Raw genomic sequence first — 72,089 nt, forward strand, 5'->3', positions numbered from 1 at the left:
AACAACAGGTTGATGTATGGCTTCCTTCAGAGTGTCAAGTCATTTAACTAGAGCGCGTCCAGGCACAGTGCTTCTATGTTTGTCTGCGTGTGCTTGGAATCCTGCCCTGTCCTCGTGTGCGTCATCAGACTAAATGAGACAAAATAGGTACAACGGAGGGATGTGATGCTTGAAAAAAATGTGTGTTTTGATTGTTAATGTCAGGAATAGTTTGTCGTTTAGGCGTCAGTGACAAGTGTGGAATAAGGTCGAGTCAGGAAACATCATCGTCAGGATTTAGGATGTGATGGAAAGGGAGTTATTTTACTTTCCAGTGTGCAGATCTGTGGGGATGATACAGATATTAAAAGAACATTGAGATGATGTATAAATTTCACATATTGGGGTTTTTGAATTGTAACAAACATTACATGTTACAACAATGGTCAGTTTCCCTTTGTAATGTATGTAAGGTTTCCTCAAAGCAACAAAAAATCATGGTGGTTTTTCCATCCGACAGCAATTGACGTCTTAGCTTGTAGAAGACACAAGTCTATTAGTGTACGCTCACTCTTCCCAAGGGCAAACTCTTTTGGACAAATACGCAAAATGCACAACTTTGGCAAACAAGGGTTTTGTTGTAGACACAGATGTAGCCCTAATCCTACCAACTGGGGTCCCTGAATAACACCAAGGCACTCTCTTTTTTTTTATGTCTCAAACGTGTTTTATTTTGGTATTCCAATTCTTCTTGACCTTTTTTCTAAAGACTTTTCAATTTTGTCTCTATGCATTTTTTCATATATGGTACTATTTATTGAGTTCATGTTTGCCATGGCTCCTATTATTAGGTATCACACACTTTAAAATGGGTTGGTGCACTCTGTCAGTCAAACTGAAGTAACCAGATTTCCACAATTTGTTCACAGCGTTTGTTTCATAAAATATGCAGATTAACTATAACTTTCTTAAAGGGAGTGTTTTTGATTCCTCCAGATGACATTCATTACATCAGGGGTTCATTTTCCAACATTTTCCAAGGACCCCCTCATAATCGGAACACCGATTAAGCATATGCTCTTAGATCCCATGGGAACTATTTGTATTGTAAAACTCATCAACCTCCACACTTCAGACCTGTTTTATAGTTATAAACAGAAAAACATTTCACTTTGAATCATCTTAATACCACTGATATACTTTAAAACAGAGGCTAATTTTACTCAAATTGCTTGTGGACTCAACTTTTACACAGCATTTATAATGTGGTTCTCATCTGCAGACATGTAGTTTTTAATGATACAGCACAATTTATATATTATACAGTTATTACTATTGTTTTTATCTGAGGACCCCACTTTGAGAGCCACTGTATTACATAACTCATAATGTTTTGAGAAGAAATACACTGACATATCTACATGATGGTTGTTTATTGCAGTATGACCCCCAGATGTATAGTTTATGTCTAATCTCATCGGTGCTTTATTGTATCATTACATTTTTTCTACACTTTGTTCATTTATCTGTTCCTAATGACATCATGTCACTGATTGCTGTTTCTGACATTTGTGCTTAAAAAAAAAAAAAAGTCCTATGTTTTGGGATCCATCTAAAGCATCCAGTTATTCCTTTATACTTATTTTAATAGGTGGATCATTTACTGATTTTATGTTTGCCAGGGTCCTAAAATATAGTACCACCCAGTATAGGGGGGGTAGGGGCAATCACGGGTCAGACACTACACAGATCCCCTCCCTACTTAAAATTTGCTGCGATGTATGTGTAAATTCTTATGATGCTGGGATGTATGATGTGGAACCATTGTCAGATTGTAGACATGTTTGAGGCCTATTTAACCCAAATCCTCCTCGTTAAACTCAGAGGTACACCTTCTTTTCATATCTCGCAGGTGCTTTATTCTACCATTTCGATTATAAATGACTTTGTCATGACTTCATATAACTGTTTTCTGTTTCTGTTTTATTTCTACTTTTTAATAATCCACTTGATCCGGATCCAGGGTGACCCCATGTTAAAGCACCCATTTTTGCCTATCGTCACTTTTTGTCTAGTTGGAACTACAAACATTTTACAAAGATGTTTTTTTCTTGTAGTACTTTATTCTTGGAGTCCCGAGGGAACTTAGTCTGTGATATGTTCAATATGTTGTTTGAACGAGGTTTAAAGGACCATTGTCAAAATCTAATAAAGATTTCCTAAATGTAGGGGGGCCTTCTAGAGAAAGATTTCAACATGATATTTTAAAACTGTGGCATAAATATCTAACATTTTTGCCACTTTTTTAGTCGCTACTTATGATCAGACTCGAAAAAGACTGGATCCTACACTTCCCATAATGCATTGTATGCATGTCTTTTAATCCTCCTTAGGCCCACAATTTTTAAACGGAAGTTTTCCTCATATTTGTAGTCAAGTCCAAATAAATTGATGCTAAAGCGAAAAATTAACAGATATAAGTGTAGTTGTGTCTACTTAAAAAAATCAAATGAGGTAAACTAACAGTTATTTCTGGTACTATCCTGTAATTTGTGCTCTGTATAAGATGTATAATTACTTGTTTACCACCAGCTCTTTGAATGACCCCTCAGCAGCATTTTAAAGCACTGTGTGGCATATTGTGTCACCTTCAGGTTTCTCTTCAAAAAGAATATGCATTTACCATGTCTGAGTTTGCTTTGCAATTAGACGCTCTATTGTTATTGGCAAAATTAGTCTCTCTGGAGGTGTGTGTGTGTGTGTCTCTAAGACTGATTGTTTGAAAGAAGCAGATAAGGCGTGCACGTGGGTGGCTTCTGCACGTCTTTGTGGGTCTTCCTCTGCAGAGCACCGATACAAACGTGCATACACTTTAACAAGGTTCCTGATTTACTGTAAAATTCCACTCGTTAGCTCTTTCTTTCTTTCTTCTTCTCTCTCTCCCTCCCCTGTTCCCTTCCTCTCCTGTCCCCATTTTGTTTCCATCTCCGTGGTTTTTCAAAGTGCGCCGAGGAGTCTGCAGAAACCGGGGGCCTCGCTAAAGGAATTAGACTGCGCGCTGGGAGATCGCTCAGATAATGAAATGGTGGGAGGTAGAAAAACTCATTTTCTCACTTGTGAGAGAGGGAGACATACTAATGTGGCGATTGAAAAATGCACTGAATAGTACTGACAAGAAAAAAAAAAGGCAATTCCAAAATCCAGCAGAGTGATTTGATTCCAGCTCGCGAGATATGGACTCGCTAAAAGGATAAAGTTCGACGCTTGGTTTAACCAACGAAAATGGACTTGTCATGATGGGAAAACTATTGTTTTCCAGCTGTCCTCCTCCCAGAATGCACTGAGTGACGGTTCGCTCGTGTTTGGACAATAGCAAGGCTGAAGTTGGCAGAGTGTGGGCGTGCTTGTTAAAAAATGGCTCCTGTGGAGGGGCTCTCAGAGCTCTTACAGCGGTATTGACGTCAGCTACTTGTGATGTTCTCTGTGTGTGTGTGTGTGTGTGTGTGTGTGTGTGTGTGTGTGTGTGTGTGTGTGTGTGTATGTGTGTAGGCTAAATGTACGCAGAAAAGAGAGTTAGACTTGTGTAACGAAATTCATAAGAGTTGAATGGTGGGATTGAAAAAAAACAAAATGAGGCGTGATGCAATGAGCAGCCATCGTTAATTTACAAGTTTGCACATTTCTGCCGTAAGTTATGAAGCGTGATTTGAACTGTGAAGGAAATTTTGCACCTTTTAGACACAGAATATTTGAATCTGCACAGTGTTGCTTGTGCATGGAGGAAATTTCTCCTTTAAACATTAAAATAACTGCAGAAAGGTTTTGCAAGGAAAATGTGGATGCAATTTATTTTTTAAATGTTATGTGATGTTGGGATCTTAATTTCATGAAGCTTACTTCTGTTTTGCAGCGTTACATGCAGTTATAGGATTTTACACTGCAAAAAAGTATTCGTTAAAAATACGTTTTTTGAAGAGGTGATGGCGTATTGCTTTAACCTTTTTCAAAGTGTGACGGACAATAAACTTAAGAGTCCTGACAAGTTTAGGAGAGAAAAGGTTGCTTCCAAACTTACAGCTCTATTTAACCTAAATAACCATATTTAGACCAGCTACACACTTTTTAACACTTCCTGCTTCCTTTTGAAAAATTGATACCATGCATTTTTGGCTTAACTTGCAGTTATCTGATTTATATGTTTTTTTCTCCTTTTGAAAAAGGAGTTGTATGTAAATGTGATGGCATATAGTTTTGACCTCCCAACGTCCAGTGGGCAACGTCCAGTCCTGCCAAGTTCAGGACAGAATTGTTTATTTCCAAAACCTTGTTTTATTAATTCTCCTGCTTCTTTTTCATACTTTTATGCCATAAATCACAGCATTGCATGCTGTTATATGATTTTATACAACAAGAAAAGAGTTACGTATTGGTCAAAAGTGATTGGTTTGACCTCCCAGTGGGCAATGGTCAACATCCAGTCCTGGCCAGTTCAGGACTAAATTAGTTGTTTCCAAAACCTTACAGCTTAATCGAGTCTTATCTTTTTATTATCATAAGTTAGACACGTCTTTTCAGCACTTCCCTTCTTCCAGTGGTGTAAGCAGAAATGTATTATTGGATAGGCCTCAGAAAAAAATAGGTAGGCACAATTTTTATAGGCACGCTCACAGGCAGCCCAACAGCAGTCCAGACCATCACAGTTAAATAAACACACAACTAACTGTTAGGGCCAGTGTAAGGAAAAAAGGGAGCTGAAGGCGCTGAGTAAAATTCCGTGATAATATTCTGAGTTGAATAAAGCAGACAGTGTCTATATTCAGCTGTTTATTTACATGGCGTGTATGACGCTGTCACAATTAAACAGGTTTACACCAGCCTCATGATGGCCAGCATGCCGTGTGTTATTACAATTATTATTGTATAACAACCGTATCCTTCTCTGCTGACGCGTCAGTGTCTAGCAGTCCCCCCGTTGAAATCCATTCCACAACAATGACCCGCTCTCTGTTATCCCTTACTTAAGGTGCTTTTCAACAGCAGGAACTTTCCCCAGGAACTAGGAACCTGCGTTTTGTTAGCAGGAACCAGGGTTTAAATTTAGTTCCGGGGTAATTGACTTACCCCCTGAAAAGTCCCTGCTCATGGGGGTAGTACTTTCCAAAGGTCCAGGAACTTTCAGGGCGGGGCCTGCAGTGCTGATCGTTTTTGATTGGTCGAGTACTGTTTAAAAGACTGCAGCTGCAAGCTCCCTGTTATCATCGGTTGCAGTTACTTTTATTGCTTCTCCATACGTCATTGGCCTGATTTGCATAATCTCGGGACTTAAGGCCGCAGTGGAAACGCAGATTACAATAGGCCACAAGAACAATTGAGTCCCTTGAAGATAAGTTCCTGGAACTTAAAGATCCTGGTACTTTTGGTTGAAAACCACCTTTAAGGACCTTTTTTTGTTTTACCCAAGCATTCTTCCCTGTTTAGTAGAAACATATCACAATTAGCATCCGGACTTTGAAGACACATTGTCGTGAATTTGGCCTATTCTGACTTAAACAACATACTTAATTTATGACTTTATAATCTCAGAGAATATTCAAGTTTTCCTCCTACAAAGTTCTGAGTTTCTCAAGTCAGACAATCTCAATGGGTAGGCCTGGGTCATTTGTTGGTGGGCCAAGGCATAGCCAGGCCCGCCCATGCCTCCCTGCATCTTTACATGCAGTAACTTGATTTTACGCTGCAAGAAAGGAGTTGAGTATTGCCTAAAACACATTTTTTGTGGAAGTGATGGCATATTGGTTGGACCTTTCCCAATGTGCAATGGTCAACATCCAGTCCTCACCTACTCAGCTCTGCGGAAGTATTTGTCATCTTCATTGGGGACTAAATCCATCCCCCTCTCACATTAATTAATGCTACGTCACCAATATACCATGTAAAATATCTGAAATAAAAATAGGCATCCTATGTTAGTGCTAGGTTTTGTATTATGTTGGTACAAAACACCTTCATAACACCATTTGTCTTGTTGAAAAAATAAGGCATGGCAGTGCAAATGCAGTGGTTTCAAAATTCCAAAATTGTTTCATTCATGTTAATAATTTCCAAGAAACTTTAACAGCAGCAAGAAATAGCACACCAGGTTTCATTTATATAGATCAAGACATTTGAAAAGCATCACACCCTGCTAACAATATTTATAACAGGCTTTTAGCACCAGGTTCACCCTTTTTAACACTCCCCTGCTTCCTTTCTCACTTACCTTGAACGCTAACTGTTGTAATCCATTTTCTACCCCATGTGTCACAAATCAGAGCAGTTTATCTCGAGTATTCCCAAAAATCCAGAGATTTAATCCAGCAATTTTACATAAAAAAGACCCCGCAATCCCAAGGTGGGGCCCCCCCATATTTACACACCTGGTCCTGGCAAGTCACGGTGCAAATAAAAGGAACAAGTCTGCGCCGTGTATCTCATTTGCTGAGTTAAAGTGTGTTAACAGGAGGAATTAGCACCAAATTAAACCACCAGAGATCCCCGACTCATCTAACTGCCAAGACGTTATTATAGACTCCATATAAATGTGTAAGGTGTCTTGGGAGAATGTGGTTATTGAATTATGCCAAAATTAACCCATTAGCAAGGAGGAATCAATCTAACCAACTGGAAATAGCTGTGCGGCGCCGCTCAGCGAGGAAAGTACGGTTTCATTTTGTCACAGACATTCTGAAGGGCACCATAAAGGCTCTATCATTTCCTTGAGCATGGCATTTTGCAACAGTATCTTATGAAAAATGACTGGAAAAGCAATATGAATGGGTTTACACAGTGACCTGTGGTAAAAAATGCATTGCATGGTGCAAACAATTTCCTCAACTGTGGATATAACCTTAGCAGGGACTTTTTCCACATAAAAATTCCTCTGTAGGAAATAAAGAGGGATTTAATTGGCCAGCAGTAAAAGGTCTGCCCATCCTTGCACTGGAGGGTGACATTCTCGTTTTTATACTGCCTTTGCTGCAAGAAAATGTAAAAGGGGAGGAATTTGACTCTGTCAGCATGAATAGCATGGATGTAAGTCCAAAAGAGATAAGCCTAGAGACCAAAAGATAAGGTACGCAATTTGGATCCCATGATTTTACAATATCTACAGGTTTCCTGCTGCTTAAAGCTGCATACATTTGCAAAACCTAACGCTGCAGAGATCGTTAAATCTGAGAAAAGGATGCTTGACAAAATGAAGAGCATAACTAACGTAAACCCAAATTACTCTCCACCTTTCTGCTGACGGAATGTTAACCGCTAATGGCTACACAATTGGGCAGTTTACAGATGGCCGCTTTCTAATGTGATGATTAGAGTGTACGACCTTTGTTCCCTGCAAAGGCTCCAATTTAAAATGGAGCAGGAGCCATATATCAGTCAAAGTATACTGAGGTGAAACAATACAAATAAAACACTGGAGTGCATGTGCAAAAAAAACATTGCAACTGTCTACAACAAATGCAATTTATCACCCACGATTGCAATTATGCCACGTTTCCACTGCAGGAACTTTCCCCATGGATAAGGACTTTGGGAGGGACCTTTTCTCAGGGAAAGGTACTCTTTGAGGGTATCCAGAGTGTTTCAACTGCACAGATCAGGGTCTAATTAAAGTTCTGGAAACTTTATCTTAACCCCCAAATGGTCCTTGGTCCAAGTGTAGTAGTGTCCAAAGTACAGGGACTTTGGGGGTGGGCCTTGTAGTGCAATAACTGAATTTGTTGAGTACTCGCAGCGTTGAGGAAGTAGTGGCTTTTAATTTCAACATTATACGCCAGTATTATTGAATGCCAGTATTAAAGAATTCAAAACAGGGAAGAGTGCATGTAGAACTCAGTGGAAATATAAAAGACAGTGGGCTGTAGGACCCTTTTGCTCCAGGAACTTAAAGTCACGGGGACTTTTGGTAAAAACGTGGCTATAGGTCATTACAAAATATAGATGACAGTGGGCTGTAGGAACATTTTGGTCCTTTGAAAAGAAGCTCCAGGAACTTAAAGTCATGGGTACTTTGGTGGAAACATGGCTTTAGGTCAGAACAGAATTTACTGTTGGATATCGACACAGCTTTTGATATTTATTTTACAGTCATGAATTTATGTATATTTAAAACAATACAAATGTCAAACATCAGTATCATCTTTTCCTCTTTCTGCCAAGTGTAATATTTTTGCTCTTACTATCAAAGTCCTTAACTAAAGCGATTACATTTATTCAGTCACAGTGTGATGAAATTAATAATTCATATCAAGATAATTACATACGACTGTGCCTTAAACATCCATTTGTGTGTTTCCAAACCTGTTAATAGCTTTTAAATGGAAACTTGATTTCAGAAGAGGATAATATTCAAATGCAGGGGAAATTGGGGTCCCTGTAGGTTCCAACTTAATGTGAAAATTCAAATAATCAATTTGTGCCTCTGAGATTACTTATGTGGTAATAATTAAAGCCAGGAAGGCTATTACAAACACAGGACCCACGATAACTGGTGTGTTATCTCCCAGACCTAGTTTTTGATTCGAGCTCTGAATACGTACCTCACTTTTTTTCCCTTTTTTCTTCTTTTTATGAGATTTTCTTTCAAGTTGTTTTGAAGCCACAGCTCATCAATAAAACTCATCACTCTGTATCTGCAGGAGAGAATGTTGATGATGAAAAGGGCTTTTCATTTGAAGCAACAAAAGGGTTGTTCAGTGTCTGGACAGGTCAGTGAAATAGACCAGGAATAATGAAGAAGGGCCAGGGTATTTGTGGTATCCATGTGTTGCTGTCATGCACAGAGATCTTCTTGGTTGGGAAAGAAAAGATTAACCTTGATTTCCGAGTTTTCCCCACTGGAAATGCATTTTATTTCCTTTGCAAACACGTGTTTTGTATTCCTTTGACTTCCCCGCTGCAACAACACTCTCAGTACTGGGAACTCTTTGCTCAAGGGCATCACAACAGCAGTTGTTGTTCACATCCTCTGCCAAGAATTGTCATAACAGAGCCGAGCGATCTATAACTGGCTCCTGATCTCCGGCCTGCTCGCTGCACCTCTGCCCTCGTTGCAAACATGCCCTGAATGCTTTGTTTTCTGTCTCCAGTTACATTATCGAAGATGGACAGCACAATAAAACATATATGCAGTATTCGGGTTATTAAACACGCGGTCAAAAGCTATATATTTGTATTACTGGCGCTATTAGGCTATATTTAACGTTGAATCAATGCCTATAGCAGTTTGACCTTTGACCATTTCCATGCTAAAAATTACTGACATTTACATTTTTCCCATGTTGGTATGGATTTTCTTGCAGCTGTAATGAAATAAGAAATTGCATTAATACTCCTATAGCTCCTATCATACTACAGCTAATAAACCCTTAAATGCTTTGGAAGACCATAAAGATATCTACATTACAATTGTGTTTGTATATATTTATTATACTGTATGTGGTAATTATTTTAGAAGAATGTATTATTAGAATTTTACTCTAATTACTTATTATTGTCACTTTTACAACATTTAATTGCAGTATGCTATTATCACTTCCAAAATTTGTTAATTAAAGATGTAATATCTATTTGTAATCTAAAGACTATAACCGTATTATAATAGTATTATCTCTATAATATGCTACTTATCTAAAAAGCTGAGGAGCTAAGCTACAAAGCTACTTGCTTGCTAATACACGTCACTTAGCTTTAGTTGGGCTAATATGATTGTAACATTTATCTATAATGTTGCTTTTTGACACAATTTTAAACATAGTAGCACATTATATATTATGTAAATGTATAAAATGTAATTATCTTTGAAATATATTTAATTAATTGATGTGTGGTTCATAGTAAATACTGTATTTACCTGACAGAAATAACTGATACAAATTAATTATAGAATAGAATATAACAATATAACTGTTTACAAATAATTAATAATTATAGAAATTCCAGGTAATCATACAAAAACGTGTATTTTTGTGTAGGTTAAAGCAACCAATCAAATTGATTTAATTAAAATACTCCCTCTACAATTCAATTAACTACCTTTTTTTCAACAGAAATAAACGTGCAACATAAATGCAACTATTGCAGGGCTAATCAAGTTCCAAGAATGTAACTGTAGCTGGGATTACCCCATCAGAGGATACATGGAGTGCGAATAGAATTCACTACTACTGCACGCATGTCATAGGATACCCATGTTCTTCAAAATAAAAATGCAGCATAGACTTTGGGCCACAACTTTTTTTTTTTTTTGTCAAGACCCACTGAAAACAGCTCCGCGACCCACTTTTGGGTCCCGATCCACCAGTTGAGAACCATTGGGTTAAAGGAACATGCAACACATTTTCAATTGTAATAATAGTGATGAGCAGGATAAGTAGGCAGATTAAAAAAATGTATTTATAAATGTAAATAATTACAAGGTCAAATGTTTTTAAGAAAACACACCTGAATGATGTATTAGAGAACATATTCACATAGCTGTGGACAAAAGTGGCCCTGGTCAGAAATATTACGACTGCTAATGAGTTAATTTAACATGAACAATCATTTTTTTACCCAAGTGCCCCTGTGTGTACCCTTTATCCCAGACAGCACAGATGGAAACACGCTTGTATAAAGGCACTGCCTTGTGGATTGACCTGCTTCTTAGCCAAGGACAATGTGTTTACATAATTGGTTTCTTTTACATCCACATACTTGACATCCACCTGTCCTTATATCGACATGCACAGTGTAAGCTAAGAACACAGGGTGAAGGCCTGCTACTGTATATAATCTATTGTCAGTTCTGTCATTTAGTACTGCAAGGGGTAATTTTGGAGCAGAAATAGATCAATTTCAATGGAAACATTTTTAATTTGAATAATTGGAACATGCCATGTAATGTACATTAACAATTTACTGACTATCATAGGCAAGGTTCTGCTATTTTAGTTGAGACCTTCTATGCTATCATTTAGTGTTTCATGTCCCTGAAATAAGCACAACCTCTGATTTCGAGTTATGTTCGTCAATTTATTTCATATAAACAAAAACTAACACAAAAGAAGCTTTAAACAGACCCATTTAAAGGGATCCCAATTATGTCAGTGGGTAATCAATAATCCGACCAGATTACATGTGAAAGAACTCCCTTTAATCTTCCCAATTTCTGTAATATAGTAAGAGAAAGTAGGATGGCCAGACCTGGGTAAAAGACTGTCCCTAAATCATTCATGGCATTTGTTTTAACCTGCCTAGAGCGCCATATGGCTGGGATTCACCTTGTCAGGACAATTTGGACCATGTCAGGTATGTTGCCAATCACATAAGATATCCCAAAATAAGTGCTTTCCTCTGACCAAAAAATATGTCTGTGTCTGCACATAAACAGATACAGATTAGGGTGAAAAGGAAATAAAAAATGACCTTTTGAATGCCAAAATAAACTCACAAAGTTGTCTAAAATCTATCCTAACTTCCCCCCTCCCCAGCTTTCCTGCTTCACGACTCCTGAAGTAACTTTTCTTCGGGATGGAGCGATACTGAATCAGCAAGGCTCCCTAAAATGAGAAGTCCTGAACTTCCATTACAGTATATCCATTCTATCAGTCTCCGAGTCCACCCTGATAGATGAGCCCTCCATGAGTGTCCTTGTGTCACCCGTGCGAGCCGATGGGTCCTGCGCTGGATGGGTGAACCTGTTTTCCCCATGAACAAACGCTTGGCAAAGGCGCTTATTGATCCTTTGTTCCTTTTTAAGGCTAATTATCCACTCCAGCGCCAGTTCCTGTTATCGATGTCCTGCTCCTCATCCCTGCTCATCACACTGAGGGCTAACTCTTAAAAAAGAAAGACTCGTCTGATGGTCATCTGCCCGGAGGGGAGGAAGCACTTTGGACATTTCTGCACTGCAGCCACGCACGCACGCTCTGCTACTATTTACTACTTATATAACTTCATATAGAGTTAAAGATAGTCACGTCAAAATACAAAGCGACAAATGTGGTGACTAATGAGGAAGTGAGGCCTGCAGTTATCAAGTCTGTGTCTTAAAATGGGGGTTATGACCTGCAATTAATGGAAAAAGCGCCCTGAGCTGTCACATTCATCATGACGTTAGCTTTCAGATAACTCTTAAATGTATTCATATAGCGGTGAAAATATAAATAGACTGAATATAATGCAGTGTCATTGAGGTAAGACAAAGGCATGATTGATTCCCGATGTCAAAAACCTCATAGCTATAAAGGCACATATGGTCAAAACGCCCTTGACACAACCTCTTTAGCAATAAATTGGCGACGGCTTTCATAACAAACAGCTGCGTTATTCTGGAAAAAAAAAAAAGGTGTGCCGTGAATTCCAACCCTGGCACGGGAAAAGGACCGGACCCTGTTTATTGAAACGCTCCAGCCGTGATAATGAAGGAACATTCATCTATTCCAACGGTTTGATAAAGCATCGCCGGCGCTCGCCAGCCACGCTAATGGATTAGAATTTAATATGGGGCCCGTTTTTATTAAAACAAGTGTCCCTTTAGGAAAATCCTTGGCAGAGGGGCTGTTGTGGTAAACAACACCCGTGGACTGAAGAGCTTCCTCTCATGTCACTCCTCTACTTCTCTCCTCGCCGCCTCCCCCCTCCTCACCCATCACTATGCAAGGGGAAGTGATTGATTTTCCTTCTCTCGTGAGTGATGATAAGCTGCAAACTCATTAAGATGGCTGCCGCCACATCCTAAGAGCATGTCGCGCAAGATCCAAATCATATACACTCCATCGTCTTTATGTGGAACTTCCTGAATTATTGAGGCGGTTTATTTACTTGAACTGCTGGCCTATAGAACGAATAGCACCCTGAAAAGCGGCGGATCAGAACTTTAACTCAAAGGAGATTCCGCTTGTTTTGTGACTTTTTCTACTCGAGAGACTTTAGAAGATGGATTTAATCCTCGAGGGAAAATGATGAGCTGTATGTCTTGAGACTGAGGGAAAATAGATAGGGGAGGGATGCAGACACTGGGATAATTACTGTTGTGATTTTAACTGTTGAAGGTTCTGCTGTTGCTGTACTAATGGAATTTTGCAAGTGGCAGAAATGATGCCTATATCTCTAGATGAGTCGACTTGTTAGACCTAGCTTAAACTAATCCCACTTTATTGAAGTTACCAATAGATACCTTACTGTATATGTATCTTTTCATTCAACCAGAGGTGTACCATAGCATCTGTAAGTCAGATGGTGGAGAATGTTCAATGTCATTAACAATAAATACACTATAAAAAACAACCTACAGAATCTACTCAATAAAATTGAGTTGCACTTTATTGGATTGAGTAAATGTTACCCTATGCTTTGAGTGAAGAGTACCTCAATTTAACAATTATGATACACTAAAATAAATTAGGTAAATTCTACTCAACATTTCTCATTAGATTACATAATTAATTACTTAATAAAAATCTGTAATAATAACTTTTCATGCTCAAACTCACAGGCAATTATAGTCACCAATTAACCTAATGAGCCTGTGTTTTGAACTGTGGGAGGAAGCCGGAGAACCCACAGGGAACCCATGCATGCACTCGGAGAACATGCAAACTCCACACAGAAAGGCCCCCTTTGTCTGAACTGGGTTCGAACTAGGAACCTCCTAGCTGTGAGGTGATAGTGCTAACCACTGCACCACCGCGCAGGCTTTTGGGATTCAAGATGCTCAAATAAAAATAAATGATAATCAAGATTAGCCTGCCCGTGTTAATTTACTTACAAATATTCAGGAAAGTCAGCCAGTGTAACCGCCAAGAGAGGGCCACAAATTAAAATTTCTTTTCATATACAGACACGCCAACTAGAAATCCTCTGGTATATCGAACTAATAAATATATGAACACTTTCATTCATTCTATGACGCACAGTAAAATGTTAAACACAAATCTTAAAGGGATAGTTCAGATTTTTGGGCACCATGTCACAAGTTCTTATTGTTTAATTTTGTATTTAATATATTGTGTTCTTGTCTTGATTTAGTCTTGTTTAGTTACGTAATTCATTTGTGTTTCATTGTCTAGAGATTTTCTGCTTGAGTTCTGCTGTCACAGTCCTGAGTTTGGTTTTTAGTGTTTCCTGTTTTATTTTGTAGTTCTTGCCCTATGTTTGTTTTGTCTTGTTTTACTTCCTGCCTTTGTGTGTTTTCCCACCTGTTTGATTATGTGCCCTGCCCTGATTGTTTTCACCTGCTCCCTTGATTGTCTCACCTGTGCCCGATTAGTTTCACCTCCCCAGTGTATTTAGTCTTTGTCTTCCCTTGTCCCTGTGCCTGTCCCTGTTTGTTGTTGTCTGTCCATGTCCATGCATCATATTATTCTCAGTGGTCTCAGTGTTCCCTGTGTGGATTTTTTCACCTTCTGTTTATTTGGATTACTTATTGCCCTTTTTGTTGGACCTTTTTTTACCATTGGATTTTGTTTGCCTGCCCCCCTTGGATTCCTCATACCAGTAAGCCTTTTGTTTCACCTTCTGCCTTTTGTTTAATTAAATACTTATTTCAGGCTGCATCTGGGTCCTCAACCATTTGTTTAAACCCTAAACCCGTGACACACCAAGTTATATGAAATACTTGTTAATAGTGTAGTGGATACAAAGCTATTGGCTTACTCACCAAGTCCTGTGGTCAGCGTTCTGGCCGGTTCTGAAAGTCGAATAAGTAGTTCCAGTGAGATGCCAGGGTCATCAAACCAAAAAGTTTTACCCTACAAAACAAACATGGTGATCCATGTAAAAAGTAGTGTTTAAAATCCAAGCTATCACTTTAACTTCAACCCCCATGGCACACCAACACTGGCACCAATTAATCCAACTCTGGTCTACAGCTTAGAACAAATGTTGATGCATGTGCACTTTGCAGTACAGATATCTTTGGGTAGATTTTTTTATCTTATTTTGGGTTGCAATTATTAATTATTATCCATTAACGGGATTGGCTCCTTAGGTGTGTGACGTTTAAAACCTGCCAATCTGAACACGTGTTGTTCAGCCTGTCCTTGGTACATTGCAGTTTAAAAGCAGACAGGCCCAGCCATGATGACTGCTTCTGTTGTCTCTGATATGCCTTGTAGCACATGAAAAACACCACATGGAGATGTTTACACGGTTAAAGACTTGATTTTCACAGGAGGGGGTCTTTAATTGTACCTTATGAAATGGCAAATGGGGGAAAAAAAGCCAAAAACCTTTTTTTTTCAGCGCGGATGAAAGACTCCAGATTTGCATGGAGATTGCTGGATCAGACAGCAAGTGCAAAGTGCAGGTTGCACATCAGTTTAGTCAAAAACATTTTGGTTTAAGGAAAGGAACAGTTGCGATTTTGTGTCTTAAGTCCCTATTAAGGTACTTAAAGTAGTACTGAATTGCTGCTACATGTGGATAGTGTATGAAGAATGGCATCTTTGCTGGACAAACAAATTAAATACGCCATTAGTAAACGTTATACTGATATGTTCAATATCAACATTTTCAGTCCTTGCAGGTATGTTAATTATCATTCTTTAATAATGTATTTGGTGGCTATTACATTTACCCTCAAACATTTTATGTTGCAAATTACTTATGTATATAACCCTAATTGCTTGGGGACTATTTTTTCTTGTATTTGAACCTAAATGATGGTGGCTGTAAATTCTAGATCTCTTAGGTAGCTCTAAGTGCAAGGAAATATGCTTCCTAATAAGCTCCACTCACCTCCGTCAGTTTTAACTAATAAGACAATGTCACTACATGCAATTTATCAGACTTGGTGCAGCACGATCTGGAGCCACAGAAGGCTTTATACATTATATTTGCAGTTGTAATCCCCAAGGAGACTTGGACACATTCATATGGATGCTGCATACACTGCTTTATTAAGAAGTGATTATGTGTAAACAATCTGATATAATTACCAACAGAATTAGGAGACAAAATCTATGTACAATATCAGAGTGACTGTGCAGTCACAAAAAGTCCTCCAGGCTACCAAACCTGTGCTCTCTTATTGGTCAAAGAGGGACTCAACTGAGTGATGTTTGGCAGAATGTACCGCAAGTCTATCATACCTTCCATTAACATATGCAAATGTGATAAAGTCACATTTAATTACACTCGGTGTCACTCAACTCAGTGCTCGTTGCGTCCGCCACCCGGTTGGAATCAGGGAACACAAGCTGGAACTCATAGTCCGAGTGATTTAACAGAGACTTTCATTCGAGATGACAGGAATGTCAAAGGACTCGAGACCGGCCCTTCTGTTCCCCTGCCAACATTACCTCCGCAGGTACATCTGGGGGACCTCAAGTTGCCTCTTCTACATAACACACCATTACTTCTGTACTGTGTGTTAGAGGATGTGGCTACAGGCGAAATAGAGACAGTTCAAACTTTCTTTTCCCATTTGCGCCAAGTCGAGCATGATGATTGAAATGGCACGGCAAGTCGCTAGAAAATTCTGTTGACACAAGATGCCACTTGTGGATTGTACTACCAAACCTGTACTATAAAATGTGTTTCAAACGTACACATTTCCTTCATCAAAATGCTTAAGTGTTGCTAATATCAAAGCTTGCCCAGCCGTGTAAGAGTTAACTAACCGACATGGGTTTAGAGGAACTCATCTCTTTTCTTCCCATCTCTGAATATAGCTTCAAGTAAAGCCTTAACCCCGAGCTCAGTCAAACACAATGGCTGGGTTCACTCATTCTCACTCACTCTTACATTTCCTTGGTGACGTATCCAGCAGAGATAACCGGTGCCAGATTATCAAATATCTCTTTAGAAGCATTCGTCCAATAGCCCCTATTGTCTGAGACAATCCCGTATCCATCAGTCGAGTAATTTCATGCAAATCCTTTGAGTTTAAGACGCCTGAAAATCGTGGAATTGAGGTAATTTACTGGGCAGCACTCGACAGTGGCCTTATTTTCAGATTTACTGACAAATGTGCTGAATAGGGATCAAAACAAGTGGTATCTTTAGAGTGCCGAGACAGTTAAGTGGTGAATGTGTAGTAAGTGAATTTGCTCCCAGAAAATCTGAAGAATATCTTGACCCTGCATTGAGTATTTGTGGTAAATGTCGAGTACATTTGAGAGTAAACAAGAGAAAGGGATATTCCCTTGCACAATATGTAAAGGACTTATAAGCAGTAATGTCAGTCACTCTGTTAGTCTGTTAGTCTTATAAATAACGCTAAATGAACTGCTTCTCTAAATATATATTGTCCTCTTTCTTAATTTGTATTGGCCTATCAGCACAAGTTAGCTAGTTAGCCTTAGTTGTAGCTCCGCCTTCCACCCAAATGTCTCTTGCATTAATCGCTTTTAACTTCTGCTTTCCATAATTATTTGCTAGAATATGTTGTGACCTCTAAAACCTAAAAAAAACAACTTATATTGGGTCATATATTCCAGGGAATTAAACTAAAAATCAAGCCCTCCTAGGTCTCAGGTCCGCCCCCAAGAGGAGAAGAAAACAAGCCTTCTCGTTAAATGGAAGCCAGATCAACAACCTCTGACGCACCCCGAGGAAGTCAGGGAAACCCAAACGCCGAACGGCGAACCACGACACAGCCCCACGCAAAATGGTAAATGGTAAATGGACTGTACTTATATAGCGCTTTTCTAGTCTTTGCGACCACTCAAAGCTGCTTTTACACTACATATCACATTCATCCATTCACACAGACATTCACACACTGATGGCAGAGGCTGCTACGTAAAGTGCAACTGTCAATCAGATATCACATTCATACCCGTTGGCTATGCCACCGGGGGCAGTCAGGGTTCAGTGTCTTGGCCAAGGATACTTCGACATGTAGCCTGAGGGAGCTGGGGATCGAACCTTTGACCTTCCGATTGAAAGACGACCGACTCTACCACTGAGCCACAGCCGCCCCAAGTTGACGTTCCCGATCCAGAGCAGATTACCAGCCGAACCTGCATGCAGATGCCCGCCTACAGAGATCTACAATAATAGTCGCCAGACCACCACCGATGGTTGCAGGTTTGGCTCCACGGCAGACCAGTCTCCACCAGCACCCGCTGTAATATTAGGTCATATGTTCCAGTGATTGACAGAATATAAAAGGGACGTTTCCCCCAATATCCACTGTGCTGGTATTTTCTGACTCAATTAGACTAATTGCTGAACATAATATTCATATATTCATATTTTTTCCATCTAATTGTAGAGACCATCAAGTATCTCTTGGAGTGGAATTAACATATTCTGCCTACTCGTTCCATGATGGCAGATGCAGACAAAAAATACAATTCAGTGCAATATACCATGCATTTCAATATGTTCACATTCATTCAGTAAGATAAACAGAGCACTTGAAAATACTCCAACTTAGGTAACAGAAGGAATAATGTACCTATATTAGACTGTATTATGTTGCATTTTGTAAGACCAGTATTGAGTATGAATCCTTGCTCCATGCAAACTACATACATTTGGCATGATTGGAATATTAAATATAGCAAACCCTTTTTATGTCACTTTACTTCTTCAGTCTGCTGTCTGTCTGGTTTGTTGGAATAAAACTGAACATTGTGAAACACAACCTATTTAGTCTCTGCCTAAGAGAATCTACAAAATACAACCACCTAACAAAATCAAATGTACAAGAAAGGTTTATGTTAGCTAACATTAGCTTGAAAATTAGCTAGCTTACAGTCACTGAGCAAGCTAATTTAGCAAGCAATACAGTCATTGAGCTGTGAGCAGCCCAAACACAGAAGTTTTAGAAGATAGCGGCAGTTCATCTGTTTGCAACCGTGCAAAATATGTATGACATAAGGGAACATTGTTGTAAATTACCCAAAATATATAAAAAATATAGATATAATATATATATAATATTTGCAGTCTATCAGGAGGAGAGACCGGCAGGAAGATGGAGAAAGGCCTGCTGCTGTGTCCATGAACGCACTCATGTGGCGTTACTTACAGGATAACAAATTGATAAAGAGTGACCTTTCCCCCTTTACATCTACCTCCACTCCCCCTCCCCATATTGTCTGCGGATCAGTGCGCACATGGGTTTGCAGTTCCAGATCATCCCATAAGTGCTGAGCTTTAAAAGCGTAAGGGCTGGGCGGTATAATCTCACTCCGGCGGCTAGTGAACATTCAGGTAGGTTAATACGGTCATAGGTGTGCATATGGCTCGACGCCCATATCCGCTGCACTCCAATGAAGCAGAGCTCTGCAGGGAAATCAAGATGTAGAACCTTTAGCATGACAGCAAAACAGGCGTATTGTTACCCTGAATGGAGTTCGAGGTCTCACAGGATGATAAAAACAAATGAACAATAAACAGCATGGTACTATTGTCCATTGAGGCTTCTTTGTGCAAGGCTTCAGCTAGGAGCGGTTTTGCAGTTTGTCAGCAAATCTTATTAATTAAAACACAATGGAGCAAGGTATATAAAGCTGATGGAAATTTCAGCATTTCTTTATCACTCTCGTTAGATCTTAGGGACATCAAGATGCCTCAAACTGACTGTCCAAAAATGTGGACTCCGTTAACATTTCAATAAATCTATTAACATATTACAGTGACTTAATCAAATTAAGTGGTGGACTACCAGGACATAGGAAACCCCAGTTCCTTTATTAAGTCATTTACTGACATTTAAAACTGTTGGCCTGACCGTTAAAGATCGTGAGAAATCCATGACCTTTGAGGCCTACTTATATTTATAATTGCAGATGAAATGTCACATAAGACAGTGGGTTAGTTAGTCGTTCATAAAGTGTCAGTAAAGGGTCAAGTATCTAGATATATGCGTCTCCACAAAAATTATCCACTGGTTTTTTCATTGGCTGCATTTACAAATACCTTATCCATTGCTGTAAACATGATTTACCATTTAAATCTACAAAAATTAAAAAGTAGTACCACGAACTAATGGTCAAACATTGGGCCTCAACTTTGTTCGAGAAACATCAACAGCTATTGGATGGATTCAATGAAATTTGGTAAAAATATTCATGGGTCCCACAGTGTTAATCCTCCAATGACCATGAGGTTAGGTCATTTGAGGTTTGGTGTGAAATATTGACACATATTGGGTGGGCATGAAATTTTGTTTATATTTTAATGTTATGCTCAGGATGAATTGCCACAACTGTGATGATTAAATCTGAACCGAGCACCATCCTCAGCTCAATACTTTGGTTTATGCTCAAATTAATTAGTAATCAGTTATTTTCTTCTTGTCACACCTCTGCCTAATCCTTCCCTACTGTATTGTGATTAGCTAGGAAAGCTAATAGGTCACACACAGGACTTTACTTGGAGACTACTGTTTGTGCCCCATGTCGACTTTGACTTAACTTTTTAACACAAACCATGAACTTTTCTTATGTCTGGCCAATTTGTTTGCTCCCTCAACCTAACCAGGAAGTGTTGGTCCCTAAACCTTACCAAGTACGTGCTTAACATTGTTAAACAGTCACAGTTTGGTTAGGGTAAAGCACCATCACTATTTGGTTAGATTTAGGAAAAGACACTGATTGAAGGTAAATCAATAAATCAGCATTGACAGCAGGCTCCTGTACTCCTTGGTGAAACAAGTACAAGGCTTACTGGTGAGAGAGCTACCTAGCAGAAAGCTCATGCAAACTTTGAGCCAATGAGTATTAGCTAATCATAGCACAGTAGGCTAATTACAGCACGAGAGGGCAGGATTAGGCGAAGCTCTTAAAAATACTGAACCTTAACTAAACATAGTGTTTAGTGCGAGTTAGCGAATGTTAGCATGCTAATATTCAAAAATAAGATTTTGACTATGGTAAACATTTTATCTGCTAAACATCAGAATGTTAACATTGGTGATTTGGGCACTAGCTACCCCTGTTTCTCTTAGCTGGATAAATTAATTGCCAGAGCAATGTTAACATGCTAAACATTAGCATGTAGATATTTCCTCTATGAGCATACTAGCATAATTTCTGTGTCTGTTGCTAACACATTTTCAGCCTTGTTTGATTTAGCAGGAAAAAAATAATGCCAGAGTAGTTTCTACTGTGAGCATGCTGGATTAATTTCCACCTGTGTCTGTCGCTAACACATGTATCAGAACACTTTCTTCTTTGTGTTAGAGCAACGATATGTAAAGTGAAATGTTACAGACAGATTAAGACAACATTCATCATCACAAAAACTGCTGTGACCTTTAAACACAGTCTGTTTTCAATATGTATGTTGTCATGAGTGATCTCCAATGGATACAACAGCCAAGGGGTCTGACAGGTGTGACACAAGTTTGGCAAGAAGATGGATGGCCGGATATGATGCACAGACCTTGAAACCAGAAATTTAAAAGAGCTTCCCCAACACTGACACACATACACCCACATACAGACATCCTTTCACCTTTGGTGCTAACCTACTTCCATGCCAGCACCTGCTGTGTCTTGGTTCATTGCTCAGGAATAGTGAGTGACAACTCTCAAGCGCCTAAGAGACACACAAACAGCATTTGGAAACAGTGATTTGACAAATTTGGGAGCTAAATTCAGAAAAGTCTATTCTGGTTTGCTTTGATCAGATCAGTGGCAGACAGTGAGGACTGCCTCTCCTGGGAGACAGGATAAAATCTCAGGGGAGTTTCACTACAAAGCCGAGACACTATCTGTGTGTGTGGTTGTGTGCGCACATGTCCCTTTCTATAAATGTCTGCCCATGTATGTTTGATTCTGTGTTTAACACGGTGCATCGGGGTTCCACAAAGAGACATCTTGGTTTGTTCCATCCCAGTAGGAGGCCCTACACTTACATAATGCGTCAAGTTGATTGACAGGGAAAAGAAACAGGTTGGAGAAAACAAATGATGCTAAAATGCTAACAAAATCCAGCTCCATCCCTTCTATTTTTTCCTTTTGATTCTCTTTTGTATTGTCCAAATACCTGCCCGACTGTTTGTCATTCTTACAAATACCTCCAAGCACAGGACAACAAATACTCCCAAGGTATTTCACCGCCTCCCAGGGGTTTGTTTTACCTTTAATGATGCCCGTATTAGAGAGCTCGGCGGGAGTTTACTCCCACTGTCTCCTCATGCGTCTGCCCCGGACTATTCCCTGCGTATCAGACAGCCAGTGATGGATGGCTTAATTAAGGTGAAAGACAATGAGTGAGTGCTTTTCATTGTGTTTGGTCTCAGTGGTTTGTGACAAAAAAAATGGATTGCTCTTTTAAAACGAGTCTCCTTGGGGAAATGTCACATATATCATTCAAACACATCTATCTGGTCCAAGCTAAATAACTTACACACGCACGTACATCATTGGCATTTTGATCTTTCAAAAGTCTCACTCTAAGAAAAGATTTTCTTGGAGCAGCTTTATCTACTTTGTAATGGACATTTTTGTCATTAACTTAAAATTTACTGTCATATATTGGGAGGATTTGAAGACATTTTTGCACTAAATGTCTTGTTTACTCAAAGGATAAGAGGATTTATTTTTGTCTTTTCACAGTCTCCCTCAAATCCATGGTGTTACTTTTCACAATTATAACAAAGGCCGACATCTTCAAACATCAACACCTTGTGCAGCTACACGCACACACACGCAGCATCACCATTGTCCTTAAAACACCTTAACCACACACAGCTGAGCACATGTTATGCCCACACAACCTTGCAGTGCCATTATCCTCTGCCTTTATCCCCACCCACTCACACACAAACGTGCTGTTAACCCTTTTCTTACCAGGCCAGATAGGTTAAGCTATACTTTTAAAAGAAACATGGCTCAGAAATTTGGTGTAAAAACACTGATTTGTTAACTCTAAAATTATTGTCACCTATAATGAGTAATATGCTTCTTGATAAATTGTAGCAATTGAAACTAAATAAGGAAGTATTTTTTTTGCCATTAATGTACCAGGGATGAAAAACAAAGAAGGGTGGTACCAATGATCAATTTCAAAAGATATGCAAAAATATACTTTTAAAAAGTAATTGGTCATAATTTTGTCACAGTTCCTCCTAAATAGTCACATTACATCTTCCCAAAATTCCCCGCCATTCTCCACCTCTTTACCAAATGCCTTTTGTACTTTCCCTCCCTTCTCCATTTACACACTTGGCTTTGGCCAAGTTTGGCTTTCCCCATCCACCTGCTCACCTGTGTCCACTTCACGAAACAGTCTCACTGGATTTTGTTGTACTTCAATCCCAGATCTGCCCTGACTACCAATCTGCCTGTTTCCTGTTGCCTGCCTATCAGCCCATACCTGCCTGTGAGTCATCAATTTACAATGAATCGCACCAGCCTGTAGCAATCTGCCAACGGGTCCTTTTCTCCTTCCTGAAACCATCTGTACTTAGGTTATTTCCTCGTGCTGTTACCATCTGCCATTGGGTCCTTACCCCCTGCCTGTAACCATCTACACTAGGGCCCTTTTGGCCTGCTGCCTGTAACCATTTCACTTTGGCCCTTTCGTACTGCCTGTAACCATATTCACTTGGGTCCTTTCCTCCTGCCTGTAACCATCTGTACTTGGATCTTTTTGGCTTGTAAACCATCTGTACTTGGGTTCTTTACTCCTGCCTGTAACCATCTACACCTACTGCCTGTGACCATCTGCACTTGGGTCCTGACCTCCTGACTGTAACCATCTCTACTTGGGTCCTGACCTCCTGCCTGTAACTATCTGCACTTGGGTCCTGACCTCCTGCCTGTAACCATCTCTACTTGGGTCCTGACCTCCTGCCTGTAACTATCCGCACTTGGATCCTTTTGGCTTGTCACTATCTGCACTTGGGTCCTTTACTCCTGCCTGTGATCATCTGCACTTGGATCCTTGCCACCTGCCCGTAACCATCTGCACCTACTGCCTGTGACCATTTGCACTTGGGTCCTGACCTCCTGCCTGTATCTATCTGCACTTGGGTCCTGACATCCTGCCTGTAACCATCTCTACTTGGGTCCTTTCCTCCTGCCTGTAAACATCTGCACTTGGGTCCTTTTGGCCTGCATGTAACCATCTGTTCTTGGATCCTTTCCTCCTGCCTGTATCAATCTGCACCTGGGCCCTTTCTTCCTGCCTGGGCCCTTTCTTCCTGCCTGTAATTATGATGAATAAATGGCAATGTCCTTAATTTTGTAAGAGGTTTCAATCATTTGACACCAGTAGCACAGAATTAGTCTTGTCAGTTTGATGTATATAGCCCCACACACACTAAGAAAAACATCCTTAAAAGTGGTTTAATGTATCTAATCTATCCTTGTTTTCAGACAAAACCCCCAAACAAGGCATTGTAAGGTTGATAGATTGCAAACTTATGTGACCATGAACACCTGGAAACTCAGCAACATGACCTTCTCTATGTCAAACTTGTAGCTGGTGAACAAGTTTGTGGGCCTTGACAACAAAAGCTGCTGGTTTCTGATGTAGTGTGTGATGCCCTTGAGGAGAAAAATTCGAAATAATCATTTGTCAACTTCAATGGGCAATGGAATTTTTTGGGAAATGTTGTCGTTGTACAGACTAATTCTGTCCAAATTAATAAATCCTAAAAAATGCTGTCATTAAAGTGTAACGAAAGTTGTTATTGAAGTGCAAGGACAAACTAAAACCCCAAATGTGACCATCATTTCTGCAACATGTGCATCTTTGAAAACTGTCAGTTGTTCCACTACCAAGAGTGAACCAAGTGTCTTCAAAAAGTTTGTCCAAGGCTAAGAAACACTCACACTGAAAAAGTGCAACCACGATGGGAGTTGCATTCCACAGCTGTAGAAGTGTATGGTTGTTTACAGCTGTAGCCTGGGGGAAAGTCTGCTACAGGGGGAGGCAGCAGCTCACCTGAGAGCTGCCCGGCACAACCACAGCCTTGAGCTGCTGGACAGCGAGCAGCTCCAGATAAGCAAGCGGTAGTTCGATGCCTTGCTTAAGGGTACTAACATTCTAATTATCCATCAAGGGGGTTGACTTTGCATTCAGTCGCACACTTTTCATCTTCACTCTCTGGCCCCTTTTTTTTATATTCCCATTATTTCTGCCGTTCTTTCTACTCCTCCCTCCTTTTCCCTCATGTCTTTCTGTCCTCATCTTCCCCATTATCCCTTGCCCCTCTCAGCTTCCTTTCTCCCCCTCCATCTGTATTATCCTTTTAAATAATTCCCTCTGTATTGAGTCAGATTTCTATGCTTTTTTCTCCCATCAGAAGACACCAGCCTTAAAGCGCTAGTTCCTGGCAGCGGTTGTTTTGCGCACAGGCTCCATCCCTCTCTTTGTTTTCTGCCTTTTCCTCTGCTGTCAAGAGATTCTGCAGCTCTCTCTTCTCGGTGACTCCGCGCGGGATTACAGTCCTCCCACGTTTGATCTGCTGCCAAGAGACATGTGCTGTGTGTGCGTGTCCTTTTCGGACTGTGCATCTGACCGTTTGTATCCACCTCTGTTGCTGTCGTGTCACTTGTCAAGCTAACACCCACTCCTGCGGTCAGTCTTACATTTGTTTTACAATGTTTTTTCTCTCTCCACACGCAAGCCCAGGCTGCATCTAGCAGCATTTGTTCACTCTTCCATAAACAACAAGTGTGACAGGTGTGTCAATTCATGCTGAATGAATACACATGCACAAAAGTTGCTGTGTTCCCATGTTGGGCCACAAAGGTTGCAGCACTGGTTACACACCAAAACTCTGTCCATTTCTGAGTACTTCCTCTAGCTTCCTCTCATATATTCCAGGCCATGCCCAAGAACATGGTGCTCCCATATTTTCCGAGTTGCTACAAGATGCAGTATACTTCCTTGACTGTGTATGATACATTTCTTTAATGTCTTCCCCCAGGCAAACCTCCACAAACATCAATTCACTGTCACATGTGTAAAACCTATGAAAACTCATGGCAGCAGTGGATGTGAACATTTTGACAAGCTGTCCAGCACATGCCCAGCTTTACTCCAACAGGATCCAGCACTTGTTTGGCCCTACCAATTTTTTTGGAGTAGTTTTCCCCGAAAATATGTCTGTTATTAAATGGACTGCACTTATATAGCACTTTTCTAGTCTTGCAACCACTCGAAGTTGCTTTTACATGTCACATTCACCCATTCACACACACATTTACAGCAGAGGCTGCTACCTAAGTGCCCAACTGTCAATCAGTCATCACATTCACACACCGATGGCTATGCCACAGGGAGCAACTTGGGGTTCAGTGTCTTGCCCAAGGACACTTCGACATATAGACTTAGGAAGCTGGGGATCAAACCATCAACCTTCCGATTGAAAGACGACCGACTCTACCACTGAGCCACAGCCCAAAGGAGTGCTTCGCTTTAATTTTGTTTGTTTGAGTCTTTTGATTAATTTACATTAGTCGCCAAAAGTATGACACGTGTCACCAGTCAAGCTGCATTGTGGGTAATGTAGGTTATGAGCTAGGCAGAGGAGTTCAACTCTCCTCATCTGTGCTTGATGCTAGCTGCTCGAGATTAGTCTATACTAGCATGACACACACAACAGCAGGCAGCCCAGTTGCATTGTGGGTAATGTAGGTTGTGAGCCAAGCTGTGGTATAGGAATACAACACTGCACATCTCTGTATAAATCTAGAAGCTTTAAGCTACAATAACCACCACTAGCATGAGGCTTAAAAGTCTCCCACAGCCTTGTTGCATTGTGGGTAACGTGGGCTGTGGGCCAAGCAGTATTTTTGGAGTGCAACACTGCTCCTCTTTGCTTAAGGCTAGCAGCTTTAGGCTACATTAGTCAATACTAGCATGCCACACACTAGTGTCATACAGCTGGCAATCAAGTTGCATTGTGGGTAATGTATGGTTATGAGCTAAGCAGTTTTAGAGAGGTTCAACGCTCCTCATCTGTGCTTGATGCTAGCCGCTCGAGGCTACATTAGTCACTACTAGCATGACACACACAACAGCAGGCAGTCCAGTTGCATTGTGGGTAATGTAGGTTGTGAGCCAAGCTGCGTCATAGGAATACAACACTCCACATCTCTGTTTAAATATTGAGGCTTTAGGCTACAATAACCACCACCAGCATGAGGCTTAAAAGTCTCCCACAGTTGGCAGCCTTGTTGCATTGTGGGTAACGTGGGCTGTGAGCCAAGCAGTATTTTTGGAGTGCAACACTGCTCCTCTTTGCTTGAGGCTAGCAGCTTTAGGCTACATTAGTCACTACTAGCATGCCACACACAAGTGTCATACATTTGGCAGTCAAGTTGCATTGTGGGTAATGTAGGTTATGAGCCAAGCAGTGTAATATTGTGGATAGGCCTTTTGTCAATCACAAGTACCCACACCCTAAATCTTTCCCTGCTTTTTTTCTAAATTAGACCATAAATCACGCAATAAACAACATGCTGTATTGAAGAAGACTTGCAACTAGCCATGCTAGCTGTTTCAGGGACTATATTTAGGCCCAGCACGGCTTTGGGCTGAATCCCAGGATTAGCATGCTAACATGTTGAAGAACAGCATTTCTAATGTTTTGTGTGCTCAAATCTTAGTTTAGCATGTTTGCATACAAACAAAGTACCTACTCATGTTTTGCAGGTATTTACTCACAGGTTAGGTATTGGACACATTTTGACGCCTCCAGGAGGTATCATGGATCACAATCAATCAAACAAGACATAAATGTGTGTAGCAAATTCATCGTCTGTGGATTTTAAATGTCAGACAGAATTTCAATCCTGGAACCAAAGTTGTGTATCGACCGACCGTCAGATCCCTGGAGCCATGCCGCTAGCAGGGCAAGGCGAAGTGTTGGGTCAGATGCGGGTGAGATGATGAAATGTGTAGCGGGGAGGCCTGTTTGTGTTATAAATCCACGAGTTTGAAGGCCTTTAAAAAGCCGAAACACAACACTGGACAGTTGACATTTCTAGGACATTATCCTGCTTACTAAGTTGTTGATTTAAAAAGAATATACCGTCTACCCTTTTTGCCTGTAGATTTCTCCTGGCGTCATCTGCTTGACAAGGCCTCATTGAAATGAAGGAGTGGGCTGTGTTTCTTCACAGAGAGTCGTTGTCTGTCTGAACACTCATCAACAAATTCTTTGTATGTCTTTTTTATTCCTTTGTACTCCCAACTACTGTTTAGCCTAGATATGTGATCATGAATAAATTACTCTTTAAAGTGGAGGCTGAAAGCACTGTTTCAACACACCCATCCATCATTGTCACATTTTACCCCCAAACACTAAAAAATAGTAAATAAATAAAAAAAAGTAGTCCTCCTACATTTCCACAAACACAGCACACTGCTAATGTTCTCCACAGAGATCACTCCACTCCTGTGTTTGACTCTTCCTCACCCTCATGTTATACCCTAAGGCATCCCCACCTTTACTCCCCCATATACAGTCTCTCCTCACTTCATCGTGACATAGGTGACACAGCTACGGGCACTTAACATTTAAAGAAGTGACACTAATGCGTGGCTCTGCCTGTGGCACTCTCCCTCTCCATGCATGCCTTTTTATTCGTCTTTTCTGTCAGATGTGTAACATCTCCTGACTGTTGTCCTGTCTTTGCTTCTGCAGAATCCCTTATATGACTCTATTCGACATGCAGCAGGTCGTACTGTCCCTGCTTGTCAGAGCAGGTGCAGGATAACAGAGCGTGTAGCACTGTGGCAGCGGGAAACCGAGCCACTCTTGACTCTCTCGCTGTGACACGACGTGTGTGCGTTTGATTTATTCCAGCTCGTCTCCCTGCACGCTGTCAGTCAGGGCGGAGCATGACTTGTCACCCTCTTGGCAAGAAAAAACGAGTTAGTAACACACAATGACGTGTCTGTTTCAACCTTGTTTTACATACAAGGATACATGCACGCAGATTTAAATTTTAGAGAGCGAAATGGGGCAAAATGAGCAACAATTTTGGCTTTCTTTTCTCTTATGCAGCAGGTTCTTGTACAAGACTTGTGTTAAGAAGAAGAAGCATGATTTTAATACTTTCAAACAGCCAATAAGCAAATAATAAATAGACTTAACCTAGGTTTCGCTCCACCAATTTGCCTCAGCTCAGGAGACTAACTCTTTTATCTCTGCAGAGAAAAGTCAATAGCCTCAGTTAACTGTTATTTTCTTTTTGCATGAAGAATTTTTTCTTCCTGCGTCTGAGGAAAGTTTTAACTCCATCCATTATCACACACGCACCTGTACTCTCTCTCTGCGTTGGCACCAGAAACCAGTAAACACCACCAGGCAGTGCAGGCTCCTAGCAGCTTAGGTTTTATCATCCCAGCTCGGGGGGCTTTTTATGGCCAGGGCTGCAGCCGCCTGATCCTTTGCATTATGTGTTAGTGTGCTATATAAGTTCCTTAAGGCAATACAATACTCATTTGTATATTTTGCAAGTCATAGATAAGATGGATACATTATTTTTAATGGTGCAAGCTGGAGAGGTCATAAACAGGGACTTTTATTGTGAAGTATTCCACAAATAGTACAGTAGAGGCCTCTGGAATCACACTCTAGCTTGCTGGCATGTGGTAACTAGTGCCACTAATTAACCTGCCCTTCATTCCCATGCAGCGACGTATATGGACATATTGTCCATTGTATTAAAAGACTTAATTTGAGAGTGTAAAAGAATGGCAGGTTTAGTTTCATACTGTGCATAAATGATTGAATGACAGCCTCCTGAAATAACATAGTTGGTCCTGCATCTCATATGAACTTGTTTAACCCTGCAGGAGAAACGAGTCTGCCCGTGTCTGTATTTTTTTGCTCCGTGTGATGTCAATTCTCAGGGTAATTGCTTTAAAGGGCCGCTTCGCCGATTTTCAACCTCAGTCCTATCATGCTATCATGGGGAGCTAATGCCATTATGGTAGGAAAAAAATGCAGTTTCGCTCTCTGCCTTTGGAGGACGCTATCCGCTTCTCCGATTGGGCCTTGGAAAACCTTCGCCAGGCCAGGGAGCTTGCTAAACTACACTTCCTCAATCTAGGACGCCCGCCTCCGATGTCATGTCTCATTCAAAATCGTCAGGTTTGAAATGTAGACTACAGACTGGTATATTCTTGTCGTATTTGGGATTCTGTCCTTGACTGGAAAACGGTAGTTTTTCACTCCAGTGTCTCTCGCTGGGCCGTTCCTTTCAGAGGGAGGGCGCAATGCACGCTGGGTGTTGTAGGAATGTAGAATGGGCGAAACCACAAGCTGTTTGTACAACTTTCTGCACAGCTATGGCGTCAATTTCCAATATTATTGCTTTTATTGATTACAGAGAACACCAGCTTTGACTGACGGTGGTTTTGTCCAGGGGCGTACTGCTCCTTTAACTCTCCATGCTTGTTAGGTTAATAGGTTAATTCCCTGTAGGTGTGAATGCAAGTGTGAAAGGTTAGCTGTGTCCTAATCCAGGGGCTGCAGGCCGATTGCATCACAGCGATGTCCCACTTCGAAGGCTCCTTCAGATTCGGCAGACAAATGCGTCCTCCACGAAGGATCCATTGGGTGCATCCTTCACGGCCCCACGTATCCCAAGATTCATTGCGCGCCAATTCAAACGAGATGGCGGACTCTTACGCAGATGAGGAAGAAACTTTTGAATGTAAAAGTTTTTGGTTTCAACTCGATCAAATAGCTAGCGTAAAAAAAACCCCGAAAGGGCCCCTGAAAGAAATAATCTTTAAAATAATAGGTTAAGTTACATGACTGGCCAGTTAGCCTGCTAGCTACCTGTTGCTAGACGACAGGAGCGCCATTTGGTGGCACAAGAGTAAGGGCAGTTTCAGTTCGGCTTTAACGGTCAACCCAGGCTATGAATGGCGCATCCTCCGTAGGCTGCATCCTTCAAAGGCTGCAGCCCCTGGATTAAAACACAACTGTCGTCTCTATGTGTCCGCCCTGTGATTGACTGGTGACCAGTCCAGGGTGTACCCAGCCCTGAACAGGATGAACCATGTCCTAAGGCAGATTGTTGCATTGTTATGCCTTTTTTTTTTTTTTGATGACACATAAGATGGAACACTTCCGCAGCCCATTCCATTTAGTGTTCACTTGATGTCTCCTTCAATTAGTCACTTTTCCTGTCATTCAGTTCTCTGTCTCTCGCTTTTTCATACCGTTTTCTTCCTCTCATTTTCTCTTCCTTTCTCTCTTTTGACACAGACTTCTTTTATTTATTTGTATTGATAAAACATGACATGGTCCTCCAGAATCTATGATTAGAACTGCATTATGGCTGTTGTCTATTATTTACAAATAACACAACATGGAATGCTGTGATTTAACAATCAGAATGCAGTATTCCAGATAGCAATGTGTTAAAACACAATAACGCACAATGCCTGGCTTCGACCCTTGTATATTGACATGAAACACAGATTTAAAGGGCATTTCAAGACAGGTATAATCTGTGATTTTTTTAAATTTCTTAACAAATGTGCACCTGCTATAAAATATGAAATACAGCTCAGATAAGTTCTCTATGTCCCTGCTCTACAAGCCTAAATGTGATGTAAAATGTTTGGCCCTAACTCTTTATATACACTGTAGTCTTGGATAGACTGTCTTGTTATTTGCCTGTTTACTCTGTCCATCATGTCTTAGAGTTGCTGCACCATGTGACAGTATTTACTGTGTTACAACAAAGGTTGTCTCCGCCCCAACGTCTCCAAGAAAAAGAAGAAACACCTTCTCATTTATTGCATCAGCGGATAAAGTGTTTTTCTGATTCTTTGTCTTTGCTTTGTTGATTTTCCTTGTTATGAGCATAAGCTCCATGTGACATGTCGCACCTTTGGGGAAACAGAGCTTGACGTTTGGCTCCGGCTGCGAGACAAACTAAGTGTGTTTGTCTTTGCAGTTCAGCGAGTCTCCTGTGTGTGCACAGATGACAGAGCGAGAGCGAGTATGATTGCAGCACTTTGGCTTGCTAGCTGTGTTTTGTGTTTTTTTTTTTTTTCTGGTTCTGAGACTTTGAATAATTTGCAGGGTGTCTGAGTTTTAATCTTGCTGTCTCTTTTTGATGAAACAGCTGGGCTACTGCTGTTGCTTGTTGTCTCCCACACTGTGACAAAGACGGAAAGCGACACGTCGGGAGGTAACCAGCAAAGGAAATAATTTTCCTCAGCTGTGTCTTCTGAGCAGTTGCTTATTTTTCTTGAGGTAAAAGACTGGCTCGGTTATGACTTCTCTTTGTTGACCGTCCAACGTTTAATGTTGCATTTTGGCAGGAGAATTAAGCATTTGTTGTCCAGCTCTTTACTTCCTCTCTTCATGACACAGAGTGCGACTTTGGACAGTCTGACTCAACGGATGTTTCAAGGGAGAGAAGTGATTTCTGCTTTCGCTGCACAGCTGGTGGAATGTCAACTCCAATTGTTTTTCCCCATCCAGTCTGCCTATACCAGCAGAAAAAACTTTGTTTTCTACATCAGAGCCAATCAGTGCAAAGGTAATCAAACATTAGTGAAGGTACACACGAAACCTGTTGGTTAAACAACTCTTTTGTTATCCGTCAAACATCATTTCAGATTTCATCATTTCTTCTCACAATGACTCCACATATACCCATCTGTGCAAGCCAGGGGCGTATCAAAGCTGCACAGGGCCCCAGTGCCGGGCCTACTGCAATGAAGTGACTGTTTACATTTGTTGTTTGTAGGTACATCAAACAACTACGCTAAACCACAAAGAGACACAAAACAACTATAAAGGCACGCAAAAAACAAAATAATTAAAAAAAGAGATGAAAAACAACCACGAGGAAGAAAAAACAAGAAAAGGTTATGCAAACAATCACAGGGACAATGAAAAATGGATGAAACACAAGTACAAAGAGACAGAATGACCAAATAGTAAAACAAAACAACTCCAAAGAGACACAAATTACTAAAACTGATACATAACAACTACCAATAGAAACAAAACAACTAAAGAGAGAAAAAATGAGTAATTAGGGACAAAAACCAAAAAGGCACAAAATTATTTAAAGGACATGCAAAGTAACTAAAAATGTCAAAGAGAGATGCTAAACAAGTGCATGAATGGCTAAACATTGATTCAAAACGGCTACAAAGAGAAACAAAACAACTAAATACAGACTAAATAACTACACAGTGACTAAGAAGAGACACACAACTGCAAAATGCACAAAATGAGTGAAAGGACGTGCAAAGTACCTACAAAACACCATAAATTATTGAGATGGGATTCAAAACAACTAAAAGACAGAAATTCACTGAAAGGAGACGCTAAACAAGTACAAAGACAAATAAAATAACGAAATAGAGACACAAAATGACTTAAAGGAAATGCCAAACAAGTAAAAATAGAATCAAAACCACAAAAGAGAGAAACAAAACAACTACAAAGAGAAATACAAAACTCAAGAGGGACGCAAAATAACTACAAAGAGACACAAAAGGACTAAAAAGTGAAACAAAACAGCTACAAAGATATAAAACCGCTACAGAGAAACAAAACAACTACAAAGAGACACAAAAGGACAAAAAAATCATACAAAACAGCTACAAAGAGACATCAAATTGCCAAATATTGATCCAAAACAACTACAAAGAGACACAAATTACTATAAACTGCAAGGAGCCACATGGCCGTCTTAGCCTGTCGTGGCAGCAACCTTAGAACTTGGTGGTGGACACCGGCGCAGAGGATAGGGTGTCAGGCTGAAGAAGCAAGACTTTCGGGCTTGGTTAGACCATGGGTCTCCAGAGGCAGCGACAGGTACTGGGTGTGGCTTCAGCGGTGGCAGAAGCAGAAACCCAGGTGTGGGAGGAGTTCGGGGGGCTATGGACATGGACTTTCGGTTTTCTGTTTCAGCTGGAGGGATTATATATATATATCCTGTCTGGCCTGGGAACACCTCGGAGTCCCCCAGAAGGAGCTGGCCAATGTTGCTGGGAAACATAACAACTAGAGAGACATTTTGCATTTAGTAGCCTAATAAAAGTTGAAAAACCCAGTAACACTTACTTGCTTGAGCGTCATATACTTGCACCTGCCAAATTCAAGTCTGGTTATCTGAGGTCACTTCCTTGTGGTCATTGCAACAAAAGTTTCTAAACCTGCCATTGGTTGAACATTAAAGTGACAAATTACAAACCTTGAAACAGCTAAGATGTGTGTTTTATTAATGTAGTGGGCTCTGTGCCAGATCTGCTCTTTCTAACTTCTAACTTGCTAACTGGAATCTATTCTCCCTTTCACCATTTATATAAAAGTGGCAACAACACATCTATGTACACACTCGCACAAGTAAAAATACTGCTGCTACTGAAGTGGAAATTCAGCCCCTAATTGTCTTATAGATCTTTTCTCTCCCCCTCTCCTTCATTCTCCTCTAACCGTTTGAAATAGATGGCTGGGACTTTCACTTCTAGCCTCAGGAGACGAAAGTAACAATTGCCACTCTGGTTCGAAACTGCTAAGACATGACTGCTGCCCGACTTCATGGATTGGCTTCATTATGAGTGTTTGGAATAAAAGAAATATTGCTGTCTGTGTTTGTAGTAGATTGAGGGTGAATTTGTGGGATTTCTTTGGCAAACAGGCACGAAACTTTACTCAAAGAAATAACAGTTCCAGACCACCTCAATGAGCAAAAGATGTTTGCTATTTGACTGGGGCTCCCATTTCTAGCCCTGGTATATTCTTCTGGATTGTGAATTTTAGCCTTAGTTGAAGCCCACCATTCCAGGTAAGGCGAACATGGGCCCCACTTGGATATGTTGGATAGGGAAGATCTTAGGCATTAGAATTGGACAGACTACAAATCAATCGACCAACATGACTTCTCCTTTTTACATAAGGACCCTTTACTTCCTGCATTGGCAATGAACAGTCTTATCAATTGCCTCAAGTGATGTCACTTAAGGTTGTTAGGGCTAAAGACTACGTAGGGTTTGAAAGAAGTGATTCTACCTGCCCTCTGCTCCTCATCTCTGCCTGACACTAGCCACTTGAGGCTACATTAGTCGCTACTAGCACAATGTGCACAAGTGTTACCAGTCAAGTTGCATTGTGGGTAATGTAGGTTATGAGCTATGCAGTTTTTGAGCAGTTCAAAGCTCCTCACCTCTGCTTGACGCTAGCCGCTCGAGGCTACATTAGTCGCTACTAGCATGACACACACTGGGCTCCAAACAGCAGGTGGCCCAGTTGGTTTGTGGGTAATGAAGGTTATGAGCCAAGCAGTGTTGTTGTAGGAGTACAACACTTCACATAATTACTTTAGGCTAGCAGATTTAGGCTACAACAATCACCACTTTGATGCTAAAAAGTCCCCAATGGTTGGCAGCCTCGTTGCATTGTGGGTAACGTAGGTTGTGAGCCAAGTAGTGGTTTTAGAGTGCAACATTCCTCACCTTTGCTTGAGGCAAGCAACTTTAGGCTACATTAGTCACTACTAACATGCCACACACAAGTGTCATACAGTTGGCAGTCAAGCTGCATTGTGGGTAATTTAGGTTATGAGCCAAGCAGTGTAATAGGAGGACAAGTCCTCCAAATATCTCTGCTTGTGGATAAGGGCTTTGGGCCGCATTGGTCTCTACTAGCATGACACACTGGTCTCCACACAGCTGGGAGTCCAGCTGCATTTTGGGAAATGTAGGTTGTTAGCCAAGCAGTGGAATATGAATGCAATAACCTCATTTCTGCTTGAGGCTTTAGTCCACATTAGTTGCTTCCAATATGCGATAAACGTGTCACACAGTTGGCAGTCAATTTGCATTGTGGGTAATGTAGGTCGTGAGCCAAGCAGTGTTTTTGGAATGCAACACTTTTCAATTTTGCTTGAGGCTAGCAGCTTTAGGCTTCATTAGTCACTACTGGCATGCCACACACAAGTGCCATACAGTTGGCAGACATGTTGCATTGTGGGTAATGTAGGTTATGAGCCAAGCAGTGTAATAGAAGTGAAATTCCTCCTTATGTATTTACTTGAGGCTCAGGGCTTTGGCATGACACACAATGGTCTCCACACAGCTGGGAGTCCAGTTGCATTTTGGGTAATGTAGGTTGTTGTCCAAGCAGTGGAACATGAATGCATTAACCTCAGCTTTGCTTGCTGCTAGCAGCTTTAGTCCACGTTAGCTGCGTCCAACATGCCACACACAAGCGTCATATATTTGGCATTTAAGTTGCATTGTGGGTAATGTAGGTTGCAAGCCAGAAAGGGTTACAGGAGTGCAACCTTCCTGATCTTTGCTTGCGGCTTGCGTCTTTGGTCCACATTTGTTACTTCCAACATGCCACACAAAAGTTTCATACAGTTGGCAGTCAAGTAGCATTGTGGGTAATGTAGGTTATGAGCCAAACAGTGTTTTAGGAGTGCAATGCTAAATTGATGGAGTAGTGCTTTCAGGAAACCCTGGCTCCACTAATAACATTCCAAGGAGTGACAGGAGTTTAAAGTGTGGGAAACTGACACATTTTGCTGTGTAGTTTTGCAGATTGTGACTCGGCAAGTGATAGTGAAAAGAGGAGGAGAGGGAAGGAGAGAGGGAGGGTGAGCTTCACATGGGTTACACTTCTCCTTGGATCTCTGCCCCCCATTCACTGAAGGCCTTTGATTCTCTCCTTTGATCCTTGACTTTTAGAGTGGACAGCGTCTCATAAATACAGAAGAAGAAAACAGCAGGTGTGAATGCATAACTTACGGCCTCGGCCTCACCTCAATCATCTTTCCCTCCATCATTTTTAACACCCCCTGCCAACTCGCACTGTCTCATTCCTCTCCTCCTCTTCCTCTCTCTCTTCCAGCTATCAGCCTGTGACGCAATCCTGTTGCCATGTCGTTGTCATTCAGCATGGCAGAATTAGCTCCCGCTCTGCGCCTCGGTGTGTTTCCAGCGTGCCCGTGCACGAGTGTGTTTTTATGCGAGTGCATCCGAGTGTGGCGCTGTTGCCTCCCGCACGCACTCGTGCACTTTGTGTTTGAATATGTGATTTGTAGTCGCTGCTGATGTGCGGTGTACGTGTGTGTCTAATTTATTTGCATGCCTGTGTCAGGCTCGCTCACCATAAGTCTCTGTCAAGGTTGCCTGACATTGGTGCGTACCAGCCCCGGCTGCTGAGTCAGACTCTGGTGAAGAGACTTCAAAGTGGGTGGAGGGAAGGGAAGACATATAAAGAATGGAGGAAGAAAAATAGCACAGAAAAACAACAGGGTGGGCCTTGACTATCAGCCGGTGTTTTGATTTCATCACCCTTTTTTCTCAGCAAGGGAGACAGCCCTTCTAGCCTCCCGCGCTAATGAATTACACCCTGCCTCACACCAGGTAGCAGAGATCTAGACAATGACTGACTGTGTGTGGTGAAGGGAGGCGTGCGCAAGAGAGGGGAGGGAGGGGGGGGGGGGACAGAGAGATAGAAAGGAGAGGATACAGTGGAAGTGAGCTAGTCGGAGCCTCATTACTCTCTACTCCTGTGATCTCTCCCCGTCAAGGATGCTGAGTAGGGCTTTGTTGAGTCAGAGAGGAAGAGAGGGATGAGGGTTGAGTGAGGGAATGCATAAAAAAAACCAGACAGTAGGATGGAGGGAGCAAAAGAGGCACATTCAAACGAATAATTTACCACCTAGTCCTCGTCTTTTCTCTTTTCCTCCCTCCCTCCTCCTTTTTCTCCTCCCTTTTCCCCCCTTTCCTGTAGGAGAAATTGGAAGATAATCCATTGCCCTGGCTTTTGAGGATTGCCTTTGAAGGATGAGACAGACAGGCCTGTGCCAGAATAAGAGAAGCTAAAATGTTTTGGGGTGTTTGATGGCTCAGTTGGAGAAGCCTTCAAAAGGCGAGACAAGGCAGGGCAGCTGCTAAGCTTTGCTGGTATTTGCAGTATACAGGCTTACATGTGGAAGTGAGCCACATTATGTCGAATCATGTTGTGCTTTCGCTTAGTTTGATTATATACGTCGGCGTAAATGGGATAGATTTCTACATGAGTGCAAGTATAGACATTAAACATTCTGTTTCCTCAGCAAAACACAGTGAAGAGAGAGACAGACTCCACACGCTGGAGCCTTCAAAGCTTACGGTAGCTGGCAGGGGTTGACTCCACTTTCCCAGACAGTTCCAGAGCTCGCCTTTCACTTCAGTTTGTTAGCTGGCGCCGTGGCAGCCGCACCGCTCAGCTCGCTCAGCTCGCTCACTATGCCCGCGGCCCCGCCGTCCGAGCTAACTCCACTCCTCTTTACAAACGGCTCTCCTGTCAGCAGCTTTTCGATCGAGGGGCCCCGGACGCTCGCTCTCTCCGTTTCGCCTGACAGGAGGCCTCGTGTTCTTGCTTGTCACGTCGGGGCGCCGTGTCGAGGTAGCGGCCGTGTCAGTCTCACCTCTGCCCGAGTTGAGATGCGGAGGTTTGGCGGAGGGAGGCCTCCAGTCCGAGTGGAAGGAAGGAAAGGAAAATGGAGGGATGATAACAAAGTGGTTGTGTTACAGATCTGCCACAGTGTCCGACTAGGCATGAGTACGCTAACTGTCAGTTTGCTTTAATGCCTTTATCAGATGCCTCAGGAAGTAGTACTTGTCTGAGAGAACCAAATTAATAGGCTGGTTTTGGATAATGTGCCCTTATATATATTTCATCCATGGAGGAAAACAACCAGAGGTGGGAAGTAATGAAGTACAACTATGTTGTAACTGTAAGGATTTCTGTTATCTGTTATTATTTTTCAGAAAACTTTTACTTTTAGCTCCTAAATTAACACAAATATATATTTTGTACTCCTTGCGAAGCTCCTGCGCCCTCAGCGGGCTTACAGTGCAGACACACTGCACCCGACCAATTCACCTACACTCGCTTCCGCCCAGCCTTGCTGGTTGCTTATTGGGGTGAATTGATGAGTCTTTTCCAGCAAATCAACACTGCACAAGGTTTATTTCTAAATAGTATATCACCATTTTCTTTAAATGCATGATGAGGTAAAAAAGAGGGTGTCTGGGCTCAGCCTTAGAGATGGGGTAAGGAGCCTGGAAATCCGTTGGGAGCTCGGAGTAGAGCCACTACTCCTTCGCATCGAAAGGAGCCAGTTTAGGTGGTTCGGGCATCTAATGAGGATGCCTCCTGGGCGCCTCCCTTTGGCGGTTTTCCGGGCACGTCCAACTAGGAGGAGACCCTGGGGCCGAACCAGAGCTCGCTGGAGGGATTATATATCCTGTCTGGTCTGGGAACGCCTCCCCAGGAGGAACTGGAAAACATTGCTGGGGAGAGAGACGCCTGGGTCACCTTGATTAGCCTGCTAGCACCGCGAGCCGGCCCCGGATAATCAGAAGATAATGGATGGATGGATGGATGGACCTGGCTGGTGCGCGTTGCTAGGTATCCCAGCATGCTTTGAGCAGCGAATCAGCCGCTGGCAATACACAATGTCTGCGTGAGTTCGCGTTCAGTGTGTCCGCATCGTCAGCCCTGCCCTCGGCACCTTGGTTAAGCTCATGGGAGTCCCCCAGGACCAGATCCTGCCCTTCCCGGCCCGGAAAAACACAGCACTGGACCGCCATATCGCCGAGTCTTAAAAATGCTAGCAGTCTTACCCAACAGATGGTAACAGAGAAAATCGTACAGTGGTCCACAAAGCGGCCGCTTCATCACCTGTTCTCATCACCTGGTCTCATCTGTCCAATAGCACTGCAACACACCCTCATTGTTAGCCTTGGTTAGTTAGTTGTCATATTGTTGCTGTCTTTTAAAATTTGGCTACTCTCTGCCTGCACTTCATTCATGCCGTCCTTATGCGTGACCCTCCACCTCCCCATCGCTGCCCAGTCTTGAACATCAGCATAAGATGACATTATCAGCCAACACCTCCACCACCAGTGTCTGGGATCCATGGGGGGGTATATCTTGCTGCTCAGGGCCGACACCTGTCGATCACCAGAGAGAGATCACCAAGCACCAAAGACTTGTGTTATTCCTCTCTTCATTCACTTGTCTCTCCTGACTGAAGTATATTCCCTCCGTCCCATAGCACATCCATATTGGTTGCTTGGTAAACATGACAGCGCTGTGCGCAGTTGTCGATTTTATGATTTTAAAGGTAATACATTTATAACAGCTTTTCGACAGCTTCAGCTCAATACCATTTGGAGTGTGCAAATATATCCGTTTGCAGCTTTTACACTGCAAATATTTGTAGCAGAGGCTCCCTCAGCTGCTTTCCAAGAGCACGACAGGACCCGGGGTCACGTGACCAGAGCGACTTTAGCCCTTTTATGTCAACAGATGTACAGGACAAAACCTGGAAAGGGCAGCTGTATGCAGTGCTCTTGTCATATTCAGGTGAAGTTACTGGAATATGCACTGCAGCTGTATGCAGTGCTCTTTTCATATTCAGGTGAAGTAACCGTAATGGTACCTGCTAAGAAAGTAACGATAGTATCTGTTAAATATTTTACATTGAAATGGTAACATGGTGACAGTAAGGTTGAACTTTTCAGCACTTAAAAAAAAAACTATTACTATATGAAATGCAGAAATTGGTCCTTCATTATGTAACAGTCATGTTTGTTTCAAGGTAATACTGGACACAACATTATTAATAGTGTGTTTTTTCCACATGCACTTGCAACACTTGTTGCAACTTCCTTTTTGTATTTAATTTCATAGTCAGGGTTAGGGCTATTTATTTTAATCATACAGCTAATAATGTTAAAGTACAGCTAATGTCAAGAAATACAAGTTTAATCCATAACTGAATGCATGAAAAACTATTAAAATTGGAAGGAAAGAAACTGTTTATTGTTAAGCCTAATATTATTAAATGACAATTTGTTAGAGGAATGAGAACACGTCGGTTCCTCAAAGTTTTTGGAAGCATGAAACATTGCAGCTCTCCCCACTCAGGAAAGAGGTGCTGACTCATGTGCCCTGGTGGGTGCAAAGTGTTCAGGTTTCCCCTTCACAGTCAAACACTAGCAGGATCATTTCACTGATTACTCCCTCCTCTGTGCCTGAAGGCGTGCTAAATGGCACGTAGTTTGACAGCATGACTTTGGGTTTCAGCTGTGTAATGAAAGAGTTTTTTTTTCTTCTGCTATTTCAACCTAAATCATCAGTTGTCAGCATGTTAAAAAGTGCAACTGTTTTACAGTCTCAGGACTTTGTAGCGCGGAAATCTCCCCCTGGATGGAAACCTTTAATTGGTTTCTCTAATGAGTGCACATTGTGAACTTAGCCTTTGTAATTTACATTGGCAAGGTCGCATTTCATTGCTATTTTTAAAATGTTCTGCTTAAACCAAAGTTATATTTAACATTGTGACTCTAAATACGTCTTTCTGCATCTATTTGTGTACAATTATAGCTCATCCTCTACGGAGATGTAGGCCTGATTGTGATAATCACAATGCTTACCAAATTTGTGCCTCTGCATAGTTGTGATTATGTTAGAAGTTGAAACTGTATGACTGTGCCACCCTAATTTCAAGTTATGAGTCATCCACCCAATGTGTAGGCTCCAGCTTCCACGATAGAAAATAATATAACAGTATTTTTTGCTGTGTTTTTAGCAGATTTAGCCAGTGGCTGCTTTTTTCCAAACCAAGCCGACTGTTGCTTCGGTTGCACAAATGTGCAAACAGCATCTTCTTCTCTCCATTTAAACCCATATGGGATTAAAGGAAAAGGGATTCTCTCCTCTGACTATTCCTCTAATCTCCTTAACAATGTGTTGCTCCCCTCTTTCTCTGCAGCTGCTGAAATTCCACCAAGCCTGATGATTCAACCTCCCAACCATACCACTCTTGCTTTTTCTCCCCTCTCTCTTTCCTGTATCGTCGTTTTTTGCCTAGGGAACATATGCCTCTGTATCAACTCTCATTCCCTGAAAAAAAGGCAGGTGACTCAACTCCAACGACTTTTTGTACAAGTGGTTTAAAGTACAAATGACTCATGTATTAAATTTAATATTTGTATTTCATGGTGGCTGGGAAGGCAAAGCATTAAGTGCAGGTTAAACTTTCTTTCGGGCCACAATAATGATTAATACGTTATTTTAAATTCAAAGAATGGAGTTTAAAAAGACCTAAAAGCATTTTCTGCTAAAAAGGTTTGTAGTTTGATGTTTGACAGTTTCCAATAAGGGTTTCATTCTCTCCACAGCACAGAAACTGCTCTGGTCAAACTCTCTAATGACCTACTGCTCGCCGCAGATGCAGGTTTTTACTCAATTTTAATCCTTTTTGATCTTAGCTCAGCTTTTGACACAGTCGGACACAGAATTTTAATCAACCGTCTGGAATCTTTTGTTGATATCGCTGATGGGGCTTTGGACTGGTTTATTTCTTACCTAACGAATATCATTCTCAGTTAAAATCGGAGGTTCCTCCTCCTCAAGCTCCTCCCCTGCGGGGTTCCACAGGGCTCTATTTTCGGTCCACTGCTATTCTCTATATACTTACACTGTGTCAGGTATTGAATGATCATAACATTCAATAACATTGCTATACGGATGATACCCAGCTGTATGTCTCACAAAAATCCAACAGTAATGACATGACTTTCATATTGTCTTGCTTGACTGACATCAAATGCTGGATGTCCAAAAACGTTCTAAGTTTGAACGACTCCAAGACAGAGATCATTATAATCACTCCCTTGACCTCTCGCAATGATATCGACCACATTATATCAACTTTAGGCCCATTATCGACCTATGTTAAAGAAGAGGCCAGAAACCTTGGAGTGGTTTTTGACACTAGTCTGTCCTTTAACACTCGGGTGTTGAAAGTAGTGCAGTCGTGTCACCATCAGCTCAGACTAATCTTTAAGGCTTGACCCTTTCTCTCTTTTCCCGACTTAGAAAAGGTTATTCATGCGTTCATTACCTCCAGATAAGATAAGTTATTATTATTATTTTTATTATTATTATTATTGTTAGTCGACTATGTGTCGCTGCTTTCATTGAGTCTGGAATGTTATGAATGTGAGTATAATCCCAAGGACAGTGTTCATTAGAATTGTTGCCATCCTTCAAAGCCACAACTTTTCTTTGTAATTGTATCACTCAACTGTGCTACAAAATGTGTCAGGCATTATGGAAACGCTGTCTCACATATTGCTGTGTTCAACTTGCCTATTATGCATCTAATCCACACTGAATGGCTTTCTGTTTTGAGGAGAAAGTCAATGGTTAGCCAGTTATGTGTTTGCTCCTTTGTTGCATCCACCTTGATTATCGGCTTGCTATTCTTCATTATGTTCTCCACCTCAAACAACGTCATCAAGGACATATGTGCTATATGCCAAAGAGACAATATCACAATACAATGGATCTGTATACTGGGATGCATGCCATCCAGGCTTCAGGCATTGAATGATTGAATTAACACCAAAGTTTTTGTGTTTTGTATGTGCCAAGCTCATTTAGGCTTTATGCTGTTGGAGTGTTCTCCCAGTTAAAAGATCACAGATGTCTTTAGGATGCAAATACAGACTTTATGCCATGTTGGAAATACTTGGAGATTATACGTAGTCTTTCAACTCACAAATCAACACCTAAAACTACAGCTAGCTGCCAACTACTGTGCTACTGCTGGTGATTAGTGAAAGGCCTTTTACCATCGAAGCTTTCGCTAACTGGAATGTGCTCAGGTTACCATAGCGTGAGGTAGAGAGATACTGCGCTAATTGATGCACACCTTCCCCTGATTGAGCAGGTGATGTGCATCAATATCAAAGGCAGACCTATTACAGAAGCAAAAAAATTTGCTTTTGTCATGTAATTTTTATAACCACATTATTACTACTGTGCACTTAGAGAAGCAGAATCCCCATTAGCACCCATTGTAATGACACAGACTTTGTCTTGGATGCATATTTTCAACTGAACTTACAAAAAGCCACAGTAGAAAATAAACGTCTGCATATAATGATAATGGCCTGATTCTTTTTAGCTGCTTACAGGGTCCTGGTAATCGTTATGATGGCTCATTGTCACACTGTCATGGCCTGGTTGGGATACCTTATAGGGCCAGTGTGCCGATTTTCAACCTCAGTTCTATCATGCTATTATGGGGAGCTAATGCCATTATGGTAGAAAAAAAGCAATTTCTCTCAGGTTTGAAATGTAGACTGAAGTCCCATAGATGTTTTTAGATGATCCACCGGTATATTCTGGTCTTATTTCGGATGCTCTACCGCTGTGAACCATTGCCTGCAGAGATCAATGTCCTTGACTGGTAAATGGTAGTATTTCACTCCAGCGTCTCTAGCTGGGCCGTTCCTTTCAGAGGGAGGGGCCCAATGCACGCTGGGTGTTGTAGGAATGTAGAATGGGCGAAACCACGATCTGTTTGAACAACTTTGTTGTCAATTTCAAATATTATTGTTCTATTGATTACAGAGAACACCAGCTTTGCCTGACAGTGGCTTTTTCCAGGGGAGAATTTCTCCTTTAAGAGAAAAGGGTCATGATCAGTGTCACCTTAGTTAGAACACTTTTGCTTTTTCCTCAATGAGTCAACATTTCTGGAGAGTGAAATGATGTGTCAATCAAAACATGTTCAGCTCATATAAGTCTGAAGCCAACTTGTACGACAACCTTCATAACTAAACGACAAAAAGGTTGCTTGTTCTGACCTTTCAGGGCCAGTGTCCACTAATAGCATGTTTGCGCTGGCCGTGCCTATTTTCTGTACAAAACTAATTCAGTTAAGTGTTTTCAGCGCTCAGCGTCCTAAGCGCGAGAACACCCTCAGCATCAGCTGTTTTGGAACACCAAACACCAAAGTCGCGTGTCCCTCACTGACCAATCAAAACCAAGAAGGGAAGGGACTTAGGATATCAACTTTGTCAACAACAACGGCAGAGGAGAAGCTAATCCTTTCGTTTTTTGGGGTTACAATTTCCAGTTCTAGAGCTTCTGCTAATGCCAGGACTAGGGGTGGGATGAAATATTGATATCGCAATATATTATTGTCCCTACTGGTTTGATACAGTTACCGTATCGCTGGTGCTAATTATTAATATTTTAGTTTTTTTAATATTCAGCCCAATTTGAGCCAGCACATCATTGTTTATCTCAATTTGTGTCAAAATCTGTGAAACTGCAGTGAATAATACATTAATTCTGCTCTCAACCTTTGTAGGGGCATGTTGTATTCTTCAGTTAATCAGATATCGCGATGTATCATTATATGATTGTCTTGCAGTATATCAATTATCGCTGTATCGTGATATCGCGGGCCGCGTATTGTGAGTTACCCTGCGATTCCAACCCTCAGCCAGGACATGATTCCTTTCCATTGTTTTGATGTTTTCTTTGTAAAATGTCCTTAAATAACAGCAAATATTAAACATACAGAGCTATTTAAGACAGACTTACCAAGGGAAGCGAGATGCTATCACACAACTTAGGAACAATAAACGCCAGGGAGAAGCGCTCGTGGGTGCTGCCTAAATGTGAAAAATATGAGTAAGAACATGTCTGGAAAATTTAAATGGAACTGTGAAATTTGTGGTTAAGGTTAGAAACTGTTTAATTCTGATTGGATAAAGACAATTCAGTCTGTTTGTAGGAAGGGGATCAAAATAAACTAACCATCAAAACCTCTTCCCAACCATTTTTGAAAGAGGGATAATAGCGTCATGCTACCTCTGCCTTTGCTTTTGAGTGGTTGCTTTGAACTAACAAGGATACATTTTCAAGGACAGTTTCAACAACAACAGCTTTGACAATTGAACATTTTAATAGCCTCGGCAGTAGGCCTATTTGTTTGAAGGAGAAATTTGCCCCTGGAAAAAGAGCCTGTCAGTCAAAGCTGGTGTTCTCTGTAATCGATAGAAGTAATAATATTTGAAACTGGTGCCTTAGCTTTGGAGAAAGTTGTACAAACAGCTCGTGGTTTTGCCCATTCTACATTCCCACAACACCCAGCATGCACTGCGCCCCTCCCTCTGAAACGGCCCAGCGAGAGACGCTGCAGTGAAATACCGTTTTCTATGCAGGCAATGGCTCAGAGTGGTACAGCATCAGAAATACGACGAGAATATACCAGTGGATCGCCCCCAAAAAATCTGGGACTTCAGTCTACATTTCAAAGCTGGTGATTTTGAATGAGACATGACATCAGAGGTGGGTGTCCTAGGTTGAGGAAGTGTAGTTTAGCAAGCTCCCTGGCCTCGTATGTAGTCTGGCCGAGGTTTTCCAGGGCTTATTGGAGAAGCAGATAGCGTCCTCCAAAGGCACAGAGCAAAATAGCATTTTTATTCCACCATAATGACATTAGCTCCCCATAACAGCATGATAGAACTGAGGTTGAAAATTGGCGAACTGGCCCTTTAAATTTGTGGCAATTTGGCCGAAACCTGACCTTTCAGCATGCCAGACGCGGTGGTTGTAAAAGGAAAGTTATGTCTGTGATTATAGAACTAGAGTCACCATGCACTACTTTCACATTCATAGTGCTGCTGGTGTTCAGTTCTCCCTGCTTTAATGAAGAATCAAAGTCTTTGTTACCATCTCAGAATTATTAAAACACAGACTGCAGATTCATAAACCAGATGGGAAGATTTTGTAAAAAGCCAACCCAATGCTTTTTTTTCTTCCTTTTTCATTTCCTCTTTCATGATAGAACAAGTCTCTGATGTCCTATGATAACAGTAATAGCCACATTTTACCAGCAGATTATGTAAATCTAGTAGCTGGACTAATTCCCAGACTACCATATTAATATGGATGATTTTGTGGTAAAATTGTGGGCCAAAAAAAGTCTTTCTCCCACATGCACCTATCCAAGTCTAACAGATTTGTTTTTGCTGTTGAGTACGACAACATTTTTGTTTCATCTCCTTTTTGTCCAATTAATTTTTTGTGGTACTTATTTTTTCTAAAAGTTATCCTATGAAAATGATTTGTCACATTAACAAAAATTAAAGATGCACCATAAAGATGTTAATCACAAACACATCCGTAAATATAAAACAAGTAAAGGGTGCTTTGTACTCAAGATACGTTCCGTCGTTTATTATTCTGTTTATAGAGGCAGTGATTGATGCCTGAGGCAATTCATCTGTTTGATACAGAATATTTATTTCAAGTACAATGTAGCAGAATCATGATTGATTACTTTATAGGCCAAATCACATCTGGCAGAATGGAGCTTATGCATTTATTATCATAAGGTACTGGTAATCATTGCTTTTATTGCAGTGGTAATTGGCTTTGCATATGTCAAGCATCGTGTTTTACAGCAACACGTTTCAAACTAATTTCAGCTGGTTGATTTCTGAAGATGAGCTTTTGAGTTTCGAGTCCCATCACATTTTTCCTCTGAAGTGTCTATTTCTAGCAGGGAAATATTGATTGTTTACCAAAAAAAAAAAACATGGTTGCCTGAAGCAGCACCTCTCGAATGCTTAATTAGACATAGAAACCTGGATTCTCTAGGAATGCTGCAGCCCTTTGAAGTCAAACCACTCTGGGATGGAAAAAATAAATAATGAAATATTAAAAAAAATGGAGTGCTTCTCAAAGGAATATAATACTTCAAGAGCACACATGCCTCTCGCTCCCATGTTCACACAAGCCATGGGGGACATACTTAACAGTATATAATTACTTCAACCTGCAGCTGTGCAATACCGTCTGAAAGGTAAACCTACCCGAAATTCCCTGTGAGAGGCCATCTTACTTTTGTTCTTTGAAAACCGGAGTTCTTTGATGGCGGGAACGCCGTCATCTCCGCTGCAGGAATCCTGTTTTAGAAACTTCCTATCAATCAAATGGAAATGCATGAAAGTTTATCTTGAGGCGAAGCCAATGGGAATGTGTGTATGTGGTTAAGTACAAAATTAGTATAGAATAATTGGAGTGCTTCTCGTACCATGAGGATATTCTTGCACTAGAATATACTCCAGACACTTCCATGAGCATCGTCTGAGGTTTTATAGCAGGTGGAATCTAAGAGAAAGTTATACAGTATATTAAAACATATATCACAGTTCACTGCTTAATCTCCGAGGATCCACTTCTTGGACTCTTATTGTTTCAGATTGCTTTAGGAGTCCATTGCACCTTATGAATCTGGTAATGCAACCTTAAGGCTAGGTTAATTCCATTCAAAGTAGGAGTTGTGGAGGGAAATGCTGTTCTCTGCACTCACCTTCTGCTCTTGGATCCCAGGGGGCTCAATCTTTGGCCCTGTGCTCGTGTTTCTTCACTTCAGCAATGTACGTTTTATGCCAAAAACGCTCAAGTCTGTTTTTCTCATTCACCATCTAACGCTTAGGTTGATGTGCACGTCTGGGCATGCCTTGGAGACAAATGGAAGTCTGCCGGCTGCCTCATATTCAATCTCAACAAGACTGAGCTGCTGTTTTTCCCAGAAGTTCTTGACCTTTACAGGTCTTCTTTCATCAATGTGTACCAGCGCACGACACCTAAGATAAACCTGTAATGCTGACGGACGTTTGTGTCAGGCTTGTCAATGTATTGATGATGTCAGAATTATGAGCAGGAGCTCTGGTATTGTTATGCCAGACAAGAAGGTTGGAATCAGACATCATATGAGAAAGAAAGATTATGTTAAGGTATAAGATGAAGGAGCAAAATCATCTACACTTTTCATGACTATTAAAAAAGGAAAAAGAGTAATGCTTTAGGTAATAGAAAATGTTCTTTGGTTAGTAGTTGTTTGGTCATGACTATAGGCTGCATATAAGGTGGTGTACTCACAGTGACATCACCCTTTGGTTTGTGGAGTATCTTTTGTTATCTTGTTTGGTATTTTGGTCGTCACATTGTTTTTTTCTAGCCAGAAGCAAGCTTATTTAGACGAAAGGGTTGATACTACGAAAGGCCAAATCAGAGTAATTGCATTAATGCCTAGCAGGTAGCTTGCGACATCCACCTGTCACTCAAACCAGCCTGTCCATTAATTATGCATAAGTTGAAGCCTTAATGTAATTTAAAAATATTAATTACATTACAATGTATTCCCATAAAGATGTCATTAATGTTGGAATAAGCTAAAGAGAACAAAACTATATTTTACACTTGGCTTTGTACTTGGCGGGTGGCTGTGTCTCAGTGGTAGTCGGTCGTCCTTCAATCCATATTTGGCGGTTCAATCCCCAGTTCCCTCAGTCCACATGTCGAAGTGTCCTTGGGCAAGACACTGAACCCCAAATTACCCCAGGTGACATAGCCATCGGTGTGTAAATGTTTACTGATTGACAGTTGGGCACTTTACGTGGCAGCCTCCGCCATTAGTGCTATATAAGTCAATTTACCATTTAAAACTTGTTTCTGTTTATTTCTACTATGAGTTGGCCATTTTATCAAAGGGCTCACAGGGGATCGACTGGTTTTTGGAGTTGGCCTGAAGTGGCCAATCAAGAAACTGCATTTTTTACCACTTGGTCCTCTGGTCCTATTATTTTTGCCTCGCTTGTTGTTGACTGGTCTGATTCTTTCACCCATGGAGTCCTTCAGGGGTCTGGTCTTGGCCCTATTTTATTTTCAATTCAAATGGTACTGTTGGCTCATTTTTTATGTGATAATTTTAATGTAATTTAATTTTGACTTCATGCCATTGACAGCTGCACTTTACTATAAAACATATCTCAGCAGATGAGTTGACCTTAATGTGTGCTTGAAATCTAGAGAGAAAAAAAATATCTCAGTTTACATGAAGATAAATCAGAGGTTTTTATTGTCATGTCAGAAGTTGCTTAAGACCCAGCAGCATTTTGAGGGACCTTAGCCCCCTTTTTGTCGAGCTGTAATTTGCTTTTGTATTGGTTAGTATCGGGGTTAGCGCTGTTGCCTTACAGCTAGGAGGTTCCTAGGTCGAACCCCAGTTCGGAGGAAGTGGGCCTTTCTGTGTGGAGTTTGCGTGGAGTCTCCCCATGCTTCCTCCCACAGTCCAAAGACATGCTTGTTAGGTTCATTGGTGATTCTAAATTTCCTGTGAGTGTGAAAGGATGTCTGTGTCTATGTGTCAGCCCTGATCACTCCGGGTTGTATCCCACCTCTTGCCCAATGAAAGCTAGGTTTGGCTCCACCCCCCGCGACCCTGAACAGGATAAGCAGTATAGATAGTGGATAGATGGATTGGTTAGTACCCTTCCTGTTGACATGTAATGATGTAAATATTGAGGCACTTGAGTTTTTTGTAGTTTATTTAATTGTTTGAGCACTAGTCTGACTTGATAAAGGATTGATATTGATTTTATGGCACTGCTGTACAAACTTTCAAAACCAAGTTTGTGAGAAAGTTTTCCTGCCTTACCAGCAGAACTCATATTTCAAGCGTTCTCTCCCATTTTTATTCAATCCCAATTTGACACCTCTTCCATTCTAACCTCCCCCTCCTTCCCTCCCCCTCTGCAAAAATTGCACCTGTTCTCACCTTCAACATCCCCAAATTGCTCCTTACCTTCCTCCTGGCAGCCCAGGTCTGATTGTATCAAATTCAGAAATCTGCACTCCCACACTTCCAAGACATCCACACCCCTGTGGTCCGGTTTCCTCACCCCCGCTCCTGCGTCCACTGCCACTCCTAGACACTTAACACTACCTCTCTCTGTGCTGACCTGTCCAACGAGCCAATCAGTCTTGACCCGCTGTCTCTTCAGGCTTTTCTGCAGTGGAATGACCCTTAAGACTTCAGTCAGCAGAGTCACTCACTTATCAAGGTCTTCCCATCAACTTCTCCTCTCCAAATCACTTCCCTTCGCCTTTTCCCACACAGTAATTGCTCTCAAAAGTGTCTTCTCTCTCCCTACTTAGCTCATTAAAGTTCATTTCCTGCCACTTCTCACTCAAATTGTTATTATGTGGTTGCAAGAATATTGCTGGGATAGTATGGCTGTGAGCCATTTCTACCTTATTAATATGCTTAGAATTTAGGGGAAGTAAGAAATGTTGATTGCGTAATTAAGTTAATTAAATTTGTCTAAAAGTTGGTTTGATGATTGGATATGCTTGGTTATTGGCACTCTAAAAAAGCTATGAATATGTTTAACAGACATTTTTAAGTTTTGTATTTGTCGATTAAGACTAGATTAAGATCAGTTTCTTTCAAACTCTGTGTTTAAAACAGTTATTTAAAAAAACCAAGGCCTTTACCATGAACCTGTTCCTTTAACCTACTGAAATAAAGTTGTGGGTATTTTATTGTTTCAAATCCAAGGTTATTCTTTTGAGCCTGCCATGATACTCTAGAATTGACATCCAATCCAATTCCAAATTATGTTCTGATACATTTTCCTGAGAAAACCTTTCATTTTCTATGACTGTGCAATCCTCATCACAGTTGCTGCAATATACCCTGAGCCATTTAGCAGGTGTCAAGGTTTGGTGCAAGTTCTAAATCAATAAGTCAAAAAAAAAAGAAGAAACCCACCATGAATTTACATCTAAGTGCCCTGGCAGGACTTGGCAGCATTTTTCTCTCAGCTTAAACCTTGAAATGAAAGTGTGTGAAGTTGCATTAATTTCCGAGGCAGTTGCATCATAATTCCGTCAAAGAAAATCTGCAGAAAAAAAGGTGGGAACAAGTTACTTCAGGGTTTGCTCTTAAACCAGATATATTGAAAATTGGCAATGGGTTGTATTGAATCAGACATTATGTGGTACACAAGTCTTTGGTGGGATTTGAAAAGGGTTGGACACGCTGGGCAGAGGATATAAATGACTTGTGATCACGGCCTTTATGTAATATGTAACATAAAAATAATGAAAGATGGAGATATAATTACAAGGCCACAGCATTAGGAGGCAATTGAAGATTGGCTAAAATGTTGTTGTTGAGCTCAATCAAATGAATATTTAATAATTAGCAAATCAGAAAAAACAATGCGGGCTTGAATGCTTAATGGTTTCTTTTAAAGAATATATCTAATTGGACCCCCGTCATTTTTTCCACTTTCTTTGCAATTTGTATGACTAAGTACATAAATATTAATTTGTTTTTGTTGTTTTGATTAACTACAAATCCTAAGTCCAAAGGAATAAGTAAAGTGTTCCCTTGCATCCTTAGAAAGTGTGTTTATATAGTGCTAATCTGCAAAAGCAAGTACATCCTGGAGGTCTTCTAAAAATGCATCCAATTGCTGTAAAAGTAACTGGCGGTGGCGAGTGACACAGTGTTATTTAACTTAAAGACCAGTCATGTTTTAAAACATATAAAATGCTCTGCTTGGAATAATAAATTGTCTCATATGTCTCACAAAAATCCTCCTAAGGCACCTCCTCCTTCTCCCTCATTAAAAATTCCTGAATCTGCATAGTCCCCGCCCACTATGTACTATGCTTCTCCTTTCGTAAAATTACAGTCAAAAACAAAACACGTCTCTGTCATCGGCAATTTGTTGAAACTTAGCAAGCTTGAAATGTAGTAGTAGTAGTAACGTTAATGTTAGTAGTCAGTAGTGAGTTTGCAAAAATTACAATAGCAGTTATAGCTGCCTCCCACGTCGCCAAAGTGGTTGCCATAGGTTGCACACAATGATATGCATAGCGTCACCCCGTCCATTAACGGGATTGGCTCCTTAGGTTTGTGACACATCTCAAACCTGCCAATCTGAAACGTGTTGTTCAGCCTGTCCTTGGTACACTGCAGTTTAAAAGCAGACAGGCCCAGCCATGGAGATGACTGCTGATCCCTGATATGTCCCTGATATGTCTTGTAGCACATGAAAAACACCACATGGAGAGGTTCACAAGGTTAAACACTTGACTTTCACTGGAGGGGGTCTTAAGGTATTAGTAGAATCTTGATTCACATTGTGTTTTACCTGCAAGATATCAGATCTTGCAATTCATTAAATGATTGTAGTAACTATTGGATTATTAAAGTTTTAAGCTGCGCCAAAAGCGCTGGTTCTTTTCAAAGACTGAAAAGGTTCCTCCAGCCCATTCGTATCTGCGTTTCCACCAAGGTCTGAAGACCCCATGAAGATTAGGCAAATCTGACTGAATGTTACAAACATGTTGACACAGGTAACACCCATGCCAGTATTTTTTTATCAAAGAGAATTGTCACAACCACATAACTATTTTAACTAATGGCACACATCACCTACAACTCAGCGTTTAAATGTTTTCTCTTATTTTTCCAACGCACGCTACCTTGCTTCAAATTCTGAACATTGGAGTACGTTTTTGGAATTGAGAGCAACAACTTCCTCAGAGCGTTATAAATATTTAAGCATGGTATGGCAACACATCCAGACAGTCAAACCACTTGTTACTCTGCCGGTCTACTGAAAGCTGCGAGAACTCAAGAAATTCCCTGGGACTTTACTTAGACCCTCCTCCCAGCGGTGGAAAAACACTTTGTACCTCAGAAAGTCCCTAGCCCCTTGGGAAAGTTCCTGCAGTGGAAGCACAGCTTATATATGCATATGTTTATGCACTCAAGTCCTGCTTTTCCGACATTAACCATCCACCAAGACGGACTCCCCACTACTTCTGTGTGGTAGGCACAATTGGAAAAACAAATTTGTCCTAAACATCAATTTTAGAAGTCAAGGTTCCCTATTATCATTTCAGTTAATATTGATTTTTAATGGTTCTCACAGTAATAACAAAAGCATCCATCCATTATCTTCCGCTTATCCGCGGCCAGGTCATGGTGGCAGCAGGCTAAGTGATGTGACCCAGGCGTCCCTCTCCCCAGCAACGCTTTCCAGTTCCTCCTGAGGGATTCCGAGGCATTCCCAGGCCAGACTGGATATATAATCCCTCCAGCGAGCTCTGGATCTGCCTCCTCCCAGTTGGATGTGCCTGGAAAACCCCAGGAGGCATCTAATTAGATGTCCGAACCACCTCAATTGGCTCCTTTCGATGCGAAGGAGTAGCAGCTCTACTCCGAGCTCCCTCCGGATGTACGAGCTCCATACCCTATCTCTAAGGCTGAGCCCAGACACTCTCCAGAGGACAGTCATTTCGGCCGCTTGTCTCCACGATCTCATTCTTTTGGTCACTACCCAATGCACATGACCACAGGTGAGGGTTGGAACATAGATCGACTTGTAAATTGAAGGCTTTGCCTTCAGCCTCAGCTCCCTCTTCACCACGACGATCCAGTACTACGTCCGAATTACTGTCCCTAATCCCACGATCCCATTTTAACCTCACTCGTGAACAAGACCCCGAGATACTTAAACTCCTTCGCTTGAGGTGCAGACTCACTCCCCACCTGAAGGGCAATCCACTGTTTTCTGGCAGAGAACCATGGCCTCAGACTTGGAGGTGCTGACTCTCATCCCAATTGCTTCACAGGACTACATCAACCTCAAAAAGCAGAGATGAAATTCTGAGGTCCCCAAACTGGAAAACCTCCTCCCCCCGGTCTGCAATTTATTAAATTGGCTCCAGGTTAAGCTACCAGTGGCACCCCTGGGGGTCTGGGACCATGGGGCCCAGTTGCTGTGTAGTTCAATACATTTTCAAGGTGTAAACCATATGAGCAATATGTTGCCAACAATGTATTTACATCGAGCTCAGTGGACCATTCCATTAAGGGCTTTCTTATAATCCCTCGCTGTTTTTTCTTCAATAGCTTTGGTAAGTACAAAAGTCAGATTGGATGCATGTGCAGCATTTTCTTTATGTCCTCGAAACACCAAACTGTGTTCTTTAAGGCCCCATCAATGTAAAATGGGGACACATTGTCTAAACCCCCCCCCATTGTTTGCAGTACAGTTGTAGCCCAGCACTTGCCCACAAAAACCCCCCGAACAATTCAATTACTATAATGGGAAAAGGGAAGTCGCATTGTGTCCAAGCTGCACTCCCACAACAGCCTCTCTATTTATATGCAAGTATTACATAAGTCTTGCATGCGGTGGCCTGGCATAACAAAGGTTTGGGCCAGTGTGCACATGGCAGAAATTCAAGAGTTATTATATATATTTTTGATGCTGCTGCTAGAAGATTGTCAATGCAGTTTTACTCCTCTGAAGGAGTCTCATTTGTGTCCCCTTTGTTTGACTAACATTTTAAACATCTCTGTCTGTTTTTTGGTGAGCACTATTAGTGCAAAGGCCAACAGACAATAACCTAGACCATCATTGGAAAGAATACCAATTTGAATAGAAAAAGTCTTTAATTCTCTAATATATTAAGAGTACCTATATGTTTTGTAAGCAGGGTGGAACACAGATCAATGGTCTATTGCAAAAAGCTTACAGAGACCAACGTGGAGGGCCTAAATGCTCGATGATGCTTAAATGCTCGATGATTCCCCAGAGAAACTTGACGTAATGCTACGACATTAACTCTGCATGAGTGTGCGCGTGCACTGCCTGTGCAATATTATCAACAATATACAAATAAAGACTAAAAGTCACAGAAACTCGAGCCAATGAAAAGAGGTTAAACAACTATCACAAGTCTTAACTATCGTCATTTTACCGGACATAACAACATCAAAAATACCCAAAATACACTGACAGCCAACGCTGACAGAGTGTAACATAAACATCAGCGCAAAACTAACTTACATATTCATGGATGCACACACGATAAAAAGAGTCCTTCTGCAATCACTGATGTCTCCCTAGTAGGCATGTCTCCCTCACTGCCGTGTTTCAGGAGAATGTTGCATTCAGGTGCGCTCAGAAACGTGAGTGATCAGACACGTGACCTTTTGTACAACGGGAAGAAGGGTGCAAGATGTCTGCGGTATGGCAGTTTTTGGCCACTACAATAAGAGTAGGCATGATATCAATTCCACTACAGGGGAGACTTGATGTTCTCTGCAATTAGGTGGAAAAAACGTGCCATATATATTGGTATGAAAATCGGCTATTGGCAAAAAGAGTTGGAAAATATCAGCAAAAAAATTAAATATCGTGTGCATCCTTATTAAATATCTAACTTCTGTCTGTGAAGCAGAATAAAAATGAAACTATCCCTGCAACAGAAAACAGTGTTATGTCTGCTTTATTGTTCATTGTTTTTACCACCCAGAAGGATATTGTAGGACACACTGGGGTGCAGAAAAGAGTCAAAAGCTAATGTGAGCCATTGTTGTTGTGGCAGACAGAAACCAGAGAGAAAATATGGCGTTTAGCTGGATCTTTGGGGGTACTGTTTGAGAAATACAACAGCTCAACAATATCTCAGCAGCAATAGAACCTCACAAAATGTGCTCGGGGGGTATCAAACGGATGAGGCTGCATTTAATTTTCTTTGAGGTGGCCCTGGCAATAAAGTGTGGCTCATGGTGATAAGCAGAGAAGAGCTGAAGCACATCATTCCAGTTATGTAAACCATTGGAGGGATTCAGTGGGCATTCTCCTACACACTCTGTATGTGTGTGCTCTGCAGGTGCAGTATATTAAAGCAATTTCCTGGCTTTTCCCAAACTTTATAGTCCAATTCCCTCTTTTAGTATTTACAGAAATGATCTAATAAAACAGCAGAAAGGATTTTCGATCTATTTATAACTCTTTTTGGTCTTTTTTTTTTTAAAGCATCTCCAAATGAAACCAGGTGAAATAAATATATATATTTATAGGAAGGCCCCAAATCTGCCTTTTCCCACTGCAAAAGCTCCGTCACCACCTGTTTTCAAAATAATGGGCAGGTCGGTGCACATTCCGCACAGCTCCACTTATCGCATATAGTCTTGCCTACACCGCAGCTTGACCTTGATACTGTATAGTAACTAAGCCCTCCCAGAAGTCTGTTTTGTCAGTCACTAGTCATCCTCATCTCCATCCTTAATCTAGAGTAGCAGTTATTCCCCAAATCCCATCACAGCCTTCAACCAGAAGCCGCCAGCTCCCAACACTGAGTCAAAAGGAGACAAGATATCTTGTGACAATGGGAGAAAAAGCAGGGGGAGGCCGGGTGCCAGTTGAAAGCTGTCAACCAGCCATCAAATGCAGTTCACGTCAAATGTGTGTCCACGTTTTGGACAGGCACGTTTCTGCTACAGTATCACTGTTACAGCATTACCATAATGACAAAGGGACTTTATTCCCATCCACTTGTGTTTAAGAATAGTGTGTTGTTTAAATATTTGATTGAAAGTGTGACAGATATGATGTCTTTGTTGTCCCACTTAAACATTTCATGTCATTAGCTTTATTTAAATTCCCCCACAATTAAGGCATCCATTAATGTTTCAGAGAGCACCAGGAGTGGATAATAACACTCTATATTTAGACGATGATGATATTAAGATGATGTTTAATTGTGTTACCTTAAATGCATAATGATGTGTTATTAATTTTACAGAGCAATTTTGCTAACTTATGAACCATATCAGGAGCGGGGAAGCGTAAAAATGGGTCAGCAAAAACTGATGTACCGGGGCATAAAGATTAATCAGCAGTTACATTTTAATAAGGCTCTACGTGTTGCTGTTATTTATTCATTTGACTTGAGTGTGTGTACATGTGTGAGTATGGTAATGTTTAGCATACTAAAAGACAACTGTTTTGCAGGGGCCAAATACATTGACAAGAGCGATATGCAGCGGCTCTCATACAAGTTTGTACTGTGCACACAGTCTGCAATTGGGACATATTACTCCATCATAAAATTGCTTCTTGAAATCTGACACACACTCGACATACATCAGTTGCAGCCCATAGCACATCTGTTGGTGCCCTGTGGGCGGCTCAGACAATTGTGACACATTTTCAGATGCGTAAGTGATGTGGGTCAGAACAGCCAAAAAAAAAGCATGTTGGTTTGGATACTGCAATATGTGACTTGATGTAGTAGTTGGCCTATTGCACTTGACATATAATATTGGGGCATACTACATTGTTTTCTGGCATAATGAATGGTATTGAAATTGGGTACTTGACTGCACCCGAAGATATAACCATGCTTGCGGCACTTTCAGGTATACTAAGGCCTGTGGACAGTATGAGCTTCATGTTAATGCCAGTGTGCAAATATGTTAATGATGATAACGCTAACATGCTCATTTTTTACAAAATATCAAGTTAACATTGTTCACCATTTGAGCTTAGCAAGTTAACTCAAACTCATTAGCTCTAAACAGTAGTGTAGTATGGGTACTTGAACACCACCTGCTATTCTACAACAATGCTAGCGGCACTATGAGTCTATATTAAGACACAATGGTTTTTTGAGCTAAATGCTAATGTCAAGTGTGCTAAAATGTCAATATCAATTATGCAAACCTACTGATTTTTATAAGACAATGTTAACTTTATTCACTATTTTAGCTTAGCATGCTCACACAAAGTAATTAGCATTAAATACATAAGCAAATGTCTTAATGATGAAAATGCTAACATGCTAGTTTTTACAAAATATCATGTAAACATTCACCATTTTACCTCAGCAAGTTAAGACAAAGTCATTAGCTCTGAACAATAGCCTGACGGTAATTTAATAAACAGTAATAAAGTATGGGTACTTGAACGCACCATGCTATTCTACAACAATGCTAGCAGCACTGTGAGTTTATATTAAGACATATGGTGTTTTTAGCTATGTGCTTATGTCAGTGTGCTTAAATGTCAATATCAATTATGCTAACCGACTGATTTTTACAAGATGCTAGCAATATTTATAATTTTAGCTTAGCAAGCTATCATTATTCTATTTGCATTAAATATGAGGCTGATAGGAATTTAATAAAAAGTATTTCAGTATGGGTACTTGAACGCACCCTAATATTGTACAGCCATGCTAGCACCACTGTGAGGCTATATTAAGGCATATTGGTGTTTTGAGCTAAATGCTAATGTCAGTGTGCTAATATGTTAATAATGACTATGCTAACATGCCAATTTTGTTGAGATAAACTGTTCACCATTTGAGCTTTGGAAGCTATTATTTGGAACTAAAAAAGTCTAAATTTCACAGCAATCTATTTAATGGCTGTTGAGAAATGTCTATGTTATTGCATTCCACATAAAAGTTTAGTTTAAATTTAGTTCCACCGAAGTTTTCAGACTTACTAATAGACCTAGAGCCACAACAACAAGGAGCAAGGCTAAAGAGTAGGGAAAATGATTAAATGGATAGATCTGTAAACCACCTTGTCATCGATAAAGAATTGTGGTGGCCTCGGTACAAAGCAAGGACTAGAGTGCATGCACTCATTTTTCTCCACTGATAAAGGTCAAGATTTCGATTCTCTCCAGGAGCCATTAAGTAAATCAACACCAATATTCTGTAAAGTGCATCTTCTTGTGATGTAGGCAGCAGTGAAAGTGTGTCCCAGATCAACAGCGTTAGAAATTATGTAGTGTGATGGATTGCAATGGTGGAGGCTCTGCTTCGGGCGATCATATCAGGCCTTGCCTCTTGTGGAACCAGTATCTCCATGGTGCATGAGGACAGCAAGATGGATTTTCATGTATTTTCTTTTTCTTTAAAGACTCCAGGAGGTTGAAGCAGAGCTACATGCGCGCACACTCAGTTACACACACATATGCACACGCTGCTTTTTACAGGCCGAGTATTTGAGGTTGTGAGTTGATGAACAACTCGAGGCAGAGGACCGACTGTATTTAATTGGTTTGTGCGACTTCCCAAACTTAAACCAGGAGATTAATTAAAAATGAAAGAATGTGATGTGAAAGAGCAAGAGGAATAAAAAAACAAAACAGCTTCTCTGAGTTTGGCATCCATAATCCCAAGATATGAACTATTATTTTTTCTTATCCTCCAAGAGTGGCAAGGCAGGTCATTTCCTCTTTGTCTTCTACCGTTTTGACTCATTTTCCCACATAGCCTTTCACTACAAAGAGGCATATAGGGATGCTTATGCAATATTCATCTCGCTTGTTAGTGTATTCCTTGCTCTTTTTCATACAGTAGCGGCTACAAATTATATCGATACAAGATCTAAGTACTGTAATGAGTGTGTTGCATAAGCTGGGTTGACCCTCTAGCTAAAAGGCTGGTGTATGCTTCTCTGTTGTGTTTCTACACTTGGATTTAATTTAGGCAGAAGTGTAACCTCCAATGGAAATATCTCTGCACAACAACACAGTGTGTCATTGTTTATCTTGTTATAAGAAGGTAGGATTGAGTCACATTCTGCCTACCTGATGGTGTGCAGAAGTGTAAAAAGTCGAGTGACATTGAATTGTCTGTTGACCGGTGTGTCTTTTTTTATTCTTTTGCCATGGAGCTCCATTGTTGACGAAAACATACACACGTCAATGAGTGCTGAGTGAACTGAGTGACATGTTCATGAACCTGGGCACTGCAGTTTTTCACCCACTCCCACACAGCCCAACCCTCTCCAACATTGTAAATAAAGACACATCTACGCTTAATGTGTGTCAATCCACAACTAAAAATAGTCCCATCATGTGCACCATTGGCTCTCTTTTCTTTTTACCAATATATTTGGCCAAAACTATAAAGTATTTAATTTCTTTGAAATATAAATTTGTAATCTGTTTTAAATCCTTCAGAATAAATGAATTGGCTCGGGGCTGAGTTCAACAAACACCGTTGGGAAGTGAGAAAGAGTTTGGCTAATTTATTGTTAGTTTTAAGTAATGGCTTTCTTATCTTTGAAAAACTTCTTGACTTCAAGAAGTCTTATGAATAAATTAATGGAATCAGTATTGCTATGTCTATTGCATGTTTTTTTAATGAGATACATCCACTTATTTGCCTTTTGCCTTTTAATCAATGTTAATCATATCCAGTGATGTTGATAGGTAGGGCTGGGTATCATTCGATTCGATTCCGATTCACAGGGTCCCGATTCCATTCAATATCGATTTTTGTTACACAAAGCCGTCAACACAAAATTAGCAATTTTATGAATTTGAAATCTTATGAACTTTTTATCAGTTTCAGATTTTTAGCCTGTACATCTGGCTCTTGGTTTTGATTAAACAAACTGGGCTTCAACTTGCACAAGATTTAGCCACAAGATCTCATAGAGCGAAGAACACAACCACAACAGACTAAGAGTTATAGGGAAAGGCATATTGTAAAACAACATCCCATAAATACATTTGAGGTCAAAGCCAACGCTGACAGAGAGTACCATAAACATCAGTGCAAAACTAACTTACACATTCATGGATGCACACACGATAAAAAGAATCCGTCGGCGATCACTGATGTCTCTGTAGTAAGTGTAGTAAACAAGTCCGGGCATGTCTCCCTCACTGCCGTGTTTCGAGGGGATGCGCTGAGTCGTGCTGCGTTTAGGAGCACTCAGAGACGTGAGTGATCGGACACGTTTTTACATATTTTTAAAGATCGATCTCGGGATTTATGAATCGATATTGGGTCATTCAAATGAGAATCAATTCAAATTGGGAAAAATTAGGATAGGTTTTCAATATAGTGAGTCCATGGAACCCACAGGTGGTGATTTGAATTGGTCCTTGGGAAAAAATTTATAATATTTTTTTATCTTCCATGCCAATATTATGGGGAGCCCACCTTGGTAAAATGCCCACCCACAGTCACTTACATGCTAGCATTGCCCATGACATTTCTTCCACACCAGCAGGTAAGACAGTATTACAAGTGATGGTTATGTTTCAACTTCCAGAGTAAATTTCTATCCCAGAGCTGGAAAATGCAGCTTCTACTCAATATAATGAAGTTGCCTCAGATATTTGTGTCATTACCTCAAAGTCATCAATGTCATCTTCTATTTTTTTTTCAATTCCATAGGCCTCCACAGGCATTAACATGTAATTTCAAGTTTTACCGTGCATGACATAAAGCTGTCAGATGTACTCAATGAAATTAATTACTCAATCAAAACCTAATGATGGAAGCTCATTAATTTCTGAAAAGCAAAATTCAGGCTGATTAATGGAGATGGAGATAGAGTGCTAAAAATAGCATCTTTTTAAAGCAGGACAATGGTCTTTTTTTATTTCTTAATTTTCCTTCCCACTTTCTTCTGTCTGCTGTGCACCAGCTTTGAATCAATTGCTCCGAAACCCAACCCAAGGAAAAACCTTGTAGCTTGTCACCCCCCCAAAAAATATATCAGTGCCAATAATGGAATTAAAAACCATTGTTATAATTTACATTTACATGACAACACTTTCCCCTTCCCAAAGCCCTTCTCTGTTCCCCCACTCTCATTCATTTATTGGTTTACTTTAACCACCAGCGCCAAACAGATGGGGCGACCGTGACAGCGACACACTGCTCGGGCAGCTGTGCGAGTGTGTAGACAAGAGGTAATGAATAATCAGCCACCAGCCTCCAACTGCTTCATATTAATAGCTAGGTGTTCTAATTACATTTGCACAACTTGTTGGGTCTATATAACCAAATGTGAGTGTGGGGGATAATGGAAAAATCTAAGTTACTTGCGTTTCAGAGGCAAAGTATTTTCTCTTCTGGAACACTTGATTTATGGATGTTAAAACTAATAAATATTAGAGACATACGCTTAAGAAATTTGATTATACTGCAGCAAAACAAACCCAAACTGTGTCATGCTGGGATTTTGTTCCACAGGGGCACTAAAATATCAAATTAATTACTTGGAATAACATCCAAGTCAGTGCAATCCGACTGTGAAGCAGCGCTCTCCAAGGTTGTCCCAGCGCCTTTACTGTTGTCGCCTTTAACGCAACTGTACTTGACATCGCTTGCCAGCGTGTCGCAACGCACATAACAGTCGCCGTTTTGATAAAAAACCCATCAACCTTGATGCATTGTGTCTCTACAGAGTTTTATTGCTTTCTCCCACTTGCACTGTAGCTCTGCTCTGCACAATAACAAACGAAATGTTGCATACTGCTCACACTCCTACCTGGTGAAGCGGTGAAAAGCCCAGCAATTCTGGGCCCAAGTGTTTGATGATGCAGCGATGTGTCACGGGGGTTTAGTTTATTTAAGAGGCATCAACAAACAGTAACTGAGCTGTTTGAGGGACTATTTTTCTTTGTAGACATTTGATTTTATAATTTATGACAGAATTACAGACCTAGGTCACTTGTTATTGCACTCATCTGAGAGTCCCAAAAGACAAAATGTCTTCAAACTTAAAGACTAAAAATGCCATAAAATAACGACTACTGGTTAGTTGTAACATTGCATTTGTTAACATTTTATAAATGTATGTTAACACCAATGACTGTATATATAAATCAACAACGCGTCTTCATCTCCTCCTCCAAATAGCCCCCATGATAGGTACTGCCATCTTGCGATGGTGACGGCTTTGGAGCCAGAGTCTGTGCAGTAGACATCGGCGGGTTGAGCCACTGTAGCCACTTCCGCTAACCAAAACACACACTTAACTTACCGAAAAAAACAGCAAGGATCCCGCACGCCGCCGTGTTTAACAGCAGAACAGCTTCTTTGTGTTGGTCTGAGGTTAACGTTCACAGGTATGGAAACTTCAGTGACTGTAGTGATTGTTTTTGTTGCGTCTCCTCTCGCGGATCGTCCTCTACTCTGCTAATCCGGCTGCAGGAGCCGTGTTGGTCAACAGAGCTGTCAATCATTATTTTTACAGCATCAAATAACTAATTAAAACTAAACTAAACTAACTTTATTGACCGAAACTATGTTTGAGAAAAATGTATCTGGCGTGTATTTATATAGTTTGACTCATGTCCCATCTGTTAACATGGAGGAGGCGGGCTTCATGACCTATACTGTAACAAGGACATATGTTGTGGTAACAAGAACATATGTTGTTGTTGCTCTCTTTGCCTGTCTCTATCCTGCATCTCCTTCTATCCCATTTTTCGGCCCATCCAGTCGAGGCAGATGGCTGTTCAACATGAGTCTGGTTCTGCTCGAGGTTTCTGCCTGTTAAAAGGAAGTTTTTCCTTGCCAATGTGCCGAATTGCTAAGTGCTACTCATGGTGGATTGATGTTGGGCCTCTCTTTAAATAACTTAACAAAGAGTCGGTCTAGACCTGCTCTTTCTGTAAAGTGTCTCGAGATAACCCTGGTTATGATTTGGCACTATACAAATAAAATTTGATTGATTGATTATACTGCAGCCAGTCAGCAGGGGGTGCTCGAAATGTTTTGGCTTCACTTTTAGGGAGCTGTCATGCCATCCATCTTTTTATACAGTCTATTGTTTACACTTTCAATTAAGGTAACCACCGTTTATACAAAAAAAAAAAGCCTAAAAACTCATTGGGAGACTACACTCTTAAATTCAAAAGCTATAGTGAGGACTCCAGTCTTTTCTAGACAATCAATTGTCAAGTGATAAAATCATGACCACATTGTGATTGATAACACTTAACATTAGGGGTGGGACAAAATATCGATACAGCAATATATCTTCGTCCTGACTCATGCAATACAATTATCAATATGCTAGCACCAAATATCGACTCAATATTTTGACTCAACACGCCACTGACTCCTTCCGGCAGCACTTGAGAATGTGCTTACGAAGAAGAAGACGGCGGGATGATGTCCGACAGTGATAAAAAGAAGTTGTTACAACCCAGCTCTTAAGGGGAGAGGGAAGCAACATAAAACTCGAGCTAATAAACCTAATCTTAGTTTGGAACAAAAACAAATAAGCTAATTAGACTAATCAAACAAAACAACAAGTGAAAGCGCACCCCTGCACCTAGTGTGTCTAACAAATTAAATCCTAACTAGTATATGTGCTATGTAAACTAAACTTATCTCTAGCCCAGTCCAGGCACCATAAACAAGTGCCTCAGAGAACACAACACTAGTTCTGATTAGAACTTGCACAGTTACAAACAATCGAGAGGCACAGGCACAGCGGCGAGCTCAACTCGTATCAGAATGCTGCGCGACAAATGACGATCTAGCCATATTCATGAACGGGAGGTCGGCTGCTACTCTCCTCTGATTGGCCGTCTCTCTGGGCCGACACCAATCCATTCTCCTCCAGCAAGCAGCGCAGGTGAAGAAGATCAGCCTTAAGGTACGACTCCCCAGGCACACAAACACACTCCAACATAATTAGTCGCACAGTGGGAGGTGAACGGCGGCGGCGAGATTCTTTTCTAAAGTCCTACTTTGTTTAACAGTTGTTCTATAGTTCTGTAAATATAATTTACTGACTGAAAACACGAACACCATTTCATCTCGATATCGTTGGTTACGTATCGCATATCGTGAGTTACCCTGCAATTCCCACCACTACTTAACATCACCTCTTATTGCATGTGGTTCCATTGTATCTCTTAACGTTTTATAGAATAATAGAACAGTTTGAATGTGTAATGTATTTTTTCATGTGTAACAAAAGCCTGACCATGTTTTGAACGATGAAATGAGCTTGCCTTAATGTTATCACACAGGCTAAAATACTTTATTTCATGTAGTAACATTGTACATATTAACATTTTATAGAATTCTGTTAATAATTTCAATTAGAGTTGAGAACATTTCTCCACTAAAAAAAGGAAATGTCTTAAAACTCGTAGGGAAACGGGCACTTAAGAGCTATTGTGTGGACTTGCACTATAAAGTTAATGCCTCCAACCTAACAGATGTCCCCCTATGCTGGAAGTCAAAGCATTAAAACCTCTGCTGATGATGTCATCAGGGGACACTTTCCGGCGATGGCACATTGAGAGTGAATTATCGACCTACTCCGGCTGCTTGTAGAATGGCTTTTATGTGAATGCCGGGCTTCCAGCTGTGTATCAGAATATGTGCCTGTACACCAGTAAAATCACCATGTCTGCTGTCAGAGTCGTAGCAGTCGTTCCATTATTCACTGTCTGTGTAGCAGCTCTGGGGCTTTGTGTCTGGATTACATCAACGCTACAGTCTGTTACAGTGCTATTCAGCTTCAGGAGAAATGTGTTTAAATGCACAAATTACAACTAAGCAGTACTATATCGCAGTTATAAGTCTAGTTAGTGTGTTTTTGGATGATTTCTTTCCCTTTTAAAGCTCAAAGGAAATGGGAACTATTTGATGACGTGTATTTGAATTTTCATTTCATATTTTCATTGCTGGGACTAAGGGTGCAAACGAGTACTCTGGTAAACGATCGATAATTGTTTTGTAGTCCTATATCTTTTCTACATTTTATCCAGTAACTCCCCTGTGTCATGTAGGCTTTAAATTATTGAAAAAGCTATCATGCTTGTTGCTTTCTGTGTTTTAAAATATCGTTTTTAGAAAAACAGCCGGAGACCGACACCGAGCGCTCCATCATGCGCACTCATTCTGATGCGTGCTCTCTCTAATACTTGCAGAAACACACACACTCGCACACATGCAACTAAAAAGGTAAGTTTACCACCAACAATCACACCCACAGATATTATTGCACTGTCCAGTTTCCGTTACGCACGCACAGGAGAATACAGCCGTGTGATCCAGCAGCAACAATAAGGACCTTTCTTTGATGTGCCTCGTGCGTAAATGTTAAGTTTCGTTTCTGCTCAAAAACATTCAATACGTTAACAACAGGCTATGGAAACTTCAAATAACAAGGCCAGGCTGACCCCAGTCCTTATGTAGGAGACAGTTCGTCTACTGGTTATGGTGAAGAAATCGCAACATTTCATGCTGTGGGGTTCGTCTGGTGCGCAGTCAGTTGACTGTGAGACCCACTGCGGAAAATACGTGCTCAGACTGTACCGTGATGTCCCAGGAACTCATTGATTCCATTGTTTAACTTTTGTAGACTGGACAGCATGGGGAACAAAGAAAAAAAAAATCTACAAAGCGAGGACTCAAGTAATCATTTAAGCAATGGGACGAGTAATCGGTTAGAGACAATGTTGAATTTCTGCATCCCTAGTTAGGACAGACATTTTGGATATGGGTGAAAATCATAACATTTTTTTTCAATTCCATAGGAACTTTAAAGGTAAATTTAAAGTCAACTCCTTCACTATGACAATTGATCATGTGTTGAGTCCTGTGAATAGACATTATTATTCCGCGATTTATACACATGAACTAAAAGTTTATAGTATAACAAGTGCTACCTCTTGCTAAAAAGTTCTCTACTCTTCATGAGCTTGCAAGTTGCCCCAAACTTTTGATGATATTCCGCTCGCATCTCTCGAATGAATGAAGAGCATTATCATGGAGCCGTGGAAGATGCTGCAAGGGTATGTAAAGGTGCTCTTGAGATGGAAGCAAGCCTCAGTGGAGCCTATCTTTGTGACAAGAGGGAGGAGGCGGGGGGATGAAGGGGCGAAGTGTAGCGAGATGGCAGGCAGGCTTGAAAACACCATGCATATGGATGTTACAGTAGAACCAGATGGGACCGAGGCAGTGACATTGTCAAGGTAGCGAACACCTGTGCTCTGGCTCTCCAGGCCCCACTGGTTTGCGATCAAAGTGCCTTGTCTGCATTTTTGATGAACATGTGCATCAGGCTCTGACAGCACGCTGGATGACACATCATGACAAGTGCACTTAAGAACACGGCCCGAGGGGATTTCTGAACTGGGATCTGTGGTTGAATTATAAAGCCGCTCCGTTGTAAACATGTAATTGATGTGCAGCGCTGGCTGCCTCTGCGCTGTCTCAATAAGCTCGAGAGAAAGAGCCAAAAAGTCCTGATGGGAAAGAGTTCATTCAGCGGTGAGCATGCAGCGTGCTTGAAAATTTGATGGTAATCCACCAATGATGTTTCTTGTGTACCAGTTGAATTCTTGAGTGTTAAAAATGACCCAAAAACAAAGTAAAGCCAGGTTCAAATTATGTACTTTCAAATGAGGTCACCGTAGGGTCTCATTCGAACTCTCGCTGGATTCTGGTCTTTGTGTCAATTTGTTAAATGTTCAAAAAGATTTTTAGATGACTCACTGTGTCCTTAGAATACAATATGACAATCTGACAGGTCGCTCCTGGTGATTAGGTTCACTCTCAGTGCTTTCAGCAGGCAGCTGTTTTCAGTAGAAAATCAGTCTAAAATAGTCCAACACATTTATATCCCAGGTCGTCAAAAAACGTCACTTAGTCACAGCATCTTACGACACACAAGTGAGCGTCTTTCTTCTTTCGTTCTGGTGTGGTGTAAAATGCAAACGCAAGGTCGACTTTTTGGTTTCATACCCCAGTCGCCTGAGGGAAAGTCCTTAGGTGTTTGAGCTATCAATCGCCCTGAACCGCCACCCAAAGCAGAATATATTTATCCTCCTACTTGACCGTTTGAGTTAAACAATACTGTTGAGTGGTCTACACTGGAGTGAGTCGAAAGTCCAATGAGCTGTTGGTTATGACAAAACTGGCGACTTAGGAAATTAAACCGATTGAAAACTCAGTGTATTTTCTGCTCAGCACCAAACTGAGGACAACCACAGTTTGCAACTAGCTGGTGAACAGAGTGGCGCTTAAGCAGCTCAAAAGCCAGATGATATATCGCACATGGCGAAAGAGCGATGCAGAGTTCCTTGTTTCTGTTAGACAATTAGGTGCCTCAAACCGGTAGAACAAGCGCTACGGTAACTTGCGGTTAGCATGCTAGCGCAACGTTAACCGGCGGTTAGCATGCTAGCGCAACGGTAACCGGCGGTTAGCATGCTAGCACAAAAGTAATCGGCAGTTAGCATGCTAGTGCAAAGGTAACCATGATGCTAGCTCGGCGGGGTTGGCATGTTCTCGCATGAGAGAGTGATACTGAGCTTCTGGTGACTAAGAGCCCAGGAGGAGGGGCCCAGTTTGAATGTGTTGTTGACAAAAATCCTACTTATTAGACCTTTAACGATATGTTAATGTTGTGTTCTCCATGTATACTACCCCCAAGTTGCAAATAATGCAGGCTTTTCCACATTTAACTATGGTATTGTCAGATCCGAAAACATTATTTGAAATTTGGATTTGGTTTTGGAAGGCAACACATAAGAAAACAATATTTTGTTGTTTCGACCATGATTATTCATTAATCGGTGGTACTACTGTTGGTGTCCTCTCTCTATAGTTTGGATCAGACCCTCCCTTGGGTGTAATTTGACCATTGATGCAATAAAGAGCGTTATTAGATCCCGTTAGCTTCTGAAATAGGACCAGAATGTTGAAGGTGAATTTTTTTAGTTTTGAAAAAATATGATGTTTATTTGTAAAATGAATTTTTCTTCTACAACAAATCCAGTTTAAAAGGAGCTTTAAAAATACTTTGTCTCATAGTCAGTCTCATAGGATCTATTTATATTTTTCTTGTCTTGACTCATACGGCCCATTTGAATCAAATACACAGTGAAAGTGTATCTACCAATACTGATTAGTGAAGCACAAGCTTGGACATTCAATAGTTGCCGGTGTAAATGGGTCCCTGTTGCACTTACAATTCCCCAAAGCTTGACTTTCCCCAATGGCCACATCTCATATTGAATCACAGATCTATATATTGTCTCGAGTAATGGACAGGAGTCAAATCTTTATCTCTCTTGAGAAACCTGTCATCTATCATTGAGGCAAATGAGGATACACCCCAGTCACAAATGCTTGGTTTATTTCCCAGAGGAGCGAGACCGGGCTTTCCTTTCCTCTCTCTATTCTTTTCTTAAAAGACCCAGCCAGGAGGATGAGGTGGATACGCAGCCAAGAGAAAAAGAGGAAGAAACTTCTAATAGGCTCTTGGATGTACGGGGACATTTAGTTCCAGAGGCCGAGGTCGTTTATATCTATCCATCTCACCCTCTGTCTCTTGTCTCCCTTTCTTTCTCTCTGGAGGGTGCTGCTCACTCAGTTTCCCTGCCCACAGGTACTGTGGCAGATCTGTGGATTCAAACAGGTGACCTTCCAGGAACAAGTAACATTTATACCAAAGATGTCCCAGTTTCTCACATCTCTAAAAAAACACACTTTGCTTCGGGGATTCTTTGTAAAAAGTAATCCTTTTTTTCCCCTCCCAAAAGTTTTGACACATGCCAGTTAAACTGATAAAATATACAACAAAAAATAGTTCCAGCATCCCTACAGTATAATACAAGACAAAAAGCTGTAAATTCATCTTGACAAATACAGCAGGGTTGACGAACAGCATCCTTTGTTATCTTGTGAGAAACTATTGATTTCCTTTGCCGGGTTCACAGACGAGACAAAGACAACAGCGTGGCTGGAATTACACAACAGGGAGAGAGACAATAGAGATCATTTAAAGATATTGATGCCACACTGCTATTATAGACAATTGCTTATATTCACTATTATTGTCGACTTGATAACAAATCACTGTTTGATTTATAGACCTAGAGAATCCTGCATCTTGGAGCTTGATAGGTCATATTTCATTGTTGCAGTTTCTGGTTTTCACAAGTGAGGTCAACCTTCTGAATGCTGTACACCAATCAGCTGTAACATTATGACCACCTGCCTAATATAGTGTAGGTCTCCCTTTTGCCAGCAAAGAGGCCTGACCCATCGATTCCAATCGACCTCTGAAGTTGTGCTGTGGTATCTGGCACCAAGACGTTAGCAGCAGATCCTTTGAGTCCTGTAAGTTGCGAGGTGGGGCCTCCGTGGATCGGACTTGTTTGTCCAGCACATGCCACAGATGCTTGATTGGACTGAGATCTGGGAAATTGGAGGCCACCTTCTTCCATTGCTTCGTGGTCCAGTTCTGATGCTCACGTGCCCATTGTAGGCGCTTTCTGTGGTGGACAGGGGTCAGCATGGGAACCCTCGACGCAGACCCATACGCAACAAACTGTGATGCACTGTGTGTTCTGACACCTTTCTATCAGAACCAGGACTTTTTCAGCGATTTGAGCTACAGTAGCTCTTTTGTTGGACGAGACCACAGGGGCCAGCCTTCGCTCACTGGTCTGGTTTTCCTTCCTTGGACCACTTTTGGAGGCCGACCACTGCAGACCGGAAACACCCCACAAGGGCTGCCGTTTTGGAGATGCTGTGACCCAGTCATGTAGCCATCACAATTTGGCACTTGTCCAAGTCACTCGTATCCTTACGCTTATCCATTTTTCCTGCTTCCACCACATCAACTTCGAGAACAATTTTTTTTTTTTTCACTTTTGCTGCCTAACATATCCAACCCACTGACAGGTGCCATTGTAACGAGATAACCTATGTTATTCCCTTCACCTGTCAGTGATTATATGGTCACAATGTTGTGGCTGATCGGTATATCCAGGTGTTTTTTTTTTATTAAAATGTCCATGTGCAAATAGTAGCAATGGTGTCATGCAGTAACTTTAAAGGGGCGTCACTCTTAAGCAGTGGAAATGTTGGTGCTTGGAGTTTTCATCCTTGGTATTCCATGTAAAAGAGCCTTAGTCTATCAATCTGCAGTGAAATCAATGTCTTTGACCTTTTTCTATATTACTTACAATTAGTGCCAAGTTAAATAGTTCTTTTTAGACATTTCCAAGGCAATAACATGGAAAATATCAACCCCATGAGACAAAGCATTTCTGTTTTATTTACCGACATTAGCGTCAAATTATTCAAAACCTTCCGCATGCTCCCAGGAATACAATTTTGGCAGAGAACTACTGAAGCATTGATAATTTGTTTATTCACTTATTTTTCTGACCTCAAAGTAGTCGAATTAAAATTTCTATCTCCACATTTAATACTAAAATCACCCTGTAAAATACCCGTCAAGTTTAAGTGTTTAATACAACGGGTCAGGTCAGATTCTCTGACCAGTGGTCCCAGGTCGGATCACAAGAGAACACACATCAGCTGTGTGTAGGCTAACTTGCATGATGATTAGGCTGCATATTTTTTGTGCAGTAAAATGGCACAAACTGTATTTACCACATTTGTCAGGTTCTTTAAACAGACCCCAAACAAGGACTCTACCATGTCAGACATGCACTGGGCTGAATCTGTATAATCTTCCGGACCATCGGTCAAGACCTTCCTGGACTATAGGTTGCTTTACCGTAGCAAAACTTAACCACAGTTGAGGCACAATGGAACGAAGCTATATGATATATTTATTTTTGTTAAAGTTATAATCTCGAAGATCTCAGTTTTGTGCTCTTTGGTGGCACCTATGGCGATAAATGGTAATTGCGGGAGCACACTTCCCAGATATCCAGACAGCGTGGCACGTGTGGCGTCCACGGTTGGCTCCGGTAGTAACTCTTGATTTTCCTGGCTGACGGTCGCTTTCCTTTTCAGACTGTTTGCCTTCATCTGAGCGTCGAGTTTGTTTCTTTTTCTTTGGACTTTCACTTCTTTTTGAAGTTGTATCTGTAGTCATCCATCTTTTTTTTTATTTGTTTGTTGAGCCATAGTAGAT

This window comes from Semicossyphus pulcher, unplaced genomic scaffold, assembly GCF_022749685.1.
Source record: "Semicossyphus pulcher isolate SPU_LCO1_2020_fin unplaced genomic scaffold, fSemPul1.0.p SCAF_24, whole genome shotgun sequence".
Taxonomy (NCBI): Eukaryota; Metazoa; Chordata; class Actinopteri; order Labriformes; family Labridae; genus Semicossyphus; species Semicossyphus pulcher.